This window comes from Gorilla gorilla, chromosome 4 (assembly GCF_029281585.2).
Source record: "Gorilla gorilla gorilla isolate KB3781 chromosome 4, NHGRI_mGorGor1-v2.1_pri, whole genome shotgun sequence".
NCBI lineage: Eukaryota > Metazoa > Chordata > Mammalia > Primates > Hominidae > Gorilla > Gorilla gorilla.
In genome coordinates, this window is record NC_073228.2 from 132,968,507 (window position 1) to 133,040,595 (window position 72,089).

The 72,089-nt window shown below is 38.1% G+C and overlaps 1 protein-coding gene across 1 annotated transcript; it reads left to right on the forward strand.

Annotated features, from left to right (window-relative positions):
• The first annotated feature begins 13,200 nt into the window (after window positions 1–13,200).
• ISOC1 (isochorismatase domain containing 1) lies at window positions 13,201–32,598 on the forward strand. Its single transcript, XM_004042442.4, has 5 exons — window positions 13,201–13,593; window positions 23,474–23,593; window positions 23,703–23,906; window positions 25,463–25,579; window positions 31,419–32,598. The coding sequence occupies exons 1-5, from the start codon at window positions 13,285–13,287 to the stop codon at window positions 31,563–31,565; spliced, it is 897 nt and encodes a 298-aa protein (XP_004042490.1). The 5' UTR covers window positions 13,201–13,284; the 3' UTR covers window positions 31,566–32,598.
• Window positions 32,599–72,089: the final 39,491 nt, after the last annotated feature.

The window sequence follows — 72,089 nt, forward strand, 5'->3', positions numbered from 1 at the left end:
TAGCGATGCTGAAAGGGCTCCCAAGAAGCAGAGAAAAGCCATGACACTACAAGAAAAAGTCAAATTGCATGATATGTATTGTAGATTGAGGTTGCAGCTGTGGTTTCCCACCATTCCAGACAGATAATTCATCTTGGAAACAGACAATGTAAACTTAAGCTATCAATAAATATGGTAATGTAAAAGGATTTTCTCTTTCTTATGAATTTCTTAGTAACATTTTCTTTTCTCTTTATTGCAAGAATACAGTATATAATACATATAATACAGTATATAATACATATTATAATTATATAATACATATAATTTCCTGTTTATGTTATCTATCAGTAAGGCTTCTGGTCACCAGTAGGTAATTAGTAGTTAAAATTTGGAGAAGTCAAAAGTTAAACACAGGGTTTTGACTGAGCAGGGACTTGATTCCCTTAACCCTTACCTTGTTCAAGGGTCAACTGCATATTATAATATCTTTGGGGATAAGGTGGGAAATGACTTGAAATCACTCAACCAGAGGATTTTAAAAGTGTGAGGGAGAAAAACTCAACTTAGTTTAGATGTTCATTGATTCGCTCACATATTATTGTGTTTCTATTATTCCCAGGAACTATACTGCTGGGAATACTCTGATAAGAGTTGGACAGAGTCTCTGCCTTCATTTAGTGTGTACACTTTATAAATAAACTTTTAAAAAAGATGACTACTGAATGGTAAGTGCTAAGAGAAAAACAAACACAATAATATGATAAGAGTATGGGGTTCAACTGAGGGAATCTACTCTAGATAAACCTAGAGGATGAGAAGGAGCCAGCATGGGAAAATTCTGGCAAACAATGTTACAAGCAGAGTAAGTACAAGACTTTGAAGCAGCAAAGATCTTACACAATCCATCGTGGTTGGAGCAGTAAGAGTTAAGAATACATAGATGAGAGAAGAGAAGAGAAGAAAGGCAGATATTGTAAGGTCTGGAAGGCCAAGATAAGGAAATGAATTTCACTTCATTTTAAATGTAGTAGGAAGCCAATAAGCCAACAAGAAGTTTTAAGCAGAGAAGTGGGATGTTCTCATTTATGTTTCCAACAGTTCACTCTGCTGTGTATAGCATGGACTGGGGGGAAGAGTTAAAGCAGGAAAATCTTCAACTAGGGTGGCCGCAATGCATTACAGAAACTTCAATGACCTGAGAATAGTTTGGTAGAAGCAATGGACTTTGCTGATAAAATGAATGTTGTGGTGTGTGAGGGCAATAAGTTAAGAATAACTCACAGGTTTCTAGCTTGGTCACTGGGCCCAAGGTATTGTCAATTTCTAACACGGAAGGAGACTTTGAAGAAAAAATGTTTACAGGATACAAATCAAGTGTTCTGCTTTGACCATGGTATTTTTTAGAATTACTGGAATATACAAGTGGAGAGGTCAAGTAGGCAGTTTGAGATATGAGTCTGAGGTTCAGGGACAAGTCAGCACATGTAAATTCTGGGACTAGATCATATCATTAGGTGAAGTAACAGACGAAGAAGAAAAAAGTAATCAGGACTTCAGCCTATGAACATTTAAAAGGGAGATAATAGAAGAACCGCAAGGGGAAAAAAAAATAAAAAGTGACGGGGTGCAGTGGCTCATGCCTGTAATCCCAACTACTTGGAAGGCCAAGGCGGTTGGATCACTTGAGACTAGGATTTTGAGACCGGCTTCGGCAACATAGCAAGACTTTCTCTCCACAGAAATTTTTTTAAAAATAATTAACTGGACATGCATGGTGGCACATGTTTGTAGTCCCAGCTGCTCAGGAGGCTACTGAGGTGGGAGGAATGCTTGATCCTCAGAGTTTGAGGCTGCAGTAAGCAAAAAAAAAAAAAAAAAAAAAAAAAAAGAAAGAAAAAAGAAAAAAAGAAAAAAGCCTAGAGGAGGACAAGAGTGAGGAGAAAAGTAAGGGGAATATGGTGTAATAACAAGATTTCATAAAGTAGAGAGTGATCAGAGATGTGTTGGATATATTTGAAAAGTGTAGTAATTGAGTGCATAGACATGGTCCTTAGCCAGACACATGGGTCATGTATTGGGTAATGTGGAGATTATTGGTGACCTTGACAAGAGCAGTTTTAGTGCACAGAGGAGGGAGAGGCCATACTGAGGTGAGTTTATACGTAAATAGAAAGAAGTTGAGTAGACTTTTTCAAAATGTTTTTCTATGGAGAGAAGAAAAATGGGATGATATTTGTAGAAAACGAGTTATATTATCATCTCCTCACTTAAAAATAATATCATGCCCAATGAGAAAGATCCAGTAGAGAGAGAGATATATTGTGTATGTAGGAGAGGGGTGGGGATAAGTGCAGAACAGAAGCCTCTAAGGGATGGTATCCAGAATCTAGGTGGGGCCTTTGGTGGGAGTAAGGAGACTTCCTTCAACTTATCTTGAGGAAAGATGTCATTGCTCACTGCTGTGCTGACCTATAAGGCTCAAAGAATGACAAATCATAAAGCTGTCTTTGCCAAGGGTGACATGCCTACCTGAAGCACAGCAGTGAGGCCAGCAACAATGTGACCAAGAACTCCAAACAAGCCATTGATTAACTTAGGGAAGTTAAAGCCAGGCAACATGTGATCACTGTAGATATTGCTAAACTGTCTTAGGTTGTATGATTTCAAGATCTGAAGATAAATTTTTGAGACAATGGGAGTTGTGGGTTTGGGAAATAGTTTATAATTTTTTTTTCTTTCACTCCAGGAGTCCATTTATTTAAAAATGAACCAGACACAGCCCTGGACAGAAACTTCCTGATGAGATACATGAAAATTCTGAAATACAAAATATAATGAATTGTAAACATCTTTCTATCCACGAAAGATGGTCATGGTGAGGTGAATGTACTAAAATAGAAATGTGTCTCTAAAAGTATATTCTTTAAAGAGAAGACTGAGCTAGGAATACCAGACCAGGCTAAAACTATGACTGCCTTGAATAAAGTAAAATATGAATAAACTGTACCAAGAGATAAGGATAACAGACATATAAAAATATTCAGTTATACATAACAAAAAGAAAATATAATTAGACAATTAACTACTTCACTTTTCTATTCAAAAATTATGGCCAGGTACGGTGGCTCACGCCTGTAATCCCAGCACTTTGGGAGGCCGAGGCGGGTGGATCACGAGGTCAGGAGATCAAGACCATCCTGGCTTACATGGTGAAATCCCATCTCTAAAAATACAAAAAATTAGCCGGGTGTGGTGGCAGGCGCCTGTAGTCCCAGCTACTGGGGGATGCTGAGGCAGGAGAATGGTGTGAACCCAGGAGGCAGAGCTTGCAGTGAGCCAAGATTGCGCCACTGCACTCCAGACTGGGTGACAGAGCGAGACTCCATCTCAAAAAAAAAAAAAAATTGTTAGTAACTTAGTTGTATCTTTACTCACATTTTCTGCCTTTCATTTCCAATGGGACAGGTGCCCCTGATCCTACAAGAAGCCCAGACTTCCCTCTGTGCTCTGGATTCATCCTTTTCATCATTCAATTGCTAGTCTTTCAGTTACCATCTCTCCTAATGTACCAAAAAATATGTTCCTTTTCTTCTGGCTAACTCTTACTAGCATTGAACAATAATCGAATGTTTCTAGCATTTTCTGTCTTTAAAGAAACACTTCTAGCCAGGTGTGGTGGCATGTGCCTATAGTTTCAGCTACTTCGGAGGCTGAGATGGGATGATCCCTTGAGCCCAGGAGTTTGAGACTGCAGTGAGCTATGATAGTGTCACTGCACTCTGGCCTTGGTGACAGAGCAAGACCTCATCTCTAAAAAAAGATTTTTTTCTAAACCTATATCCTTCTTAATCCAAATAACTGATGGATTCTTTTCTAACTAGCAATTTTCTCTTTGACTTAAAAAACCAGGCTTTTCACCCCTCTATTCCTCTGGAACTGCTCCTGTCAAAGTCACTAAGAGCCTTTGTGTCACCATAATCTTCACACTCATTCAAATCATACTTGATCTCTCAGTAGCATTTGATATAGTTGGCCACTTTTTCTATTACGTTGAAATATAGGAAATTTATGTTTTTGTAGGTCTAGAATTATTTGGGCAATTTTATTTGGCTCAATCTAATAGTAATATTTTTTTCTTAAATTTCGTTACTCTAGTGTCCAGGTTTTTTGCTACTTCAGTATCGAATGCATGAATCTCATTCCTACCCCATTTATTCAATGTTAACTCTCTGTCATAGGTTCCATTTTCTATTCTAGGTATGATCTCCCTCCAGGTGGTGTCATCTATTCCCATGGTTTGAATATCTTCCTCGTGCAGATGTCGCTTATATTTCAAATCTACTCTCCATGAATATGAGATTCATACTCATATATGCAGCCTACCTAACCATCATCTACTTTCGGTGCCCAGTAAGCATCTCAAACTTAATGTGGTCAAAAGAGAATTATTTTTTTTCACCTCCATGTGCTTCTCTCCTAGTCTTCTTCATCTTAGTAATGGCACTATGGCATTGCTGGATACTCAAGCACAAAAGCTAGGAGTCATTCTGGATTTCTGCCTTTTCCTGACTTCCCCACATCTAATCTATAAAAAGTCCTCTTCTTGATAGCACATTCCTCCATTAATTTCCATTTATAGTACTAATAGCCTAGAGCAGGATTCCTCAACCTTGACACAATTGACATTTTGGGTCAAATCATTTTTGTTGTATGGAGCTGTCCTGTGCAATGTTGGGGGTTCAGCACCATCCCTGGCCTCTCCCTATTAGATGCCAGTAGCACCCCTTTTCCCAATTGTGACAACCAAAAATGTCTCCAGACAATGCCAAATATGCTATAGGTTAAAACTACCCCGGCTGAGAACCACTTCTCTACAGCAATCTGCCATCCATTACCTCTTGCCTGGATTACTGTAATAGTTAACCATAGGTCTCCCTTCTACTTGTGGCCTCCTACATGCAATTTTCTAAGTAGTAATAAGATGATTCTTTTAAAATCATGAATCTGTTTATGTAATTTCCCTGATTAAAATATTTCACTCAGAATAAAACCAAATTCTTTATGTGGCCTTCAAGGCTCTACATGATATAGCCTTTCCTCACATCTCTGATCTCATCTGATAGAATTCAACATGTTCCAACCACATCATTCCTCAAACATAGTAGGCTTGTTACTTTCTAACAGCCTCTGTACTTGTTTTTCCATGTGTCTGGAATGCTCCTCCTTACCACTCAGATCTCAGCTTAAATGTTTCCTCCTAAAGAAAGTAGATCACAGGCAACCTATATCACTCCAGCAGAGTGTCATATTTTCTTCCTAGCCTTATCACTAACTAGAAATATCTCATTTATTTGCTTACATGTTTATTGTCTACCTACCTCCGGTAGACTGTAAACTCTATAATAACATGCGCATTATCTTTCTTGTTCACCACAGAATTCTTGGTGTATACAGTTATTGATTTAATAGATGAAAAAGTCAAGTAATTCACTTTAATATTAACATGAGTTTTAATAATAATATTGGTGATAGTCACAGCTGGATGTGCCAACAATCAACTGTAAGACCTCTGGTGATCTTATAGTTTATTTGGTTATAATAAAATGATATAAAAACAATAAATTCCTATTAATAATTTTCTGTTAGGTCTTTACTAGATTATATATAAGGTCTTTTCTGGTTCTAAAATATATCTGGTAGCTCTTAAAAATCTCTCGATTATACCACATTCCATCTATGTATAAAACTCCATCTTGATTTTCTTCCTTTCCTTTGCAGAATCTTTTCAGAGTTCCCCCATGGAGAAGACTGCAAAAGCTGTTTTGATACTTGACTTTCCTTGCCTGCTTTATCACATTTGAGAAACTACAAATGGAGTCAAATAATCTCATTTGGAGTCGGCTGAGTAAATCCAGTAATCCTCTAATAATAGCGACCTCAGGATTAATTTAAAATATAGACAAATAACTCACCTAAAAATATCACCTCTGACTGAATAATATCAATCAGGAGTATTTTACAATATAGACAACTCACCTAAAAAATCACGTTTGACTGAATATACCTTTGATTTTTCAATGTAGTATCCTGAAGATATATTTGGTGTAACAACTCTTCAACAAATATTTATAGTGTCAGGCAGTGTTCTGGGAGTTGTGACACAGTTGAGAACAAAATAAACAAGTCTTTGCTTTCATAATGTATACAAACGGTAATAAGTATTAAGAAGGAGAAGAAAAAGGAGGCAGGAAATAGGCATAGAGTGAGATTATAGTGATATTTTATATAAGGCAGTAAAGGTGGGCCTTTTTGATTTGAGATACCTATTTGTGCACAGACAAATGAGGAAGCAGAAGCTGTGTGGCTATCTAGGAGAAGACAGTTTTCAGGCAGAAAGAATGGGAAGTACAAAGGATGAGGAACATTAAGGAGACAGTGGGACTGGAGTAGAGAGAGAGGTGGCAGAAATTAGGATCAGAGAGATAAGACATTGGATTGTACTTTTTAAGGTAAAAATTTACATTTAATAAAATGCACATATCTTAAAGTACACAAGTAAAATGCAGAATATTTCCATCACCCTACAAAATTCTCCTGTGACCCCTTCCAATTAATCTAATTGCCCCACAGGTGACCACTGTTCTGTTTTTTTTTTAATCACCATAGATTCATTTTATCTATTTTGAACTTCATATGAATGGAATCATACAACATGTACTCTTTTTTTTTTTTTTTTGAGACGGAGTCTCGCTTTGTCACCAGGCTGGAGTGCAGTGGTACAAACTTGGCTCACTGCAACCTCCACCTCCTGGGTTCAAGTGATTCTCCTGCCTCAGCCTCCCGAGTAGCTTAGACTACAGGTGCATGCTGCCACGCACAGCTAATTTTTGTATTTTTAGTAGAGATGGGGTTTCACCGTGTTGGCAAGGATGGTCTCAATCTCTTGACCTGGTGATCTGCCCACCTCGGCCACCCAAAGTGCTGGGATTACAGGTATGAGCCACCGCGCCTAGCCAATATGTACTCTTTTGTGTCTAGCTTCAGAATGTTTATTTTCAGAGATTTTGTGATCAAAGAACAGGTGCATATTTTACTATGTAAAATGTTGCCATATCAGTTTTTCCAAAATGGTGTGCCATTTTATGCACCCCTGCAATGTATAAAAGTTCTAGTTTCAGTTGATGTTACTGTCTTTTAGTTTATCTGTTTTAGTGAGTGTGAAATAGTATTTTTTTGCAGATTTAATTTGCAAAAAAATTAAACGCTTTCTGAGAAAGTGATGTTAAACACTTTCTGAGAAAGTGATATTAAACACTTTCTGAGAAAGTGATATTAAACACTTTCTCATGTGCCTGTTGGGCAATATTTATCTGCTTTTGTAAAGTGTCTGAGACTTTTCCTCTATTTTAATTGAGTTCTCTTGTTATTATTATTGATTAGTAAGAGTGCTTCATCTGTTCTGGTTGTTTTCATGGTGGTATAGTGTCTCTCTTATGGTGGTTTCTCTGGTGAGCATTGTCATGGGATATGAGGATTGTTATGCTTGGTGCTTATTCCCATTCATCTTTTCATGCATCTATCTCAGACTTCGTTGTTCCTGATCTTCCAATCTTTCTTCTTCCAGGTGCCTAAGTAGCTGGCTCAGTCATTTGCCATTGTCCATGAATTTCTGTATTTTCTAAGCTTGGCTCAGGTAACTTCTCTTTCCATACAAAGAAGATGACCAGGTCACTGCCCAAAACTTTGCTCACTTGGAAATTTCCTCTCATTCCTGTCTTTCAAGTATCAAGGGATACTGAGCCAATCCATTTGTGAACCAAGCTCTGACTTTTTTCTCCCCCATCAACTGGTGATAACAGGTCTTCCACATGATGTGAGAGAGAGGCACTGATAGAATAGTAGTAGATGACATTGGTGTCTAGGCTATCTGATCATGTAGACTGCATGTCCTGCACAGTCTTGCCTGTGCTTGATCTCACATGTACCAATTCTATCTTCTTATGGATTACTTCTGGGCCTGCTCAACCTTATGCCTTGGGGGGTCTGACAGTATACAGCTCAGGATGGGCAGTGCCATCTGCATGGTCACTTGATGGCCTTTCAAAACAGTGTAAATTTCTGCTGAAGATGGCATAACTTTGTTCCAGAACTGATGGTGTCTGCATTATGATTCCCACATTTGGGCTTTCCATAAATCTAATGGCATCTTCTTGTGTTACTGGTATTTCCAATAGTAAAAGATCTTTCATATTATGCAGCCCAGGAGGCACGGCTGCTTGCACCACTACCTGGATCTACTGCAAAATCCTTTCTACTACTCTCAGCCCCACTAAAATCTTGCAGCATTTCATCTTACAGAGAATGAGGTGTAGCATAGCATTATTCTCAGTTGTGGCATAATGGTGCCTCCATCGTCGAAAGAGGTCTCCTAAACATTGTGTTTCCTTATTCATGGTAGAAAGTGCAAGTGTAAAAAGCAATAATTTGTCATGTACTTTGGAGGGGATGTCTTAAATGCCTTAGGACACTGGACCCTAAAACATTGCTAATGTGGTGGTTCCTTGAAACTATTTAGAGGTTATCACTCCCCTCTGGAACACTTGTGTCTTACCAAGGCCTTCAATGAATAGTCACTTTTTGTTCATCTTGTTCAATCTGCATGATGTTATTGATATAGTGAATGAAGGTGATATTCTGCAGGATGTCCAGCTAACTTATATCTCTTCAGAGTATATTGTAATAGACGGCAGGACAGTTAACATAGCCTTGGGGTAAGGTTGTAAATTTATGGCCCATTTAAGAGCAGCCTTAGAAGCACTGTGTTCAGACCATCTCCCAAGAACCTTACTAGGGTGTTAAATCCTCTATCCTAATATGGTGTTTCCTAACCGAGAAACTTTTATTTTCCACATCCTCGATCACACACCCTCCAAATCCAGTGCTGTGCATAATCTCTCTGCTCCTGATGGTATATGCTGGTTATTAGATTCTGTAGCTGCTTTTGGATATATTCCTTCTTTTTCAGGCCCAACATATCTGTGGCCAGATTTTACTGTTAATTAAGCCTACTTATGGATATAGGTATCAGGAGGGAAGGAGAGGGAAGAGCCTGGGAAAGCTAATGTCTTGCTAGAGAAAAGGCTTTGCATTGCCTTCAAGAAATGAGGGAATGCTAGTCATTAAGAAAAGAGTAAGTCATTTCTAAAGACCAGATCAATTAAAAGAATCGAAGGACTCATAATTTTCAGTGTCATCAACTTTATCCCATGTGTCATGGTCCCATTTCTCAACCAGAGTCCTGACCTTGGCATAGAAAATATGCATTTTTTAAGAGTTTAACCTTCTTTGGAGCTCTGCTACTCTTCAGTCCTAGTCTTGGTCCTCAGCTTTCTCTCTCTTCTTATTGTGGGAACTGAGAGACTCAATGCTGCCAAAAAGTTCTTCCAGCCTTCACACTTAGCTTTTAGTTGCCAACTATCTTTTTTTTGGTCTTTTTCTAGAGCATCAATCAAACTTTGAAATTGTCATTCAATTCCTTTATTCTTATAATTAGTATTTCCTCCATATTTTTCAAATTCTTAATTACAGTGAAGGCATTCCTTTCCAGTAGTATATGATTCCAGTTCATCTCTGCTGGAAGTTTAAAAAAACTGCCAGGGGCTATCTGTGCTCCACAGATATTAGTGGTTAGGTATTCATTACCTGCCCAACAGTGGGTGACCCAGCTCCAAAATCCATCCACATTGGCCTCCTTTCATCTTTCCTAGCAACAAATGTCACAGGTTGATTTCCCTGGAAAGCAGACTCTGAGATAAAAATCAGCACACTGAAGACTTAATAGACAGTGCTATTTTGGCTATTATTTCTTCCAATATTCTTTCTGTTCCATTCTTGTCTCATCTCTCCCTCTTGGACTCCAACTACATATTAGATCATTTGATATTGCCTTCCAGGTTACTAAAACTGTCATCATACTTTTTTCAATCTCTTCCTGTTCTTCACATTGGATAATTTCTAGTACTCTACATGCAATTTCACTAATCATTTCTTCTGGAACCTATAATCTGACGTTTAGATTACCCAGTGAGCATTTCACTCCAGACATTGCACTTTTAGCTTGAAAAGTGACATTTGGCTATGTTTTCAGTCATCTCCATCTCCCTGCTGGTATTCCCTATCTGCTCAGTCTTATGGCTACCCTTTCTTTTAAGACCTTCAATATACTTGTAACAACTTCTTTAAAGTTCTTTTCTCTTAATTCTAACATCTAGATTGTCTTGAGGTCTATTTTTATATACTGGAGGATTCTGAACACAGCAGTGACACGCTCTAAATTTATGTTTTTGAAAAAGTGCCACTCTAATAGCCGTGTGGTAAATGGAGTATAAAAGTCTATGTAAGTGAGGTAAATGGATAAATAGGGATACAAAAGTCAAATATTGGGCACAACTTATGATGAGTTACAGTTAGATGGAAGATGACAGTGGTTTTGCCTTAGGTGGTGGCACTGGTGTGAATGAGAGGAATTTGGTTCTGATCACCAGGTCTTGCTGATAGACTGGACAAGGAGAGAAAGAGGAGTAAATTAAAGGATAAACCCCTGGTTATTGTACTCAGTTACTAAAACGGGGTTGCCATTTGCCTAGATATCAACAGGGGAGAGAAAATATTCGAGGACAGAAGAAAACTAAGAGTTCTGTTAGTACATTTAAATGTGAGGTATCTATTGAATATCCAAGTGGAGATGTCGAATAGGCACTTGTGTATGAGTATGGAGTGCAGAGTGAGGGCCTGGATGTTAAAAATTTGGAAGTCAAAGGTATATGGGTGATATTTAAAGCCACAGTCTTAGGATAATAGATGTGAGGACTGAGCTCTGGTATACTTCTATTTATAGAGGTTTGGGGAATGAGAGGAACATAGGAAAAGAGCTTGAAGTGAGCTGGAAGGAGAAATAAGAGAGAGTGGTATCCCAAAGACAAAGTGAATATGGTTCAAAATAAAGGGAGTAATTGGTTCGTCAAATGTTGCTGTTAACTGGGAAAGGTGAGAAATAAGCCTTTGTTGTATCAATCTATTGAGATTTTGGGGTTTGTTTCTGTAGCATATTAATGTATTAATCAATACTGTGTAATATACCTTCTTGATTTTCTTGGAATTTAGATTCTAAAAGTAAGCATTTAACATTAACTAATAAACTACTGAGAGTCCTATATGAGAAAATTTTGGGCATTTGGTCCATAATATGATCTTGTCAATTAGAACAGTTATTTTCTACTTGTCATTTGAATATTCATTTATAGGGTCTTACTCACTTTTTCTAGTAACATTAATAAAAATTATCCTAATAATTGTATTTCTGAGGATAATAATTTATCACTGAAATGTGCATTCACCTCCCTTTTGCAGCCCAGTGATGCAGAGCTTGATACACAGTTGATATTCAATAAATGGTAAATGTGCCCATCAAATATCTATTTTATTAATGTTATTTAACATGCTATTACCACAATGATTGCACCATTAAACTAGTTTGTCAAGGACCAATCTCAGATAGCACAATGGATATGGAAGTTGATTTCCTTACTGAAGGGTCAGAAACCTAATTTAAAAACATGAAAGGGAAATGAAGTATGTTGACTCAGGGCCATGAGGGCCACGGCAGAAGACTGTGTAGATGCCAAGGTCCTCCTTGAGGATGTCTGAAGTCTAGGCCAATCTCTAATCTCCAACCTACTCTGTGTTAGGAGGCTTTACAGGGTGGAAGGAACACTTTTATTAGTCCACCCAAAATAGGTAGGTACCTTTTGGTAATCACGTCTTGAGGGGGTACACTTATTAGCACAAATCAGCATATCTGCATACAGAAGATTTTGCAATGGAGCGGTATCCGTAAAAAAATATCATTTTGGGTCTGACGGGTTCAGACAACAGTTTTAAATGGGATCTCTCAAAGTGTGATGAGAACCAGAAAAAAATGGCTATTTCTAGTAGCTTCGGTACAATTGAGCAAGAAACACCAAAGGATGGTCTTTTCATAACTTTAAAGCACTGTGGTTCTCAAGTAGGGGGTATATTTGCCCTCTGGGGAATATTTGGCAATGTCTGGAAACATTTTTGATTGCCATAACTAGAGGGAGGAGCGGTCACTAGGCATCTAGCGGGAGTAGAAGCCGGTGATGCTGCTAAATATCCTGCAAATGCACAAGATGCCCCAACCCCAAGAAAGAGAAATGTCCATTCCAGAAGTCAACAGTGTCAGTTGGGAAAACCTGCTTTAAAGGTTATTTTCTTAGAAGAGGACAGCTTTAATACCTAAAATCTAATTTTATGTTTAGGCCCATGCCTATCTTCGCAGGACTCAATTCCAAGGAAATTCTGTTCATAATGCATGCTTTCTAATTCCAGTTAATTATAGCGCCTTACAGTGTGCAGAAGGCAGAGGATTGTTTTATTTGAAAGTGATCCCTTTTACTTACTTAAAAACAGATATCCTTAGTTTCAATATAAAGTTCAGAGTTTTGCTTTTAATAATATTTATATTCCCAAATCCAAGTCCTCCCAGAAATAGGTTGAGATGAAGGGAGGCCAGATATCAAATCCATTCCTAGAGATACTGTGTTCTGTGGGACCGAAAAAAGACAAAACTTGAACCTTGACCGGCCCTCTAAGGATTAAATTCTGCTGCTCTTCTTAGGGTATCTATCGGACTGTCCCTTTGGTTGTAAGATACCACTGCCATCTCGAGGAGGACTGCATGCTTCTGCACAGAGCCAACAGGCAACTCGTCCTGGCGGCTCTGTGTACCCAACCACAACCCTAGACTGCCAAGAACACTGCTCATTCGAAGGCGAGCGAAGCCGCAAAGAGGGCCAGCGTTAGAGGAAGGGTGGTACAAACCCTTGTGTGAGCTGCAGCACCGGGGCAAGAACAACGGGGCAGCCCAGGCGGGTCTTGGCTCTGCGAGACCACTAGGCGTTTTGCCGGCAGTCAGAACCGCGGCAGAAAGGGCGCGAGCGGGGAGCTGCGGGAACGCAGCGGCCGGGGAAGCTGGAGGGGGCGGACCCGGCCGGCGAGCGCAGGCGCTCCCTGGCTCACGCGCGCACCCCGGCCCCACCACCCACCCTTCCGCCGCGGCCCGCCCTCCGGGGCGGGTAGGAGAGCGCGCGAGCAGCGGTCGTCAGGACACGCCCCTTCGCCTCCGCGAGCTGGCGGGCGGGCTGGCAGCGACGGGAGGCGGGGCCGCGGCGGCCGGCTGGGTGCGACTGGGCGGCCTCGGAGCTCGCAGACGCTCGGGGGAACATGGCGGCTGCGGAGCCAGCGGTCCTTGCGCTCCCCAACAGCGGAGCCGGGGGCGCGGGGGCGCCGTCGGGCACAGTCCCGGTGCTCTTCTGTTTCTCAGTCTTCGCGCGACCCTCGTCGGTGCCACACGGGGCGGGCTACGAGCTGCTCATCCAGAAGTTCCTCAGCCTGTACGGCGACCAGATCGACATGCACCGCAAATTCGTGGTGCAGCTTTTCGCCGAGGAGTGGGGCCAGTACGTGGACTTGCCCAAGGGCTTCGCGGTGAGCGAGCGCTGCAAGGTGCGCCTCGTGCCGCTGCAGATCCAGGTGGGTCCTGCGGGAGGCCGCGCGCCTCCCTGTTCCTGAGTTGTCCCCGTGCTGTCCCCGTCCCCGTCCCTGTCCCCGCCTTCGCCGCGCTCCTCAGGTGCCCCGAGCCGCCCGGGACCCGGGCCCTGCGCGAGTGGCTGAGTCCGAAGGGCTGCGCGTCTTTCGCAAGTTCCGGGGCCGGCTGGGGAATGCCCCTGTCCAAAGGTGATGGTCACCAGCTGTCCCCGGCGGGGGCGTGGGCCTCGTAGCTGGTTTCAGCGCCCGCGAACGCCCCCACGTGTGTGGTCCTCGGTCGCCCGCATCCGCTTTTTATGCCAGGAGCAGGTCCCAACCTCCTGCGTAACCAAAGGGCTGTGCTGTAGTAGCTGTTTTTATTTTGGGGTGATGGGTGATGCAGAATGGGGGGAAATGAGATTGTGGGGAGTATTGGTCTTAGGGTTTGTTCCTAGAGTTGTGTTAACCACTTGCGGAAACGCAAACTTTGGGAGTCAAACCCATTCCCCCCGCCTTCCCAGGCTCTCAGGTTCTTGGGCTTAAGAGTTCCCTAACCTTAAGCAAATAACCATTTGCTTAGCCTCCTCTTAGTAAAGTGTCTACTGACTTGATTACGTTTTGTCGTCTGCATTGAAAAAGTCATTTGACTCCATGATTGTAATTCCTTCTTAAATACAAATACCCAACTTAAGCTAGACCTTGAGTTCCTGGGCCTGCTGGCTGGGAAAGTTGTTCTGCCTGAGGACTACTTAATAGCATTTATTTTAAGCTGTGCTCTCATGCTAGGCGGGTTAATCTTCCGTCCTCTTTAGGATCAGATTGTTCACTGGCGAATTTATATTTTGGAAAGGAAAGAATATAAGGTATAATTTAGGTAGTACACTGTCGATATCATTTCTTTAGCTGAGAAACTGATAAGTCATTTTTTCAGAAGACCAAACTGAAATGTGGGATTCGGGGATAAAAGATATTTTAATATTTAAGTGTCATTTTCTTTCTTTTTTTGTTTTTAGTTTTTATGGGCACATAATAGTTGTACATATTTATAGGAGATGTGATATTTTGATTCAAGCATACAGTGTAGTGATCAAATCAGGGTAACTGGAATATCCATTACCTGAAACATTTATCATTTATTTCTTTGTTCCAAATTCACTTTTGTAGTTATTTTGAAATATACAATAAATTATTGTTAACTATAGTCACCCTATTGTGCTACTGAACACTAGAGCTTATTCCTATGATCTGTGTTTTTTGTACCCATTAACAGTGCCATTTTCTAAGGATTATTCCCTAGTTTTTTTCCACTGTAGTTGGCAGCTGAATTGATGATGTTTCCTGTCACCCCAACACCTGTGCCAGAAGTGTCCAAAGCAGGTACTTTAGCTTCGATAAAGTTCCTGCATTCAGAGGACAAAGTCAGAGACTGCACTCTCTACCAGTGGAGAACCTGGAACTGGATACAGTGATCTGATACCCCAGAATCTTACCTGCTGCTCAGATAGGGAATTGCAGTTCTTAGATGCTTAAGACTCCTCATTTTTATGTCTTCAAGCGTTTTCCTGTCTGACACCTCTCTGCAGCCTTCCTTGTCAGTCCTTTTACGTTACTGCTGCCAGAATACTCAGATGTTGGATGCACCTTTGAGAAGTCCATTTATAAAGGCTAGAATCCAAATACTAACTGCGGAGGTCTGGGACTATACTTAGGATGCAGACTTCTTTATGAAGCATTTCCTGTTACGGCTTGGAGGGAGGCTGGGCTCTTATCTAAGATAATGCTATTCTAAACTAGGCCCCAGCTCTGTAAGAGTCCCCCCCTTCCAAGGTAGGATTTTTATATTTGAAAATTTCAGGGCCTTGGTCTGGCAACTCTTAAAAACATTCTAGAAATTAATGAAATGTATGTACCTGAAAACGCTTGTACATTCTCAAAAGGCGTTATATAATTCTGGTCACCTGTGGCTTTTGCAGTGTTTTGCTTGGTATAGGAGATTATGTATAGTTCACTTTTTTTTCGTGAGGTTTAAAATAACAATAGTATTACTCTACTCCATCTTCAGAAGAAATTTTTCCACCAACTAGTCTAATAATTCTTAAGCATTAGTTATATTTTTGCATTTATATAGCTTTATATTTTTAATTCTTTAAAAATATTTTCTGTTCTATATTCTCTCATTTTAGTAGTTATACTTTGACTTCTTCAGCCTGATGCCTCTCCTAGCTTAGAGATAGATAAAGGAAAGGGATAGATACATAAATATGCAAACACTGTATACCGTATATACCTTCTGATACCGATTTATGTCTATATGAGAAGAGAGAGATATATATACACACATACATATGTATGCATATGTGTGTATAATCTCAGAAAGTCATGATATTTCTCATGACTACTGTACTATATTCTTTGGAACCTAACAGCATAATCCTAGAGACTTGGATGTTTTATGGCTGTAAGAGACCATACAGTTCATTCCACAACATGTGAGTGGCAGCTTTAAATGCCTGGCACAGTGAATGCAAACTTGGATTCAATTCTTGTTCCTTACCTAATAAATGAACTTTCACTTTGAGGAAGTGCAGAAGAACATAGGGAGGTGGAGGTGAGTAACTTGCTGCAGGTTACATGGCAAGTCTCCGCATATGCCTGGCTAGCTCCTCCACAAATGGGTGTGGAGGAGCTAGCCAGGCGTATGCAGAGCGTCACTTACAGCCGAACACAGCACTACTGCTTGCATGTTTAATGAGAATGGAGCAGTCTGGAAAACAAGTCACAAACTTGAGCTCTTGTTTGTTCATTTGTCTTGATGCTGCTCCTTGTTCTTTGGAATAAATGCTTGTCACTTAGGAAGACTCAAGGTTGCCTATCAGTGAGTCCATGTTACTGGGGATGGTAGGCCCCTTCTTGAAGGCAGGGACAAAGAGCACAAGTTTGGCCACATGTAGTTCATTGCGTAAATAGTGATTTATTATTTCTCCACACTTGGGCCCTGGAGCCTCTGTGGCCCTGGCTCACGTACTGTTAGTCTAGAATGTATTCTTCATTTGCGCCGTGGTATGAGTTGCCTTCATGCTTACTCTGACAGCTGTGGCTGATGACCTTGTGAAACACAGTGGCTGCCTTTGCCACACTGCACCCGTGCTTGTTATTGGTTCTATGAGAACTGATCTTTAAGACCCCCCATTGCCAGTATTAGGCTGTGGTAAGTTTTTGGTGACTTCTTTTCTTAAATATTCTGTCAAAGTAACAATGTCTGCTGACAGCTCAGGTAGATGAAGGCATAGCTTATGTTTCATGCTTGGTTTGTATGTCTGCAGCTTTGCCAAATGCTTGAGATCTGATGAATTTTGAGACACGGGAAAGAATATAAATGAGAGGATTATGTAGTGGGGATTTACGTCATTTTTATGACTTAAAAGTTTTAGTTTTTCAAAAGGTATTTTCTAAGTTTTAGGTAAAGGAAACATTTAACTGTGGGAACTTACATAAATGTGGTATCATGCTACCACCAGTGCATTTTCCAGCCTGTGGCCAGGAAAGACAGAGCCTACGGAGAAGAGAGGAGGAAATAGACAGTGTAAGAAGGATGCCAGTGAGGGGATTTTACTTCTGTACATAGCAGGGAAGGCTTTGGCAGCTTTCTGTGGCCAGAAGATAAGGGCGTTCCAGGGAAGGTTATTTTGACCTTTTCCCAAGATGGTTAACTGGCAGGGCATTTTGCTCCAGCTTTCATTTTCTTGGAAGTTTATTACTATTATTATTATTTTAAACAGGGGCATGAACATTTTATAGCTAGAAGAGACTGACAGGTTCATGGTGGGAAGGGAGGGAAGGCAGGAGGAAAGGAACCTTGTTCGCCTTTGGCTTGATAGTTTGAAGGTAGTGGTTTTTGATTACAAAACCTTTGCCTTAGGAGCGTGGCAGGAAGAGGGGGTAGATGAGCTAATGCTCAGAGAGGAGACAGCTGGATCTTGAGGTGGTTGTATTGTCTCTACCCCATTGGTTTGATGTGTGTCACTTTAAAAAAAATTAACATTCCAGAATAATACCTAAAGCATTGTATCCTTTTTTGCTCCTTGTGAATACATTAGAGCTACCTATAAATAAACTGTGTTTGAGAGTAGGAGCTATGATCTGAATTTTGAATTTTTTTTCTTGCGTTTAGCTAACCAAGGGAATCCTAATGTAGATTCAAATGTCATTGTGGTCCTGGGCTTGTCTAGCTTCACCTTCACCCCAGTCTGAGGCACAGTCTTAAGAAATCCTTCAGTCCTCACCCCTGGGGTGGGTGGAGACAGCTGGCCTCCCTTGGGGATTTAAAAAACTCATATCTTAACTGATAAGCTAGGGTTGTAACCTTATGCCAGTGACATCAATGTTCACAATAGGTGAATATGTTGTAAAAATAAGAGTCAATAAGTATTATTTCACAGCCTAAATTAAAAAGTCCCTGATCTGTTTTTCCAGGAACAATCTTGTCTTAGTGATTTGGTAAGGTCTTGGTAACATCTGGAAATCTACTTTATAAATTACTTTATGATTCACTTTCCTTATTCTGCATATTATGTTAACATAACAAGTTATGCAATGTTAGCATTCCTATAAATATATTTATAGGTTTCTAAAGGGATCTTAATTGTAAATATTTATCCTCATTAGAGGGTAAGTTTTTTAACATATGCTAAGTTTTAGAGTGTAGTGTTTAATATATGAGGGACATCAGAATAGCCTAATACATTTATTGATTGATTATATGAAGCCCATTTAATCCTTGAAATACCCCTATGATGTAGATACTATTTTTCTTGCTGTGTTACAGATAAGGAAATTGCATATGGAGATATTTACCTAAGTTCATGTAATCGAAATTAGTGAAATTGAGATTTGCACTCAGATTCTAATGCCTACTGAGGCTTGTGCTATAAAGGGGATCTTTGTAACCTGGGGGAGTCACATCACAGACCTCTGTTGTACGTGAGTTGACATTGGAGCCAGGCCTTACTATAGCTGTGGTCATCGGATTTCCTCAGAAACACTTGGGAGTGAAATAACGATGCCCCAGGTCCCCTTCCAGACTTTCTCCCAAACAGATCATGCCTATTTTGTGACTCTAATTGACTACCAAATTTTTTAAACATCGCATTTACAGTTTCAAATTTTAATTATTCCAAATCCCTATAGTAATTTGCTATGGGGCTGGGTGATGTGAAAAGTCTTTTGAGTATGAAATCTAAGGTCAAATCCCAGCTATGACAATTCTTAAGAAAGTAGACAAAATATTTATACTTGAATCTGATCTCTTAAACTCTTGCTTGAGGAAGCCATTGGCTATGATCAACTTTTTATATTTAAATATATATATATTTGTATATGTATCATGTGCAAATGTGTGTGTAGGACTATGTGTAGGCATATAGATATATACGAAGGTGTGTAGATACATATATTTATATGTGATTTGTTTATATTCCTTAAATATGCATAGATCTGTAATTGCTATGCTTTTACTCCTGGTGACATTTGGTCCAGTCCACTTTTAATTTGCTGAGGCAGGACTGGCTGTCTTACAGTTGCAACATGTAAATGTTTGGCTACTGGCGATATTTTTTAATTACCTTAAAGATTTTGGTTTAAGAGAACTTCATGAGTCAAAGTAAGAAATTTCCGAAATTTAGAGAGTTGTATGATTTTAACAGCCTGTTGGAATTCATGTGGATTTGGGGTGAGGATTTGGGAGGATTGGTTGGACATGATTAAAGTTTTTCAGTATGTTTTTGGTAGCCACAAAAGTTCTTTTCTGTTTGTAAGATATAGACGTTATTCCCCCAAATATCATAGCATAGGGAGGCCATTAAAAAAAAAACTAACTTTTTATTTTAGAATAGCTTTAGATTTACGATAAAGTCGTAAAGATAGTACAGAGAGTTCCTATATTCCTGTACCCAGATTCCCTATTTTTGTTTGTTTGTTTGTTTGTTTGTGAGACAGGGTCTTGCTCTGTTGCCCAGGCTGGACTGCAGCCTCGACCTCCCGTTCTCAGAGGATCTTGCCACCTCAGCCTCCTGAGGAGCTGGGCCACCAAGCTCAGCTAATCAAAAAAAAAAAAAAAAAAATATATATATATATATATATGGTTGGGTTGGGTGTAGTGGTTCACACCTGTAATCCCAGCACTTTGGGAGGCCAAGGCAGGCAGATCACTTGAGCCCAGGAATTCAAGACCAGCCTGGGCAACATGGTGAAACCCCATCTCTATTAGCAGTACCAAAATTAGCCGGGTGCAGTGGTGCACGCCTGTAATCCTGGCTACTTGGGAGGCTGAGGCACAAGAATCGCTTGAACCAGAAGGTGGAGGTTGCAATGAGTCGAGATCACGCCGCTGCACTCCAGCCTGGGCGACAGAGTGAGACTCTGTCTCAAAAAAAGATGTTTTGTAGAGACAAGGTCTCACTATGTTGCCTAGGCTGCTCTTGCAATCCTGGGCTTAAGTGATCCTCCCACCTTGGCCTCCGAAGTGCTGGGATTACCAGCATGAGCCACCATGCCCAGCTGGATTCCTTAACATTAACATTTGATATTCCTGCAGTACATTTGTCACAACCAAAGAACCAACATTGGTACGTTACTATTAACTAAACCACACTTTATTCATATTTCACTAGCTTTTCCCTAATGTCCTTTTTCTGTTCCAAAATCCAAACTAGGATACCAATTACATTTTGTTGTCTTGTCTCCTTTGGCTCCTCTAGTCTGTAGCAGTTTCTCAACTTTGTTTTTAATGACCTTGACAGTTTTGAGGAGCACTGGTCAGATATTTTGGTAGAATGTCCCTCAATTTTGATTCATTTGATGTTTTTCTCATTGTTGGACCGGGGTTGTGAAATTTCAAGAGGAAGGTCACGAGGGTCATTCTCATTACATCATATCAAGGGTACATGTTATTAACATGATGTCATTAATGACATTAATCTTGATCACCTGGCTGAGACACAGTCGTCAGGTCTCTCCATTGTAAAGTTACTCTTCCCCCTCTATACTCTCCTCATAAGAAGCAAAGTACTAAGTGCAGCCACATTCAAGAGGATGTTGGGAGTTAAACACCTTACATAGATACTCTCCACATCATATTCAAGAGCATGTGGAGAATGTCTATGAAAGGTAGGGTATTTTTTATTCAGTAAATTGTAACCTGTACTCTGCTTTAAAAACATGCCTTTCCACTGTATTCTCTATGGTTTCTTTGTTTACTGAGTTTGTGGATGGTAAGTTCCTATACTAGAGAGATTTCCCAGGGCAGTGAGGATTTTAGGGCTGTATTTTTGACCTCCTCAATGTGTGTCTAATATGACACATCTGATGCAGTCCCCTGTCCAGAACCCATAGCTAAAATGAAGGGCAGGAAACACCAGCTAGCAAGAACTGGAGACCACAACTCTGGATATTTAGGATTCCTGGGTAGGTAAGGATTTATTCTTTTAAACACCTCAACTTAAAAGTATCTTGACCATTTTATAATGTAGTCCTTCTGAAATATATAATTTAACAGTTTTCTTAATGAGTGGGCTGGAATGATGTTTTCCTAATTTATAAGTTAGAACAGCTTTTTACTCTTCCACTGGAGGTCTAGACTGTAGCATTATTTGAGTTTTGATCTGTTTTTATTGTATTTTGAATCTTTTCTCTGTCAGCCATCATTTCTTGCTGCTATCAGTTTGCCTGCCTCCAGCAATTTCCTTTCTGATTGGCTGTTTATAGCCTTCTGTTAATTTAGAATCCAGACAATGAAACTTGTTAGGAATGTATACAGAGGTAGTCAATACAGTATAAAATAGGATCCGAGAGCTGGAATTCTAAGCAAGTGTAAGCTCTAAGCGTGTTAGTGAATGGCCTCCACCACATTTACGCAACTGCCCAGGAATTTTATTTTTCAAATTTTTTTTTTGTTTTTGCTGGTTCTCACCTGTTGTGAAATGGTGAGACTGGCTTAGTTGCATTATGGTTGTTTCAGTAGGTCTGCTGCAGGCAAACTGCTTTATGTAGTGTGCCCTAAACACATTGTGGATGCCTAGGAGTCCATGATGCAAATTTATAAAAATGTAGATATTGAGCCTTTTGAGTCAATATTTGATGTTTACAGAGAATTTAGTGATTGGTTTTTAAAATAGTATCCTAAATGCACAAAAATTAGCCTTCCCAGCAATGCATTTATATTTGTATATAAGATCCTAGTCGCTGCTTTTGAAAATGACCAAAGTGGAGGCATAATACTTGCATTTAAAATTAAGAAAAGAAACAGCCAAAGCTAGAAGATATAATATGCTTGAGAATTTATTTTAATCATACTTTATTGGAAAAGTAGGAAAACCCTATACATAGAGTAGGAATTACAGATGGCTCTCACATTCTAACATGAATTTGGTATTGGATTGTGCATAGCTAGTTAATACACATCTATAGAGTCAGTACCAGAGGGAGATTAAAGTGCCAGGGTACTTCAGACCAGGACATAGATAAAACAAAGTGCAAACCAATTAGAACAGTTATATCATTAAGGATTAAAGATTTCTTAATGGTTAATTTAATTCATGTAGTAATTGTTTCCAGAGAGTCAACCCCTGCAGAGATACTAAGGAGAGTCTAAGGCTGTGCTGGTGGTGAAGCCACACCATGTAATCCAGACACAGACTCTTTTAGAATATTATTAATAATCGTTATCTGTAGGTGGTTTTAGGGGAAGTAAAGTAGGATAATTAGAGGGATGATTTAAGGGAGCGGCTAGTAAGGGTATTGATAATGGTTCATTCAGGACCAGAACACATCCTTTACAGAACTTCCTGCAATTTGCAAAAGAAAGAAAAGCAACTCAGACTTTTAAGAATCCAGTGAGAGTAAATTCTCATATTTAATGGTGATTTTTGCTTTTTGGTGGATCCATATTGGGCCCAAATTGTTATAGACCGACTACAGCAGCTAATATGAGGTTTGGTAATCTAATATCCACTTTTCATCTTAATTCATTGACTTTCCTTATTGTGATAACTATAGTTTAAGAATGAAGATGTCAAATATAGGTCTCTTCCTTGTGAAGTAAACGACAGTTCATTTAACAGCAGTGGTGTGCTTGGTATCATTTTGTTGCATTTTGTTTGAACTCTAAAAATTATTCTTGAGAATAGCATTTTCATATTTCTATCTTGATGATAGCAGTAATTCTGGATTTGCTTCTGTCTGTTTTTTGTTTTTAGTTTTTATGTTCCTGCTACAGATATTTTAAGTTTTACTTTTTATACTTACAAGCAGCAACATCAGATTTTTTTCTGTTGTAACACTTTTTCTGATTATAAAGAAATTTCTTCAAATAACATTCAGGAAATGTGTTTAAATAACACTTGGAAAATATAGGAATGGTATAAAAAAAGAAATTACCAACACCTCAATTATGTAACCACTTGTTAATATTGTAATGTACTACTACTTTTATTCATATTTTTACATTATTGAAATACTATTGAACTGCACTTTTTAAAAATTAACATTATGAGTATTTTTCCTTGGATGGTATGAATTCTTTGAAGACATATACATATGTTTTTTAATTGGCTAAAAAATGTTTTGTCATGTGAATGTGTTAAAATGTGTTATATCATATCTGTATTGTTGGCTGGTTCATTTCTAATTTCCGCTATTAAAAGCAATTCAGAGAACATCTTTTTGAGTTTTTTTTTTTCCTGTAATTCAGATACTTTTTTTGGATAATAGCTGTAGAAATTGACTTACTGGCTCAAACAGTAGGACCATTTTTCTTCCTTTATTGACCTCCACTGAAAATAAATGTCATTGTACAACAAGTGCTAAATCATTCTTTTTCTTTTTTCCTCAGCTCACTACCCTGGGAAATCTTACACCTTCAAGCACTGTGTTTTTCTGCTGTGATATGCAAGAAAGGTTCAGACCAGCCATCAAGTATTTTGGGGATATTATTAGCGTGGGACAGAGATTGGTATGCTTGTTTACTTATTTGGTCATATTTGCTGAATCATGATATACACTCATATATACACATATATGTATATAGCTAATTGTTTTTGTGTTTGGTTATTTTTTTTCAGTTGCAAGGGGCCCGGATTTTAGGAATTCCTGTTATTGTAACAGAACAGTACCCTAAAGGTCTTGGGAGCACAGTTCAAGAAATTGATTTAACAGGTGTAAAACTGGTACTTCCAAAGACCAAGTTTTCAATGGTACTACCAGAAGTAGAAGCGGCATTAGCAGAGATTCCCGGAGTCAGGAGTGTTGTATTATTTGGAGTAGAAGTAAGTACCTGTTACTATGGTTTAGGCACAATATTATTTATAGAAAACTCAATATTTGTGGAATGTAATTTCATATATGGTATGCCAGGTAGGCAGTAATAATGAGGAAAGATAGCCACCATGTATTATGTTCACTATTTGCATGGCACTGATCTGAACATTTTATAGCTGTGTATTTATTAAGTCCCTTAAGCCACGTAAGAGCTAAATACTCAGTAGTCTCCCCATATTAAAGAGGATACTAAAATACCGAGATGTTGTGTAACTGACTTGAATGTATGTAAGCTGATTGATTCTTGGTCCTGTATTTTTAACTACTACTTTTGGAATACATTTTCACCAAAGGCATTATTTTAATGTATGTGTTGTAGAATTTCAGTTAGGTCATATTTTTGTGCTAGAAGAACCTTGGAGGTCATGTAGTTCATTGTCCTTCAAATCATGTATGTATCTTTTTACAGGGGAAAAATACTAATGGATTCCTATTGCTGATTTCAATTGATTTATTCCTAGCTTTTAAACAACTATTAAACTAAAATTTTAAAAATTATGAAAAAAACACTAAAACAATGAAATCAAAATATTAATTTAATGTGATTATGACAACTTGAAGGTAACTTTTGTAGTAGTAGGTTTTAACAGAAAGATATTTCCTCAGGCTTAGATGTATATTCAATATTTCTGTATTTTGGCACAGTAAAGAAGAAGCCTGTTTTGTATAAATATGTCGTACCAAGTGCTGTTGCTGGCTTTGCACCTTTTTTGCTTGTTCATCATCATTAGACCTTATGCTCAATCACAATTATCTTTGAGTAGTCCTTCAATGCTAATTTTAATGAGGTGTCATTTGATAATTCTCCAAAACGCTCTTGTCATGTGAAGATAAAGTTGACGTGGCATCATTGAAATGTACTTTCATTGGTTGTAATACATGATTCAGTCATTGTTGAAGCCTGTTTTTATTCTATAGTATCTGTTAATGAATTGACACAAGTTAGTACTTACAAAGATGGAATCTGTATAATACATTTGCGGATGATATGAACTGGGTTTTTTTTTTTCCCGTGTCATAAGTTATTTTTAACTTGGCCTACCTTTACTACAGAGTGCCTCATAATGACTCAGTTTTCCCACTAAGTTCTCAGTCTGCAAGACTGCAGACTCATTCTTCATGTTGGACACTTAGGGTGAATGAAGAAAAAAACTCAAAGTCGCACCAAAACTGAGTGCTAGTAAATCAGCTATGTGAAGGTCATCCAGATCACATGGAGCAAAATCTTTAACAAATTCTTGTAAAACTCTAAGAATATGTTTAAGGTTCTTAGTATCAGAAACATTGGCCTAATTCAGTTCCTGATTTTACAAATGAATAAACCAAAGCCAGAGATACTGTTTTATGCTCCAGATTATCTAGCTAATTAGAAGCAAAACTAGATGTAGAACAAGGTCCTTAGATGATCTGTAGTGCTCTGTGTGCTTTATCATGTTGTTGTACATTTGTAAACTACTTTTAGTTTATTATGTTATTATATATGATTTTTGTACTTTCCTACTAGACTCATGTGTGCATCCAACAAACTGCCCTGGAGCTAGTTGGCCGAGGAGTCGAGGTTCATATTGTTGCTGATGCCACCTCATCAAGAAGCATGATGGACAGGATGTTTGCCCTTGAGGTAATTGTCCGGCTTGGGAATAGATCATTTGTCAAGTTTTCCAAATAAATTAGAAGAATACTGGATATTTAACAGTAATGAAAGGTTTACCTCCTAAATTTGAGTTGGTCTGGCAATATCAGACTGATTGATTTCAACTGTGCACTGACTGACCCTTAAGGCTTCACCACCATATCCTATTTTATGTCTCATTTCCTCCTTAGATCAAGGTTTCTAGCATTGCCACAAACTCCTTTACATCTTTTGTCATACGTTTGCCCTAGTTTTATACGTGAACTAGGAGATATTCCAAGAAGCCTAACCTAAACTGTTTAGAGGTTTGCAAATTAAAAATAGCTCAGTTGGGTTTAACTCATTTAGCCAAAAGCTAGAGCAGAGCAGGCCTAACCCAGTTTAATATGTAGTGGACCTTCTGTATCCACAGGTTCTATGTCTGTGGATTCAACCAACCACAGATAGAATTATCAGAAATAAAAAGCAATAAAAAATAACATCACAACAATAAAAATAAAAATAGAATGATAGGACAGAATAACATCTATTTACATAGCATTTACATTGTATTGGGTATTATAAGTAATATAGAGATGATTTAATGTATATAGGATATGCATAGATTATATACAAATACTATGCTGTTTTATATCAGGGACTTGAGCATCCATGGATTTTGGTATAGGGTGGGGTGGCATCCAGGAACCAGAGATGACTATTAGATTTCCTCAGACTTGAATTTCTGGGACTAGGTGGTGTGTCATTGACTGTGGACACCACTTACATCCAGTGTTTCATGGTACTCTGGCATTAGAGTGTCACCATGTCTCATGGAATCAGGGAGTCTGTAATTCTCAGTCAACATTGCCCAACAGTAGGATGTCAAGCATTTTCTTTTCCAAGACTGTTAAAAAGCAAACTACCACATAATCTTGGGAAATATTCACTCCATATTTCGTTTGATCTCTCTCTCTCTCATATTTAGTTCTAATTTTGTAATAATTTTAGAGCAATGTGCATGTGAATTTAATTGCTGAGTTCTTTAACTGTTTATTGAGAATGGGAAATACATGGGTTTGTTTTGTTGAGACCCTCCAGTGTTCTATGCACAGTCTGGCCTGTGAACTGCCTTGTCTGTAGTAGGAATTCTAACTCATCCTTTAGCCTACTGTGTTCCCCAGGGTGGTAAGGTAGAGCAAATGAGAAAGGGGAGGGCCTTATCAGAGGAAAGAAGGGGTGAGTACAGGGCCACAGGGTGGTGGGAAGCAGGCGGGTAGCTGGCCACAGCAGTTGTTTTAGGGTCCTTATTGGCTCTCCCTTCTCTATTATTGCTGAAGCAGAATCCTATACTGAGATTACAAATAGAAATTATTTATTTTGTTTAGCTATTTTCAAGTCCATTAGGCTATTAGATTCTCTGGTAGTTAGGTACTAAGTATTGCTGCTTCTTCCAATCTCAACAAAGACCTTTAATCCATTTCTTGTTTCTTTTTTTTTTTTTTTTTTTTTTTTTTTGAGAGAGATGGAGTCTTGCTTTGTCACCCAGGCTGGAAGTGCAGTGGCACAATCTTGGCTCAACTGCAACCTCCACTTCCTGGGTTCAAGCAGTTCTCCCTGTCTCAGCCTCCCGAGTAGCTGGGATTACAGGTGCCCGCCACTGCACCCGGCTAATTTTTGTATTTTTAGTAGAGATGGGGTTTTGCCATGTTGGCCAGGCTGGTCTCGAACTCCTGACCTCAGGTGATTTACTTGCCTCGGCCTCCCAAGGTGCTGGGATTACAGGCGTGAACCACTGTGCCCGGTCAGACCTTTAATCTATTCTTATAGTCATGAGTTAATCAATTCCTACTTTTCAGGTTTTCCTGGTAACCTGAGTTTAAATACTTCATTGTCAGGTCCTCACCACCTCAGCCAGCAGCTCTTTCAGCCACTGTGGATAAACCTTTATTGTAATGCTGAGGTCCAGACCTTTGGAAATAAAAAACGAAAAACACAAAACAAACTTCCTTACTTGTAAAAAAGGACTTTTTTCAAGGACTTTTCTCCTACATTCATATTTTCTTAGATATGTCTTTGTTATGGCAACTTAATGACAAAATTTTGATTGGCAATTCTGTCTTTGCACAAGACTCAGATTAAAAACAATTCCCATCTGAACCATTCTTTTTAGAGGCAATCTGTAATCTTTCGGATTAGGAGTCCACACAATGTGGGGATAATGTGGGTTTGAAGGAAGGTTCTGGTGTTTTGTAAATTTGTGTCTTTGAGCAAGTTGTGTAATCTCTATGCCTCAGATTTCTCATTGGTGAAATGGAAATGATAATAGCAACAAGATCATAGGATTTTTGTGAGAATGGAATGAGATAATATATTGATAGCATTTAGGATAGTGCATGACATAGTAAATACTCAGATGTTAGCTGCTGCTTTTTTTGTTGTTACTGATTGTTGTCTTCACGTGGTTAGTCACCAGAAATGTGTAAGTATATAACCTCTAAGACCCAGAAGGGACTAGTTCTTGGAAGTTCTGAGAAGGGAGGGAAAGAATCTGTTGTCTGGGGTGGATTTGGAAGGGCCTGGAGCACCAACATTGCCTGGGGTTAAAGTGTTGAGGTTGAAAGGGAAAACCGATCATAGATAAGTCAGGTGGTTATTGATAGGGAAGACCTGCCGTATTGCAAATTTTTTTCCTTTTAGTCTTGATTTGATACAGAGGCGATTTACCTTGTTCCTAAATTTGAGGAGGGGGGCAATGTTAAGTGTTCTGGTTTGTTTCCATAAGTGTGAAAGTTAAAATACCATTGTGGTCCTCTCCCCTTCCTCTCTATTCCTGTAGAACATAACTACTGAAGATAATTCCCAAGACTAGCTATATTGCCTGTTAAGATTATTTTAAGATTCATAGTTTGCATTATTGAAACTTCACTGTACCAGGGTCTGTGGCATGTGCTTTATTCAAGAAATGTTTTCTGGGTATTTGTCATCTGAAAGACATTACTCCTTTCAATTAACAATTGTAGAGTGCGTGAAGAATAAGAGAATAAAATCCTCTCTTGACCTTGATGTCCTTGTACTTCCGGGGAGTTTTAGTGTTGCTTGGAAATCTAATGGGTTTAGTCTTTTTCCCCCCTCTCTGAGGCTTTCATGACTTAGTGCACATGCATTTTTTAGGTTTGTGGGTCAGAGCAATCCTTCTTTTCCTTTGGCCTAGTTGGATTAGTTTTGCAAGTGTAAGGGGAGAACTTCAGAAGTCTAATGCACATGTACCTGTGTGCATTAAATGGCTGGAGTTTTAACTGCCCCTTTTTAAGCCAGGAGAGAAAGTGGACTTGGGACCAGCATTGTCAGGATGGTGGGCAGGGACTTGCTAGGTATGTCTGGAAAGCTCCTGCTGTTCTTTCTCTGCTCAGGCACGTTCTTTGGTTGGGAAAGGGCAGGCACTGTGGGAATGGCTAAGAGCCAGATTGAAAACCATTGCATTTGCTAAGCTACACCTTTCTCTAACACAGGTTCCTGGCTAGATGATTTTAAAACCCAGTCAGTGTTGGCCACATGTCAATCTTGAAGCAAAGTGATAGTGTATGGGTGTCACTTTCCTAAAATGTATTTCTGTGATGTACACTTCCCACTCTGCCCCTGCTATGGCCACCTGAGTCTCAGCATCACTGAGGCTTGTTAGGCTTAGGTCAGTAGAGCACTAGGGAGGGCTGGACATTGTAGACAGGCTTCTTGCAGCGTCACCAGATTCCTTCCTTAGACCTGGGAACAGATTTATCTTTCCTGTCTCACTAAGGAACTGGGGAGATTATTGAGAACTAACCTTTATTGGCACATTGGAGTATACAGTGTAAAGCACTCTCACAGACATTGAAATCCTGTGATTTAGTCCTTGATTCAGACTGAATCATTGCAAGTCCATTGATTCAACAGTGAGCAGTAAGGAAGGCAGGGCTGAGCAGGGCAGGCAGCTGGTGATGGGGAGAGCTGGACATGAATGACTTGACATTCAGTGCTGTTTTCATACAACTGGACTGCAGCTTATCATATTTATTATCTGCCTTTCTGTCTGAAGCAAGCACACGATCTTTTCATATTTTTGAATGGTTTTGATATGGTTAATCAGCTGACTATAAAGCAAGGAGGAGGAAATTAGGGCTTCCAGAAGTCTTAAAAAAATCCTCAGAGATAACTCACACCTGGTGTGTGTCTGAGCTTATGGCCTTACCCCAGGCCCCCAACCCCCCCATAAATAGCTGCTGTTTTTGTTTTTTTTTATTTTGTTTTTTTAAAAAATTGCTGCAAAGTTCTGGTTAGCTGCTCTGCACCCTTTTCTGTACTGGTCATTAAGGTCCAAGCTTGCTTTCTGACAAGTAGGTTATGGCTTATACTCCCTTATACTTCATTACGGATAAAAATAAAGAGTCTGCCAGTGGAAAGGTTCAGTCTGCTGATGTACAGCCATTGAAGGAAGACTGACTTACACTCTGCAAGGATATTTTGGCTATGCAAGGGCTTCCTGGGTTTTTTCCTCTGACTTACCTAGGAATTGTTTCCAACCACTTCCTCTTTCATGCTTTTTACATATATGCTTTTTGTGATAACAGTTTGTGTCTTTTTTTCCCCTGGGATTTCTGATAACGCATAAATCCAGAGAATGAATCTGTGCTATAGAATTCTTCTATTTTCCTCCTTTCCTCTCTCTACCCTTTACCCCCGACTTTTTGTTCTTTGCTCTCTTCCTTCCCTTCTTTCCCCTTTCCCTTCTCCTTTCTGTCTCTCTTTTCCTCCTTGAGCTTTCTGTCCTTAGTATTATGATTCCACTGGGGCAGTTTGGCAAGGATATTCTTTGACCTATCAGTGAAACTTTACACAACCTTGAATTTTACACTCTTGTTTAGTGGTATTAAAATGTTTATGATGGCAGCAGTAGTGGTGGTTCTCTTATCATCCAGGGGGTCTCCTGACACAGAGAGAGCTCTTTTAGCACCAGTCATTTCTAGACAAGGGAACTCTTAATTGTAGGAAGGACTCATATGCTATAGGTCAGATGTTTGGGTGCAGTAAAAAGAAATTAAGAACCATCATTTTAATTCTTATAGTAGTTTTAATCCAATTAAACAATTTATATGAAATTTGATAGTAAATTACTAATGTAATGTTCTAGCAGCTACAATTATATCTGTAGTACAGCTAATGGAGCTTTAAAATATTACACTCCCCTCGATTTTTAAAACATGAAGAGCTACAAAATGCCAGGAGTGCCAGGCGTAAGTATTAATATGCATCACGATCTCATGTATTATCAGTTAAACTACAGAGGGGGAAAAGTGGACAGAGGCACCTTTTAAAAAATCTCAGTAGTAGAAATAGAAATAAAAGTTTAATAAATTTAGAAGTCACAAGCAGCCCTCATTTGAGTCAATGAATGAGTAAGACATGAAGCACAAACCTGCCAGGAGTGTTCAGGAAATAGCAGCAACTAAATGTCCAGATGTTCAGTGATGGGCACGTAGTAACAACCATTCCTTTTCTCTCTCTCATCTCATGTTTTACAGTCATTTGCCTTGATGACTTTCCTGTTCTGGGCACATATATGTCATAACTTTGGCTACCTATTCCCTTTTACTCGTTCTACTCCATTTTACTAATATTAAGAATAATCATATTGACTTTGTGGTATGCCTGGTCTTGAAATCCATCCCCATCACTGAACTTGATGATATGGCTGGGAACCACGGTTTCAGTAGAGGACACTAATTATTGCATCCCAGCATAGTGTTACTCTTCTGAAATAGTGTTCATTCTCATGCTCATTTCTTGATTTGCCTTTATCTTTTTGTTCAAGCGTCTCGCTCGAACCGGGATCATAGTGACCACGAGTGAGGCCGTTCTGCTTCAGCTGGTAGCTGATAAGGACCATCCAAAATTCAAGGAAATTCAGAATCTAATTAAGGCGAGTGCTCCAGAGTCGGGTCTGCTTTCCAAAGTATAGGACATTTGAAGAACTGGTATGCTACTCACTGGTGAAGGACAGTCAGGTGAAGGACTGTAAGCCCACACAAGCTCTTCTTATCTCTACTAGAATTAAAATGTTAAGTCAAAAATGGCTCCTTTTTTGCGCCTCCTAGTGAAACTTAACCAGCTAGACCATTTGAGTACCAGCATTTAGTTACAAACGTCAAAGGCTTCCGGTGCTGCTTACCTTCCTTTTTTGTTAATGTGCTTTTATTTATTAAAAAAAAAATTACAATGAAGGTGCCTGTTTTGTCTCTACTGTGTACTCTGATCGTATCTTTCCAAAGTGCAGACTCTTGTGAAGTTTTCTTAAATTGTGCACTTTAAAGAAAATGACGTACCAACGATGATTTGGCTTTTATATTACTGTAAGATGTTATAATGTTAATGTGGATGTAGTGCTTTTACTTTACGGATTGATTGGAATAAGATTATCGTATATGAATTTACCCACAGGACTCTGAATCATGTTACCCACTCCCCTCACAATGTTGTCCACTTACTGAGTGAGTTGCATTGATCTATCCGTACCAAATGATGTTGAATAATTACATATCTTTCTTGACTATACTGATTTCTTATTTTGGTCACTGTTACTAAATCTCTGTTAATATTCTCTCTTTTAACTGAAAAAGGATGGGATAGAAGGGTTTGCAATGCCATATTATTGGTGGAGGGCTGTTTTAACATCTTTGAAGTATGACTTGCTGAATATCTTTACCAACATCTTGAATATATATTCTAGTGTCCATAAGATTTAGCAAAAAGATAAAGCTTGGGTGGAATATCATTTTAAAATGTTGATGTTCTGTTCTATATTTTCTTCACCTGCTCTCCAAATATTGTAATGCAAAAAGTCTCAGTAATGATTTGGTAGGATTAATTTTGTGGTCATTGTTTCTCTTCGATAAATTTATTTTCGTTAAATACTTATTAGAGGGTTTTGAAATGTTTTTCAAATATGTGAAATGTGAAACTGCTGTCTTTTATATTAAAGTAATTAAAGAAAATATATTGTGATTGAAATTATTTTGTCCTCCACAAGATGGCTCTATGAGTATTCTTCCAGGGATTCTAATATTTATTTAAGGTAATAAAATCTTGACATTTATAATCTTTCAACTCATGGGAGTTTTCAAAGAAGGAAAATCCTTTGTATGTAGGGGCAGATGGATTTTACTAAAGGGTGAAAGGCCTTCTTCATTAAGAGCAGATTTTTTAAATTTTTTCCTATTGGCAGTGGTAACAAATAGCAACCTGGTGTGTTTAAATACTTTTTTTCCAACCATTTGTGTGTCAAAAAAGAAGAATCAAAGATTTCTGCACCTTTAAAAAGTTTTTATTAAATTTAACCTAGTGCTTCTCAAACTTTAATATGAATGCAAATTATTTGAGGATCTTGTTAAAATGCTGATGCTGACTCAGTAGGTCTGTTGTGCAGCCTGAGGTGACATTTTGCATTTCCAAGGTGACATTTCGCATTTCCAAAAATTGGGCATTTTCCACCAGTGCTGTTCGGAAAGGACCATATTTGAAATAGCGAGAATTTAACTCCAGACAACTGTTTTCCTACACTGCACCCAAACCTTTCAGGGCTCAGTGAAATACCAGTACAGTGAAGCCTTTTCACAGGTGAAACTAATTCTGTGACGTCAGCTTCGTTTCCCCTGCCTTCCATAACAAACTATTATACCACAAACAGTGTCGTAAAACAACGGCACAAGTGTATTCTCGCAGTTCTGTAGGTTAGAATTCTGAAATGAGTCTTAGTGGGCTAAGATCAAGGTATCAGTAGGGCCGTCTTCTTTTCCGGAGGCTGTACGGAAGAAGCTGTTTCCTTGCTGCTCTGTGCTTCTAGCATTCACCCATGTTTTTCTTTTTTTTTTTTTTTTTTTGGCTTTTTTGACCCCATTTCTACCTCTTCTAAGCCAACGAAGGTGTATCTGGTTTTTCTTATGTCACATCTGTCTGACTCACTCTTCTGTCTTTCTCATTCTGACTTAAGAGCTCATGTGATTTAAGGTCATCTGATCAGAACCTTATTCCATCTGCAACCTAAGTTTTCTTTTGCTGTGTAACAACATATTCACAGGTTCCAGGGTTTACAACATTAACATCTCTGGTGGCCACTCTGTATCACACAGACACCACCATGTGGTTTAGTATTTTATTTCATTTTGTCATTTGTCATATTTCCATCTTTTCTGCTATATTATAAGCTCTCTGGAAGCAGAGACCGTGAATTATATATAGTCATTCTGGAAACATTTTGAAAACCCACTAAGTTCTAAACATTGTGCTTTGTGCTTAGGATAAAAAGATGCCCCTAGGAAACTTATGCTATGGCACAAAATCAGATACAATTCTCAGTAGATGTGAATTGAATTAAATTATATCAGAGGTCCAGGAATGTCAATATAATACTAAAGTTCAGAATAACTGTGAATTCTGCCTTCTCTCTTTTTTTGTACATCATGCCAAGCAGGTCACTGACAAGGCTTTATTATTACAAGAAAACCAAATTGATTATAATACATTATGCCTTAAAATTGGAAGCATCTGTAACTTTGTAGGATAATGAAATTCTTTCAACTGATGTAAATAGAGAACTTGACTACATAAGCAAAAGAGTAGTCATTGTGTTGAATTGCAAGGGTATGGGAGCAGGAGCAAGAGGATTCACTTATTGAAATGCTAAAACATCTGTAGAAACTTACTCTAAAATTAAAAGTGATAACTTATTGCAATCAGGAAACAAAATACCCTGTTATATCCATTAAAGTAATACATTTCTCAACGTGGAATATATTCCCTCTCTAAAAAGTTGATGTTTGTGTAAATATGACTTTAGAACTGGGTGGAACTATAAAGATCATGATCTCAAAGGTCCATTTCAGCTCCCAAATTCTAAAATGGTTTTATTTTACAGACACAGTTAGTGAGGCCCAGAAATAAATGACTTTTCCAAAGTTGCACAGCAGGATGAGAACTGAGGTTACTTAATTCCCTGTCCTGTTCTTTCTTACATTAAGTGATAATGCTAAGGATTATCAAAGAGAGAGGAACAATAAATATATACAAAAGAGTATGCATTTTACAATTTCTGTAACAATAATTTTGATTGGCAAAGCTAATGGGATATACTCTTACTACTACTAACTTTCCCTGGCTGTAACCTTAAATCTAGTCTTATTTCTTCCTTGATGATTTTCTCTAAAGCACATTTCCTAACTAATTTGGGGGAATGGCTAAAATATATGAAAATTAGTCATTTTCATTATTAATTTTGAATTAATTTTCCCACATCATTAAATTGATTAGTGCCTCCTTAGTCCTCTATAGAGCATTCTTTCACCATGTAAACTTTGATTTAAAATATTTTAAAAATCATTAAGCTACCATAATGAGATTTATCAATTACCTAGATATGATTGAACTGAGTTTTTTAAGTATGTAGAGCTGGCTTTCAGAATTTTTATGTCATATTGCTTTCCTTTAAGTTGTTCCTAAGTTTTACTTACTGTACCTTAACAGCAGACTATCTTATCAAGAAAACTTATTTCTGGAAGACAGGCTCCTTGATATACGGTAAGAGAGTAGTTCTTAAATGTTCATGCACACACACACACACACACACACACCTGTGAGATGATGGATATGTTAGCTTTGCTGTGGCAATTATTTTACAGTATATATCATATATCAAAACAGCACACACCCTAAATATTTGCAGTGTTTGTCAATTATTTCTCAGTAATGCTGGAAAAAAATTCAGCATTGCATTTATATACTTAAAGATTTTTGACCTGCAGTATGTAAACCTATTAATTCCTATTGGAGAGATTATAATCTTGATTTGCTTGCTATAGGAAACAATTCTGAAATGGACCCCAAGAGTCCCACTTCTCTGGTATACACACACCTCCTCCTGATTATGCAATCAAGTGCTAATCTAGGTACCTAGGTAACACGTGTGAAGAGTTTTTGCTGAGGCTTTTTGAGGTGAGTTTTTTAGCACACACCCTAAATATTTATAGTGTTTGTCAATTAGATCTCAATAATGCTGGGAAAAAAATTCAGCATTGCATTTATATACTTAAAGATTTTTGACTTACAGTATATAAATAACCTATTATTTCCTATTGGAGAGATTTATAATCTTGATTTGCTTGCTGTAGGAAACAATTCTGAAATGGACCCCAAGAGTCCCACTTTTCTGGTATACACACACCTCCTCCCGATTATGCAATCAAATGCTAATCTAGGTACCTAGGTAACAGGTGTGGAGAGTTTTTGCTGAGGTAATTAAGGTCTCAAAGCAGTTTACCTTAAAATAGGGAGACTAGCTTGGTAGTCCTAAGCTAATCAGCTGAGCCTTTAAAAGGGACTGGGCTCTAGCTGGCGAAAGAGATTCTAAGAGTGAGAGGTCTCCAGCAGGAGAGAGATTCTCCCTTGCTGACTTTGAAGATGTAAGAGACCGCATGGTAAAGATGTGAGGATCCTCCATCATTTGGAAGCAGGCCTTTGCCAGCAAGGAAGCAGGGACCTAAGTCTTACAACCACCATCACTTAATTCAGCAAACAACGTGAAGGAGCTTGAAAAAGAGATTCTTCCCCAGAACCACCAGGTAGAAGTGAGGTCTGGCTGACACCTTGATTTCCGCCTGTAAGACTCTGAGCAGAGAATCGCCATGCTGTGCCTGTACTTCCGACCTACAGAACCATGAGGTAATCAATTTGCGTTTTAAGCTAATAAGTTTGTGGTAATTTGCTATGCAGCAATAAAAGATGAATACTTTTGTATTTGGCTTTTTAAAAAAATGGCAATCATTTTTATTTGGAGAGAGCTGTCTTACTAAACACGCAGGACTTCAGGTGGATATTATCAGGCTCACTTAGTGTTTGTAATAAAATGAACTTTTTTCCCCAATTAAATAAAAGCATTGTTTTTGAAATTAGTCCTTGCCAGAATACTGGGTTTACTCATTGATTTTTAAAATTTTAATAGCATAACAGGCAAGGGTGTTTTAAGAAAACAAGAGTGTGGAACTGTATTGTGAAAAGCAAGAGTTTCCTACTCCTTCCCTTTGCTACCCTACCCTTATTCCCTGGAAGAAACCACTCTAACAGCCTTTTTGTCTTCCTCTGTCAGCTGCCTTCATAACTGAATAATATGCTTATGAAAGGTGTTATTTAAACTTTTAGGTAATGTCTACTAATTGTTTCTCCTGGAAGATCAGGATTTTGGCTTACTTACATTATCTTATCTCCACATTGCTCCTCCCTGTATCATCATTCATGCAGTTTAGTTATATTTTCAGTTGTACTATCTATGTTATTTGGTAGAATCGACCTGTCTTTCTTGTCCTGGACATGGACATCTTTGTGGACTGTCCATCTGCCTACCACAGACAATAACTGAGATCTCCCTAAAGGTTCAGGTCCCAAGTCGGGCTCCTTATCACTGGTTTCCTGGTATGGGCTCCCCTCTCCAGCATTCTTTAAGTCCTGGATTCAGAGAGTCAGAGAAATGTCACAGCACAGGTGATAACTGCAGAACAGGAAAGGGCAGAAACCTCCTCCCCTAAAGAGAAGGATAATTCTTACCTGAGGTGTGTAAAATCAAACGTCTGTATTAACTGAACTGAACTCTCTAGCCCTGTGTTTCTACTGATGGGGAAAACGTAGCTAAACATAATCACTTCAAGATCTCTTTAAGTTTCTTTTGGGGTAAATAGCTTTGTTCTTTATAGGCTTATTTGCTGACTGGCCCTTGGTCTTTGGCTTTTCTCCAAATGTCCAGTCTTCACAGGTTTCTGGTTACAGACCCTGTCATACTGCTTGAATTGTGTATTCCCCTTGGCTCCCCAGTTTCATATTTTCACAGCTCACTCTGCCTTTTCTTAACCACAGATTTTCTCTAGGGCTTCTGGCCTTTTCTCAGCCTCATTCAAACTTTGGAGCTTGGGAAGATTTGGGATTATCTCCTGAACGAGCCTGGAGCTGAGAGGGGAGAAGTGTAAGGAAGGATGCTCTGGGCTCTGTGCCAGGTCATCCCTTCCAAGGGGCTTTAATGAGAATTGAAGTATGAATCGGCTCTTAAGCTTTTTTACATTATCAGGTGTTTCCTCTTGCTCTCTTTCCCCAATTGTTCATTAGAAACCATATCAGTCAGGGTTCAATAAGAGAAACAGACCAGTAGGAGATATAAAGTAATTTATTGCAAGGAATTTGCTTACCCAATTTTGAGGGCTGTCTAGACCAGCCTCAATTTGTAGGGCAGGTCATCAGGAAGGGCAGGATAGAACTCTGTGGTAGAAGTTGACACTGCAGTCTGTAGGTGGAACTTCTAGGAAACCCCAGTTCTGCTCTTAAGAGCTTCCAACTGACTAAATCAGGCCTACTAAGATTATCAAGGATAATCGCTATTCCTTAAAGATCATGAACTTCAGTCACATCCACAAAATACCCTCACAATAACACCCAGACTAATGTTTGGATAGCTGAGAACTTAGCGCCCTGCCAAGTTGACACATAAAGCTGACCATTGAATGAATTATTATTCAATAGCAATCTCTGCCTGAGAACTTAGAGTAAGACATTGTCTCAGTCCATTCAGACTGCTATAACAAAATACCATAAACTGGGCAGCTTATAAACAACAAATTTATTTCTTGCAGCTCTGAAGGCTGGGAGATCTAAGACCCATATGCTAGCAGATTGTCTGGTGAGGGCTCCAGTTCTGGTTCACAGGGCCTTCTTGCCTCTCACGGGTGGAAGGGGGCAAGACAGCTCTTTGGAGTCTCTATCATAAGGGTGCTAATCCCATTCATGAGGATTCTGCCCTTATGATCTAATCACCCCCTAAAGACCACCCATGTCCTAATACCATCACATTGGTATATGAATTCAACAGGAATTTGGGTGGGGGAAAGGAGGCACAAATATTCAGACCACAGCAAGCATTTTGACAGAAAAACTTAGCTTCTATTCCTGTGTCTAACAAGTCATTTTCTACTGTGTGAATCTTGGCTAGCTGTGACTGCTGTGACCATTGGAGTATGGGGGCAATGACACCATGTAAGCTCCGGGCCTTGTCTTTAAGAGGACTGACAGCCTCTGGGTGAACTCCTGGAGCCCTGAGCTATCATGTAAGAAGTTCCAACTCCCCTGCAGGAGAGACCATGTCTAGCATCTTCCCAGTTGGTAACATCCCCCTGCATAGTTTTTGTTTCCAAAATAGTAACCTTTCTTGTTTATAGTATTTGTTGCCTTCTGATTGTGATAGAACTTAGGCCATCTGTCTATCCTCCCCTACCTGCTTGACCGATTCTGTTATCTATTGCTGTGGATTAGATTATCGTGAAACCTAGTAGCTTAAAGCAAGAACTTACAGAACATGATTTTGTGAGTCAGGAACTGGGTTAGAGCTTTCTGACTCTTCTACCCCCCAACATGGTATTGACTTGAGTAACTTGAGCTGTTCAGCTGATAGCTGGGCAGGTCTGGAGGGTCAGAGCTGGCTTTACTTACACACCTGATACCTTGGCAGGGATGGCTGGAAGGCTGGGCTCAGTTGGGTTTCCCCATCTCTCTCCATGTGGTCTCAGGGCTTCCCCATGTTGTCTCTCCTGCAGGGGAGTTGTACTTTCTTACGTGGTATCTGAGGGCTCCAGGAGACCACAGCAGAAGATGCCAGTTCTCTTAAAGAGAAGGTGTGGAGCTGGATTGGTGTCATTGTCCCCACACTCCAATGATCACAGCAGTCATAGCTAGCCAGACCCAGGGGAAAAGCCAGAGTCCCTAGTCTTTGATGGAAATCTGCAGCCATCTGTAATTCTCCTTATTGACCTTATCTCTAATCCTTTGCTCCATGTTTACCTTATCCAAGGCACACTCCAGCCTCTTACTGTTCTTGAACATCTTGGGCACACTCTGCCTTAGGACCTTGGCTTTTGCTGTACTCCCTGCCTGACCCTATCTTCTCCCAGATATCCCCGTGCTTACCACTGTCATATCTTTACTCAAATATCATTTCAGTGGACCTTTGCAGACTACCCTATTTAAAATTAGGGTCCTTCTTCCCACCACTATGTGTGTAGTTCCTACCCACTTTTCCGTTTTGTTTTTTCCATCCCATTTGGTGATATCTAACATATATTTTGTTTTAAAATTTTGATTCTTCCCAAGTAAGTTTCTTTCTTTTTTTTTTTTTTTTTTTTTTTTTTTTTTTTTTTTTAAGATGTAGTCTTGCCCTGTGGCCCAGGCTGGAGTGCAGTGGCATCATCTCGACTCACTGGAACCTCCATCTCCCGGGTTCTAAATGATTCTCCTGCCTTAGCCTCCCGAGTAGCTGGGACAACAGGTGCCCACCACCATACCCGGCTAATTTTTGTATCTTTAGTAGAGACAAGGTTTCACCACAGTGGTCAGGCTGGTCTCGAACTCCTGACCTCAGGTGATCCACCCACCTTGGCCTCCCAAAGTGCTGGGATTACAGGCATGAGCCTCCATGCCTAGCCCAAGTAAGTTTCATGTGCATGAGGATTTTTGTATGTTTTTTCACTGTTTATCCATATCCTCAGCTCCTAGAACTTGCATTTATCACAGAAGTTGCACTCAATATATATTTTTGAATGGATGGGAAGATTCAAGAAGCTTCTTATACCTTGCTTGCTTCTTGGCTTATAAGTTTTATCTCACAAATTTAAAAATACTCAATTTGTTTTTGAATAATGAAGATCACCTAATTATGGTTTTTTCCCTAAATACCCATTAGGTCATAGGGAAGACGAGGAGAGATATTTTTGTACTAAATGTCTCATACTCAGTAATAGGTGATATTTATGACTCTTCACCAGCAATACTTTGATCTGCATTTCCCCCATAGTGGTATTAGGTTTTTATGCCACTCAGATTTATTAAATAAACCCATGCATTCTTAGTTTGTGGCCTGATAGCCAAACATATGCAATTATTGCAAGACTGGCTACCGTGTTACTCATGGAATCATTGACACAGAAGAGCCAAGGAGATTGACTTATGAATGTAATAATGTTGTTCTGAGGCTTTCATTATGGTCAATCTCTAATAATGAGGAAAAGGAGGAGGGAAACAAGAAGCTGAATGCCATTAGGAGACTAAAATGAGCCTGTCTTTTACATTCCGGTTAGTTCTGAATTTGTTTCCAGAAAAATCGTGCAGAGAGGAAAAATGTATATCCTGTAGTCCATTGTGTTAAATAATGTGGCATTTTTCATTTTTAAGGTTAGCTTTTTGTATTACTGCAGAAAATAGTCAACTTAGAACACACCTGTCATATCTGAAGTTTAATTTCTTCATATAATTGTTAGTTGCACAGTATATTTTACTGCTCAACTCTAAAAGTCACTTGACTTCAGATTTGTTCATTGTTCTTGCAGCTGCTTCCTTGTTAAATCATTCCTCCACTTCAGACAGTAGATGCAAGAAATGAGAGGTGATTTGTCACAGAACCTATAGTTAATACATAGGCACTCATTGTTAATGTATGTTGATTACACGTAGCTTTAAATTGGGCTTCTGGAAAATTCATATTGTGCTTTTAAAATAGCCTGTTTGGCAGCCCCAACTAAAAATATGGAATGCTTTATAAATTAAAATGTTGAAATGTTCGTATTTTTGCAAGAAATGAACACTCTAGAAAGAATACATGAAGCATGAATGAAGAATTCAAGAATAAATTGTTAGTCACCACCCGAATTTTAGCATGTGTTTGGTTTTATTGTTGGTATGCCAGTAAGTAAGTGCTTTATCATGAGACACAGGTAAGTAAGACACACACAGCTAAGCAAAACTTACATGTGTTTTACTTACCTGTGTCTCATGATGTCAATATTGGATTCAGCAATTTATTTCTGTAGGTAGACAGCATGGTTTACATCAAACATTACATACACACATGTATACAGTCATGACACCTAATGACAGGCATACATTCTGAGAAATGAATGATTAAATGATCTCATTCTTGGTCATTGTGCTAACATTATAGTGTGTACTTAACACAAAACAAGATAGTGTACCCTACTGCACACCTAGCCTGTGTTGTGGCTTCTAGGCAACAAACCTGTACAGCATATTATTGTACTGAATACTGTAGGCAAATATAACACAATGGCAAATATTTATATATCTAAACATATGTAAACATGGAAAAGGCACAGTAAAAATATGGTAAAAGATAGGTACACCTGTATAGAGGAGCCCCATTATGATCTTATGGGACCATCGTCGTATATGTGGTATATTTGTTGGCTGAAATGTCATTACGCAGTGCATGGCTGTATATATATGTACACATATACACATACCTTTTCAAATTTAAAAATGGTTGGGGTTGCTGAAGGGAGTTGGCAAAGTACATAAGAAAAATGGGAGATTTCCCTCTTTATGCTGGAGAAAGAGCCAGTGGTTATGTGATGCCCTGTATAATGGAAAGCATTGAAATGGCAGACCCGCTCTCATTCTTAATAACATTGACAGTTGGGGCAAATTTCTTATCTATAAGATAAAGAGATTAGACTCATCATATCTAAGATTCATTGCAGTTCTAAATTCTATGCTTCAGATTTTTTGACTTAATAAAATTCATTTCAACATTTGAGTGCCCATCATATTAGGAACTATTCACTAGATATTTACTATGTGCCATGTACCTAAATGCTTTATATCTATTAACTCAATAATCCTTATAAACCTACGATCCAACTAAAGAACAGAGTAAATAAGTAGCCCAAGATCATCCATTTGGTTGGAAGTGGAGAGGCTTAAATTTTAACTTGAGATTTTAGTCCAGAATTTAGTAACTGTGCCTGTAACAGTTGTATTATACTCTTTCCCATCCTGTGAGCCAGACACCTTGCCAGGTGGGAAACACTAGGGAAACCTCTGAGCAAGTCATGATGATGCAGGAAGCATAGGTGGCATATTGGGAGCTTTTTATTTCTAAGTTTCTTTTTGATATATGTAGACAACCGTCTATAATCTCAGATATGCTATACATAACTTGTTTTTTTCAAGACTTCGATTTTACATTAAATTCTTCCTTTAGAGAGCTCATTAAGAAATATAGAAGTTCCACTGAATGCCAACTATCTTGCTCTTTTAAAATTTCCTTTAAGCTTTCATTAATTTGCTTTAGATTTGCATTCAAAAATGCAATGTTCTTAGAAATTTTTTCGTCAACTCACTCAACTCGTATTCAAATCTTTCAGAGATAAATAGCTTATTTTATCTACAGGGAATACTCTTTGACTTTGAGAAATTACTTTCTGCATATTTTATTTTTGCTGAGAAAATACCTCCATACTTATCTAAAAGTAAAAATCTTTAACTCTTCTAAGTATCTGAATATGTTAATTAGCATTAAGGTTAGTAAAATATAAATTCGTCAGTGACATAAATGATTGTGATGTAAATTAGTATGAGTTTATTAGAATTCAGAGAATTGGGAACATATATATGGGCCCCTGTTTTCTTTTCATACTGACCAATATGATATGTCTTGAGTATTTATAATCAAATCAGTTGCTATGATAATGAGCTCTAAACATGAATTTTCAAGCCAAAATCAGACAGTTTCAGGCCTTGGATTTGATTTTACTCTTCTTACAAGCTGATCAATTAGCCTATTACTGTTTCATGGATGCTGGCACTAGACATGAGATTTCAGGATCAGAAACAAAGGACTGTGTTACCCATGGCACAGCAAGCAGCATCAACATTAGCATATTTGCATCGATTCCCCTTGCCCCCCAAGTCCCATGGGGGTGAGGCAGTATCTGCCAGACAGATGCCATTCATGCAGTGGATTTATACTGAGCTTTCGTAGCAAGCAGTAAGCAAGCCTGCTCTTTGTCCAAAAGGAGCTGTTACTTCATCTCTCCAGGTTATCAGCTACATAAACATAAACAAAAATGCCCTGGATAAAAGTGTTCAGGGCCTTGAAGCCTTGGCACACCAGCCAGACAGGTAAGACCACAAGAAGCCCAAGGGGAAGTGTCTCCCAACAGACAGATGCAGTGTACTGTGGTGGAAAGGACAGAGTCTGTGACAGGGTTCTGGTTCTTGTAGCTCTTGCTAGCAGCCTTCCAGAGGTCTGTCTGAGATATCTCTAAGCATTCTCACAGAGAAAATAGAGTTGCATGAAATGACAAAAAATGTCTACCCTTTCATCTCAAGAACAAGTATTAATGTCATACTCTTCTGTAAACCTTCCTTTAAAATAAAACCTGCAGCTTGCTTAGGGCTAAAACTTGAGCCACAGAGAATTTTCACATAACCAAGTAATATAAATACAATATGACTGATCGCCTACAAGTGTTAAATGGATTTTTAGAAGATAAAATTCATCATTGTAATTGTTTAGTGAAGGATACCATTTATAATTCTAAGAACTAATATAGAAAATGCGAACACGATTGTAAGTGCATGACTAAGAAATGTTACCTCATTTTCTTTTCAATAAAAAAAAAATCAAGTGACTGGACAAGACATGAGAATGTTGTGAGCTTTTTAAAAATTATTTTAGAATGTTTATTGTTTTAAATGTTAGAAATAATTTATTTGTCATGAATGAAAAGCTTATTTATTCTCTGAAGCATATTTTATAGATTTTTATTTTGATATTGAAATTTCTGTGAAAATATGGATTTGCTAAATAGGACTATGTTTAGATCAGTTTGATTGGTCAACACTTCTCAAAATAGGTTCAAGATCTCCTCTTTACCTGTTGAAAACATTTACTCTCTTGAAAGATCTAATAAAGATATTTTAAAAAGATACTTGGGAAGGGAGGACGTTAAATGATTTCAATGCACACTTAGTTGCAAAACCGCAAAGCATGGTTCTGGAAAAATCAAGCCTGCTATCATTATTGATAAAATTTGGATTCCACACCAATAAGCCTTATTTTGGCTAACTGGAATGTAGAAAGATTTAATTCCAGGTGCATAGGGATTTATTTACATTAAAATTGTCGAACAGCACAAGTTGCTGTGTCACCGATAGCCTGTAGAGGCAGAAGTTTTAAAGGATTTTAGCACACAAAAAAACATAATGCAGGCAAACTTTAGCTACCGAGAGTTCTCTAGAATGAGTATATGGATTCATTTGTTTATCCTTTCAGTACTGCATTATTGATTACCTACATAAGGGAAGCCCTCTGCTGGAGACAGTCTGGATAAGAGAGAGCTACTGTTTCTGAAGGAACTAAGTCTAATGAGAGAGATAAAATAAAGGCCACCTAGGGTGGTTAGTGCAAAGATGAGGAACTGGACAAAATTACGGAAAGTCAGATGACAAATTCTTCTCAGATAGATTAGGGCTTTTCAGACCAGAGCCTTTTCACTTCAGCTTTTTTTTTTTTTTTTTTTTTTTCGTTTTTGGTTTTGGTTCATCAGTTGAATGTGTAAAGTATTTCCTGGCCTTTTCTTTAACAGGATAGGAAATCTTCCTTCAAGTTTATCATCTCTTGAAGGAGCTTACAGTCTAATTATCTAAAAACAACTGTTCTACATACACGGTTTATGCAGCTCCTATGCACAGGTGAAGAGCATACAAAATGGGTAATAAAAGCAGCTTGGCATTGATCAAACACTTTACTATGAGCCAGGCACTTTGACTAGTGCTTGACTTATATTATCTAATTTAATTCTCAGAACTTTTTCAGATAGTTCAGAACACAGAAGTTAAGTATCTAGAGTACCCGGCTAGGAGTTGCCATGTGTGAACTGTTTTATGGGCTCTGCTACTAGCTGTGTGGCCTTAAGAACGACTGAGTATCAGCCATGAAGAAGGATGGCTTGTTAATACATGTCCCAGGTCAATGTCTAAAATTTCTGTTGAAGGGTAATGATTTATGTACAGTCACTCTTGATTAAAGATAACTATGCTGGGGAGTTTCTAGTCAGGCCAAGTGACCTGGAGTCAATGTGCAGTAGGCATTGCTTAACCCAGAGCTCTCAAACTCAATTGGCCACAGTGCAAGGCAAATAATCCAAACAAATGAAATGAGACAGGTGGGGCCTGGCACACTGGAAAGTAAGCATGTACATTTTAAACAGGCAAGTTCTACTCAGCTCCACCTGGTTGCTGCCAAAGGAAAATGCAGACCCAGTGGTTACAGAGACTCCAAATCTAAAGAAAATGACAATCCTGACTTTTAGATGTTGGTCTGTAGGCCGTGAGACCAGTCTGAGGTGCAGCTCATCATCTGCAAGTGGTACTCTTCTCATTCTTCCTCATTCATAGTTTAGGAATCTTTGCTCCTTCCTTCCTTCCTTCTTTCTTCCTTCCTTCCTTCCTTCCTTCCTTCCTTCCTTCCTTCCTTCCTTCCTTCCCTCCCTCCCTCCCTCCCTTCCTTCCTTCCTTGTCTCCCTGTGCTGCCCAGGCTGGAGTACAGTGGCGCGATCTCAGCTCACTGCAAGCTCCGCCTCCTGGGTTCACACCACTTTCCTGCCTCAGCCTCCCGAGTGGCTGGGACTACAGGCGCCCGCCACTATGCCCGGCAATTTTTTTGTATTTTTAGTAGAGACAGGGTTTCACCATGTTAGCCAGGATGGTCTTGATCTCCTGAAGTCGTGATCCGCCTGCCTCAGCCTCCCAAAGTGCTGGGATTACAGGCGTGAGCCAACGCACCTGGCCTTTTTTTTTTTTTTTTTTTTTTTTTGAGACAGAGTCTTGTTCCATTGCCCAGGCTGGAGTACAGTGGTGCAATCTTGGCTCCTCCTTCTCGGGTTCAAGCAATTCTCGTGCCTCAGCTTCCCAAGTAGCTGGGATTACAGGCGTCTGCCAACATGCCCGGCTGATTTTTTTATTTTTAGTAGAAATGGGATTTCACCATGTTGGCCAGGCTGGTCTCAAACTCCTGACCTCAGGTGATCCACCTGCTTCAGCCTCTCAAAGTGCTGGGATTACAGGCATGAGGGACCACATCTGACCACTATTTCAATCTATGTAAGCACTCTCAGGCAGTTGTCTCAAGATTTGCTACCTATTAGAATCAGCTGAAGAGCTTTTAAAAATCCAAAACCCGGGTCATGTTCCCTGCCAATGAAATCAGAATCTCTATAGGTAGGACCTAGATATTGTTGATCTATTTTTAAAACTCCCCAGGTGATTCCAGTGCGAAGTCAAGTTTGAAAAACAGCGCTCTCAGACCTTGCTACTCAGTGTGCACCTCAAAATGACACCAGCACCATCATGCCTGTGGCAAATGCAGAATCTTAAGCCCAATTTCAGTACTCCTGAGACGGGACCTGTAGTTAAACAAAATTCCCAGGTGGTTCCTATGAAGGTAAATGTTTAGGAAGCATTGCCTAGTAATTATCAAGTGACTCATGGAACCTCACTTTTAAGCCTTTGGACAGTGATTATTAACCATGGCCACATATTAAAATCACCAGAGAGTTTAAATGTACCATTACTGGGTCTACCCAAGGAGATTCTGATTTAATTGATCTATGGTAAGTCCTGGATATTAATGTTTTTAAAAATCGTACCAACATGAGTCTAATCTGCCACCAGGGTTGAAAACAACTAATTGCCTTAGTTCAATTTTTTCCCATTTTGCAGTAACATGAACTTGTCATCACCCAATAAACCTTTTTACTATATGGTCGTCTGATAATTCATATTAGAAAAAGTCACTGGGAGAGTTGTACCTGCTACCAAAGCTATGGTAGCTCTTATATCTGGCCGTGAATGTTTTCTGATTATTTATTCTAATTAAGTCTTCAGGTAGCACTCTTGAAGCTGGAGTTAAGAGGTTTTTCTGCCCTAGTTTTAAAATAGGTAGTCTTCCTGTCTGTGGTTTTTAAGGCTTCTGCACAACAAAATCATCTAGGGACTCTTTCAGAAAATAAGGATGACAGGATGTATCCACATATACAGTACTTTCACAGAGCCCAAGAAATCATTGTGATGGGGTGAAGGGCAAAATCACTGCTCCAGTCCCTTATGACATAGGCCCATAATGAGCTATAGGAATGGCTAAATCAACCAGGTCTCTTACTTGAGGGAACTTAGAGACCACCAGGAATAAATTAAATATCAAATTACTCCCATGAACTCCAATTTCTTCATCTGTTAAAAAATAAAAATAAAAAGAGATAACACCTCTTGTGTTATTCTTTATGAGAAGAATTCATACAGTGTTTATAAAGTACTTAGCACAGTGTCAACTCCTCAATACTTAAAGCCTAACTTTAACAGGGCAGGTTTTTTTCCTGACAGAAGACATTCATTTTAAGTAGTATAAATCAAGGATCTTGGCTCTTCTGTCTTCATCTTCTACATGTAGCAGTTTTGTTAATTTTTTTAATGTTGCATGCCCTTCAATCATAAAACAGAAAAGTGACTACCTTTTCCTGTGAAGATGGCATGGCTTACATGCAAGAATCAGAAGTAATCTCTAATAAGTCAAATGATCCTAGTTATGATGAAAACTAAGGTGCTTTCCCCCCCCCCAGTGAACTAAGCAATTCAGTTTATTCAGCTATATGGGGCATGCTGGAAACCTAATTATGTGGATGAGCCTGACCTTGAAGTTCATACTAAGGTTCTTTGGTCAAAGTAGCCAGCAAGTCATGCCTGTTATTCAAGTTTAACCGGCTCACTTATTTGTGTGTGGAAATAAAGAAAAGCGAACATCTCCAAAGGGCACTTTGGAATAAACAGTTAAAGCTTATTTAGCATGGACAACATGCTTCATTACTCTGGCTGCCCAAAAAGATCCATATCTGGATACAAGTACACCTATATCCAGAGGCACTTCTATGCACAGAACACCTATGCTAGAAACTCTATGGTGTCCCCTCTGGGCCTGCCATGGTAATAAGGCTCTAAATACTGCTTTATCCACAACTGCTTAACATTTCTGTTTTATTATTTATCTTGTACCTAAATCTTCATTAGTAGAAAAATAGACTCCCTACCTTTGTGGAACTTACATTCTGGTGATATGTCAACTCTTCTTTTATAAAAGTGGATCAGATAACCTAGAAACCGTTTGAAGAAAATGAAAATACTGGAGCTCCACTCTGAGATATTTTCAATAGTCTGTTTGAAATCTGTTTTAATAATAGACTTTTAGGAATTTTTCTCCTGGTTTTTAAATTCTCTTGTTTGTAGGAAGGCATATATCTTTTGTTTCTTGTAGTAAACCTTAGATGGTGAGATATATTGAGAGATTGTGAATATTTAATTAGAAATCTAAGGGTTTTCCAGCAAATGCAAGCTTAGAAGTTATCTCATCCAATTTCCTTTACAGATGAGATGCTGAGATATAGAACTAAGTTCTCAGCCAGTGATCCGTTCATTTGGCTTTAGTGTCTTACTAAACAGTCTCCATCAAAGCCTTTCAGATTCCCCATAGCTTTGAGGCCATATTGTTTATTTGGGAGAACGTGGTATTTTTCTATGCCTGGCTTATTTCACTTAACATAATTGTCTTCCAGGTTCACCCATGTTTTCCCCAATGACAGGATTTTTTCCTTCTTTTGAGGCTGAATAGCATTCCATTGTGTATCTGTACCACAGTTTCTTTATCCACATATCCATTGATGGACACTTAGGTTGAGTTCATATCTTTGCTCTTTGCAAGTGATGTTGAAATGAACATGAGAGTGCAGATATCTTTTCCCCATACTGTTTCATTTCCTTTGAATATATACCCAGTAGTAGAATTGCTGGATCATAAAGTAGATCTATTTTTAATTTTTTGAGGAACCTCTATTCTATTTCCCATAAAGCTTTACTAATTTGCATTCTAAAGTATAGTGTGCAAGGATTCCCTTTTCTCTACATCTTCAACACTTTTGTCTTTTAAATAACAGCCATTTTAGCAGCTATGAGGTAACATCTCATTGTGGCTTTAATTTGTATTCCCCTGATTAGTGATGCTGAGCATTTTTTTTGTATATCTGTTGGCTATTAGTATATCTTCTTTCAAGAAACAGTTCTTCAGGTCTTTTGCCTGTTTTTTTTACTTGGATTTTCTTGCTATTGAGTTCTTTATGTATTTTGGATATTAACTCATTATTAGACATATGCTTTACAAATACAGTCTCCCATTCTGTAGGTTGTCTCTTCACTCAATTGTTTCCTTTGCAATACAGATGCTTTTTAGTTTGATGCAATACCATTTGTCTATTTTTGCCTTTCTTGGCCTTGTTTTTGGGGTCATATTCCAAAAATCATTGCCCAGACCAATGTCATAGAAATGTATCTCTGTTTTATCCTAGTTGTTTACAGTTTCAGGCCTTATGTTTAAGTCTTTCATCTATTTTGAGTGGATTTTTGTATATGGTATGTGATAATGGGTACAATTTCATTTTTCTGCATGTGGATATATCCAGTTTTCCCAGCATCATTTGTTGAACAGATTGTCCTTTCTTCTTTATCTTGTATTGGACCTGCTTTCTAGGTCATTTTCAAAGCGTGGAGGGGCCAATTCCTTTTTTTCTTCAAAAATAAATTATAAAACTCAGCATTCTCAAGATAGCTGAATTTTTCTTTTAAGAAAGGGTCTTACTCTGTCACCCAGGCTGGAGTGCAGTGGTATGACCTTGGCTAACTGCAATGTCTGCCTCGCAGGCTCAAGTGATCCTCCCACCTCACCCTCCTGAGTAGCTGGAATTACAGGTGTGCACTACCATGCCTGGCTAACTTCTGTATTTTTTATTGGGATGGAGTTTAGCCATGTTGGGTAGGCTGGTCTCAAACTCCTGACCTCAAGTGATCCGCTTGTCTCAGCCTCCTGAAGTGCTGGGATTACAGGCCTGAGCCACCACTCTTGGGAAATATTAAATACAAACATGTCTAGAGCCTCTAAATATAGTTCTTATATTTTTCAAGGTACCACATTCAGAGTTTAATTAACAAAGTCAACTAGGCTTAGATTTAAAGTTCATTCACAGTGACAGAAGGACAGAAATAGAGTATCAATCAACAAGGCAGATTTGGAAAGATGGCCACTGAGACCAAAAAATGAATGATTAATTTCTAAGCTTATCTTATCCAATCTTAAGGACGGGAAGAATGATAATAAGATATTAGATATTTAAAGGCCACACTAAAAGATTATTCAAAATGTTCATTTATTACTCATATTTCTTTCATTAAATGTATTAACCCACTAAATATATTAATGATAAATTTCTCATAATTTTGAAGTTATAAAATAACTGTATTCATTCATGATTTAATTTTGCAAGTTCAGCTCACATTTTCCAAAATAAAGATACCTTCAAAGTGAGCTCTAATTTAAAATAATTATCTTCCATATATGATGTGTAAATAGGTAGGCTTATCTCAGAGGTTTAAAAAAAAAGTCACATAAGAAAATACTAAGAAATGTGGACACAAAATAATTACAATCCTATATTGTACAAAAGTCTGTAATTTTAAAAGGCAAATATCAGCCAGGGAAAATTCTTCAACATTTACTTTAAAAGGACATATTCTTTTTTACTGAAAGACTTGTAACCAATTTTAAAAATGGCATATTTTTTCCATCAAAAATATGAGGACACAGAAAATTACTAGGCATTTACCAAAAATAATGCAAATGATAATAGCATCAAAAATGTTGTTATTCATCAAAAAATGTAAATATAATAGAAAACTGCCATTGTTCACAATACTTGCAAAAACAAGCAAACCTAAAGGCAGTTCGATACAGTGTTATAGCATATAAATTGGTACAAGTGTTCTAGAAAGCAGTTGGTGATTAAAGAAAAAACAAAATTCATGTTCTTTGAATTCTAGTTCAATGAATTTTTAGGGAATGAAATATCAAGAAATACTCATATAAATGGATTTTTTTTATGATGGAGGACTGGTTGAATATAAATGCTTTAAAGGAAATTTGCCAAAATATCAATATTGGTTATAGATTTTTCAATCACATTAAACAAATATTTATTGACTGGCCAAACTGTGGGCTGGGAACTAGTCAAATACTGTGGATACAGCAGTGCTCAAGATGATTCCTGCCTTACAGAGCTTACATTCCAGTTGGAGCTGAAATGTAGTCTATTTCATTCCATATGCTTTTTGCTATTTTCCACATTTTTCCAGTGAATAAACTTTCTTGCATTACCAGAAATGTAGGTTACTTAATTCTAATAAAAAGATAAACATTTGATCTATCTAAATATCTATCATGTCATACTGAAATATTTGAAATAAACCATTCTCTGCTGTGGTCCTTTAGTGTTTTGACATTTTATTGAAATGGACCACAAAGGCTCTAGTTGTATCCAAAAATATGACTGAATATTTTTCTAATTACCAGCATTATCTCATCCAGCAGCTAGATTTTCTAAAAGGAAATAACCTTTTCAATTTCTTTCTGACAAGCATTTTGAGAATGAGAAAACGCATAAAAAGTTTCTGGAGAAATTTATTTTCCTCATCACTGATGCCACTGGATCATAAAAAAATTCTGAGTTTTATACCATCTAAAACCCCCACAAATGTTTTATACCATCTTCAATACACCCTACATCTGGAAAGTAGGGGTGGTGGGGAGGAAGAAATGGGGTAATTCAGGGATACATGGCACATTGTTGCATAATTACCTGTTAAACCTGAGTGGAAGTTCTTAATTTCGTGTGTATCAGAATCACCTAGAAAGCTTATCTTTAAAAAGATTTTCATGACCCTGCATAAGAAATTGTGATTTAGGAGGTCTGTGGCTGGGCCAAGCCTATGTACTTTTATCAAGGTGATTCTGATGACATTGAACACATTAGAAAACACTGAGAATAAATACCTTTGGGTCTTGAAGCATATATCCCAGTAAGCTTCAAGATGTTAAATTATCGTTTTGAAATGAATCTCTAAAGAAACGAATCCCTTTAGTCTAGCTTTCAGATACATATCACATTTCTGCAGTGGGTTTCTAAGTCCTCTGCACAATTATATGGTGAGCCTTTCTTGAAGGTCCACTTGGGGAGCTTCACCTTTCTGGGCTCTCCTTTTCTGAGTCTAATAGATTTAGACTGAATGGAAATGACTAGGTCACTTCTAGCAGTTGTTTTCTTTGAGGGTTTTCCTATTTACTCTTTTCTCAAACTTGAGCAATCTGTGCTCAAGGGGAAAAATCTTTCAGGCTATTTGATTTCCAAACACTCCCGTTTGACAAATACTAACCTGAGCAACTGATATTTCCAATTGGAAGACATTCTCAGAGAATGCAAAATAAATAAATTCAGAGAATGCAAAACAAAACAAAACAAAAACAAAAAAAACAATTTTTGGCTTTTCAATTAGCAAAACAAATTTCCTTGTATTCAACATTGAAATGAAAAGATGAAAATTAAAAACTCTCAGCATTTAGGGACCCCTAAATTAATGTATACAAATCCCCGTGGATCCTGAGATGTCAGGTTAAGGTCCATTTTAAGTCTACTTCAATGTTCATGACCTAACCTTGGATACAATTATGAAAATGTTAACTCACACCTTGCTTCCTGATTCTACTCTATCTAATAAAGTGTCCCCTTCCATCTTTCTTTGTTTGGCACCAGGTCCTATGGATGTTCTTTCTGCTTGCTAACTGCTTTCAAATCTGCCTTTCTTAGCTGATAACAGCAGCTTAGAAATAGATGCTTTACTTTTTCCTGGGAGTTGCACATTTTGTGGATGGAAGGTTTTGTTCTATTCAAAAGGAATGTCAGATATTAGCATGAGTTCAGAAAACATTTGTGGGGGTTTTAGGGGTTTCCTCTGAACTCAACCTCCCTGAGGCTATTCTTTTTCCTGTGACACCAATCCTGACTTTTAATATTCCTTAATATTTTGATGATATGGCAGTCATAAAAAATGCCCATAATAGACATGAAAATCTGTCTCTAAATACATTTATTTTTATTTTCCCCTTATAGTTTCTTAAACATACAAATATGAATTTATATGGAGAGTTAAAGTGTGTACATATTCCCATATTTTCTGTAAATTGCTGTAAAATTGAGATTACTTTCATGTAATTTTTGCATGAACTATTTAAATTATTGCATAATTTAATTAGCATAATTTAAATAGTTGCATAAGAATTATGCTTGTTATATCATGGAGACATAAGACAATAGAGGCATGTGTCATGTTGAAAAACTGTACTAGGATGAAAAAGTGAGAACGGCTGCACTAAGTAATGAAATACCAGAGATTTGGTTTGGAAACTCAGACATTGGTGCACTTAAATGTACTTTGTGATTTTATTCCTCAAATAGCTTGCTTTTGTTTTATTTTGAACTTTTTTTTATGAAAGAGCAATAGAAGAGATAAGCCACTCTTAATATGTTTTAAATATAAATGTTTTAAATTCCAAGCTTAACCTATTGCCTGGCATATAGGTATCCTCAATAGATATCTGTTGATTGGCTTAGGAAGTATTAGGCATCTTCAAGCTATAGAAGAGGGTCAAGTGGAAAGTGAACTGGATTAAGTCTGGATTAAGTCCTGCCCCTATGTGAGAGCAGGACAGTCATTTCACCCAGATTCTCCCAATCATTCAATTGTCCAGCTTGCAATTATTGAGTCACAAAATTTCATAGTTGATAGAGAAATCACATATTATCTATTATAGCCCCCTTTTTACAGATGAGGGATCTGAGGCCCAGAGGGGCCAGGTAAGTTGCTGTAATTAGAAGTAAAACTTTGCCACAAATCCTCATCCCGTCTCTTAATTGTATGCTTTCACTATTGCCTTTATATTTCTATAATGTGCAACACAATTCTAATACTTTTGAGCTCATGTTGTATGCCCTCAACTATGTGTGGATGGAATTTAATAACATCCCCATTTGACCAATGTGAAAACTGAGGAAGTTAGACTCATTCAAGGACCTATGCTTTGTAGGATTATAAGCACATTCCTCTTTCTTCTTTATGGTATTCCCTCTTGTGTGAGCAATGCTTCTAAGTCTGTCAGTTGAACTATTGTGAAGGTTGCCATATTTGGAAATATTTAGATTTCCTGCAAATGTGGCTTGTCCTCACCAAAACTCATGTTGATGTTTAATTGCCTGTGTGGCAGGTTTAGGAGGTGACACCTAGTGGGAGGTGGTTGGGTCATGGGGACAGATCCCTCACAAATGGATTGGTGCCATCTGGTGGGAATGAGTGAGTTCTTCCTCTCACAGGGGTGAATTAGTTTTCACAACAGCAATGACTTATAAAGTGAGGTTGCTTCTTGTGTTTGGCCCTGTATACACACCTACTCACCTTTCTACTTCTCCATGTCTTGACACAGCACATGACCCTTACCAGAAGCCAAGCAGATGCTAGTGCCATGCTCTTGGCCTTTCTGTCCTTCAGAATCATGAGCAACATAAACCTCTTTTCATCGTATATTACCCAACCCAAGTATTCAGTTATAGTAACAGAAAGTACTTTAAGATGTTTCCCTTTTAATCTTTTGGAAAATAACATGTACTTCATCTCATTCTGAAACTTAGAGACAGTTCTTTACAGAATTAGAAAAAGCTATTTTAAAATTCATATGGAATCAGAAAAGAGCCCATATAGCCAAGACAATCCTAAGCAAAAAGAACAAAGCTGGATGCATCATGCTACCCAACTTCAAACTATACTACAAGGCTACAGTAACCAAAACAGCATGATACTGGTACAAAAACAGACACAAAGACCAATAGAACAGAATATAGAACTCAGAAATAAGAACGCACATTTACAATCATCTGATGTTTGACAAACCTGACAAAACCAAGCAATGGGGAAAGGATTCCCTATTCAATAAATGGTGCCGAGAGAACTGGTTAGCCATATGCAGAAGATTGAAACTGGGCCGTTTTCTTACACCATATACAAAAATTACCTCAAGATAGATTAAATACTTAAATGTAAAACCCAAAACTATAATCCTAGAAGAAAATCTAGCGAATACCATATAGGACATAGGTACAGGCAAAGATTTCATGACAAATGCCAAAAGCAATTGCAATAAAAGCGAAGATTGACAAAGGTGATCTAATTAAACTAAAGAATGTCAGCACAGCAAAAGTATCATTTGTACCATCAGAGTGAACAGACAGCCTACAGAATGGGACAAAATTTTTGCACTCTATCCATCTGACAAAGGGCTAGTATCCAGTATCTATAAGGTACTGAAACAAATTTACAAGTAAAAAACAATTCCATTAAGTAGTGGGCAAAGAACATGAACAGACACTTCTCAAAAGAAGATATTTATACAGCTACGACAAATACATATATAAAAAAGCTCAATATCAATTGATCATTAGAGAAATGCAAATCAAAACCACAATGAGATACCATCTCATGCCAGTCAGAATGGTGATTATTAAAAAGTCAAACAACAGATGCTGGCAAGGTTGCAGATGGCAAGGCACTTTTACACTGTTGGTGGGAATGTAAATTAGTTCACCCATTGTGGAAGACAGTGTGGTGATCCCTCAAAGATCTAGAACCAGAAATACCACTTGACCCAGCAATCCCACTACTGAATATATACCCAAAGGAATATAAATCATTCTGTTATAAAGATACATGCACATGTATGTTCACTGCAGCAAAAATATAATACCAAAGATAGGGAATCAACCCAAATGCCCATCAATGATAGACTAGATAAAGAAAATGTTGTACGTATACACCATGTAATACTATGCAGCCATAAAAAGGAATGAAATCATGTCTTTGCAAGGACATGGATGGAGCCAGAAGCCATTATCCTCAGCAAACTAATGCAGGAATAGAAAACCAAACACCACATGTTCTCACTTATAAGTGAGAGCTGAATGATGAGAACACATGGACACAGGGAGGGGAACAACACATACTGGGGCCTGTCAGGGGAGTGGAAGGAGGAAGAATAGCTAATGCATGCTGGGCTTAATACCTAGGTGATGGGTTGATGGGTACAGCAAACCACCATGGCACATATTTACCTATGCAACAAACCTGTACATCCTGTACCTGTACCCCAGAACTTAAAATTTAAAAAATCAAATAAAAAAATCTGGATTGAAAATAAATACACATACATACCTTTCTAGTAGTTAAAATTAATAGGCTTTGCCATTCTGGAATTTAAAATATCTGACATTCTAAAATTTGTGAGTATAAACTTGTCAGTATCTTTCTGGAGACAAAAATATGATTAGTTGACATTTTTAAAACTTAAGATAGATTGTTTGGAAGAATAAAAATTATTAAACAAAAAGATGATTCATTGACATGATTTTTAAAACTTAGGTTGCTTGGAAGAATGAAAAAATAATTTTTTAAAAATTTAGGCCAAATTTGTTCTGCTAAAGTGTTCAAAGGAAATCAGATCTTAAAGGGAAGATGATTCTCAGCTTCATGGTATATATTTTTTTGCTTCCCTTCTAAAAAGACATATTGTGGGACCACAGATCTTAGTACAGGAAAAAAAAAGTCCAGAAGTAGCTAGAAGACTTGAAGGGATAAAGGCAGTATACATTCCCCTCCAGAATATGAAGACTCCAAAATAGAATACAAATTATTTTATAACATTTTATAAGAATGTTTTACATGAGTGGTAGGGTTTAAGCTAATGTTATTATGATATCCACACACACATTCCAAAGAAAATCATGTTTCACCATTCATGATGAAAATATATTCTATGGAATTTAAGAAAGGGAGGTTATTGAGTCAATATTCTCAGGTTACTTCTGGACAAAGGCTTAGAGATCTAAAGTACCTTGTCCAATCTTTCACATACAGGTGCCAAGCCAGTGCTAACCCTGGCACCCTGGCTTCCTTCTTGGGACTCTTACTAAAATAAACTGTGTTTATCAATAAGATAATTAAGAGACAGTGAACAAATACCTAGAAAAGTTGTATATGGCACATGTGCAGGAAGGACAAAGCTGTGTTTCTACCGAAGATCGTGAATGTACAACAAACCAGAACATAGATGTCATTTACAGTTGTCAGAGCTAGGTGTTATCTAACAGAAACCTGGAAAATGAAGACAGGACTTTCAATCTAGATGGCTGGCAAATCGCTTTTAGGAATAGCAAGTGTGGTATTTAGCAAAATTCCTGCAAAAATATTTTTCTAGATTTTTAAACCAAATAGTAGAAATTTGAGGAACAGTCTTACACAAAAACAGAATAGAGTGTCAGTGATCTATTTATCCAAGAAAGTAGAGCCACTTTTAAACCACTGATGACAAAAAGGAATTTCTATTCTTTTAAAGATCCCCAGAGTGGAACTGCCTTTGAGAATTTGTTCCAATGTTTGACCACACATAAATTGTAGGAATTTTTAAACCCAAAATATCACATGATAAGGTTTAAGCCCATTTGATCTATTAAATCAGGGTACGTTAGAATCATTCATTCTGTTAACCTTATGCTTTACTACCATGCCTACGTTTTCCCTCAGGTCTTTAAGTCAAATACATATGAGGGTTTATTTTCTAAGTGAATCATAAATACATATAATTTTTGGTTCTGTTGAAACCTTTTCATTCTCAGTTCTTTATTTGCAGTCTCTGATAACATTCCGATTGCCATTTGTTCATGCATTCACTCATTTATTCCATGTATATTCAGTGCCTACTGTCTGATAGGCACAATATTTTATGCTGGAGATACAAGAATAAACTCTAATTTCTGGCTTCAGTTTAAAACTCAAATATATGCATGTGTTTTTTTAACATAGTATAACAGGTCTATAATAAAAAGCAAATCATGCCTGCCCTACTCCTTCCCATCCTCATTCTCACATGCCGACTTCTTAAAACACAAAACTTTCGTTAGCATATATCCAGAAAATTACACAACCCATACCTGAACATTTCAATGGATTCACACAGTGACCAAATTCCGGTAACACATTAAGAAGTACAGTATGATCAGTTCTCCAAAGCTCCCCACTTGTGTTCTTTCCTAGTTGTATCTCCCCTCAGAGGTAAATTCTATCTTGACTTTTGTTTTTTTAATATTATACTTTGTTTTAGGGTACATGTGCACAATGTGCAGGTTTGTTACATATGTATACCTGTGCCATGTTGGTGTGCTGCACCCATTAACTCATCGTTTACATTATGTATATCTCCTAATGTTATCCCTCTCCCCTCACCCCACCCAAAAACAGGCCCCGGTGTGTGATGTTCCCCACCCTGTGTCCAAGTGTTCCCATTGTTCAATTCCCACCTGTGAGTGAGAACATGCGGTGTTTGGTTTTCTGTCCTTGTGATAGTTTGCTAAGAATGATGGTTTCCAGCCTCATCCATGTCCCTACAAAGGACATGAACTCGTCCCTTTTTATGGCTGCATAGTACTCCATGGTGTATATGTGCCTCATTTTCTTAATCCAGTCTATCATTGTTGGACATTTGGATTGGTTCCAAGTCTTTGCTATTGTGAATAGTGCCACAGTAAACATACATGTGCATCTGTCTTTATAGCAGCAAGATTTATAATCCTTTGGGTATATACCCAGTAATGGGATGGCTAGGTCAAATGGTATTTCTAGTTCTAGATCCTTGAGGAATCACCACACTGTCTTCCACAATGGTTGAACTAGTTTACAGTCCCACCAACAGTGTAAAGGTGTTCCTTGACTTCTAATACTATAGATAAGCTTTGCTGCTTTGGAACTTGAAAAAAATTTTTAGCCACTCTACTATTCATAGACATTTGTATAATGGTTTCAGCTTTGGGCTGTGTGAATGGTTCTGCTACAGTCAATCTAACAGATTTCATTTTGGTGAACATGTGCACACATTTCTTTTAGGTTTATAAGAGTGCAATTACTGTGTCATAGGTTGTAAATATTAAGAGCTCTAATAGAGACTACTAAACAGATTTCTGAAGTCATCATATCACTTTATATGCCTAGCAGCAATATATAAGAAGAATCAATCACTTTGAAAAGTTTTTACTTCTGGTAGCTCACTTCTGTAAATAGTATCTGTCTATCTTAAAAAGCTTTAAAATAATAAACTTGTTCTGTTCACTTACCCTGCACCCCAGCTTATCTTTCTTCACCTTCCTCAAAAAAAAAAATGGTTAAATTATGTTTGCTTTGTTATATTTGTAAATTAACAATCTTTTATGTCTTCTTGCTTTGTCAACTTAATAAGCAGTTTTCCTTGTCTCTCTGTTATATGTAAATACAAGTGATTCTCTATATTCGTTTGTTAATTTCCATTGCCTATATTTTTAAATCCCTTTTTTAAATTTTGAAATAATGTTAGATTTACAGAAACACTGCAAAGATAGTACAGTTTTCCCTATTAACATATTATATAACCATGATACCTTTGTCAAAACTAAAAACCAACATTGGTACATTACTGTCAACTGCAGACTTTATTGTATTTCACCAGGTTTTTCTGCTATGTACCCCTTCTGTTCTCTTCCAGGTTCCAATCCAGGATACTACAATTCACTTAGCCACCGTATTTCCTGATTTTCCTCTGGTCTATGACAGTTTCTCAGTCTTTCCTTGTTTTCAATGACCTTAATGGTTTTCAGTCCCCCAGGGTTTCCATCCCCTAATCTGCATATAATCACTTCCCACTGGGTGTGAGCTGGACATGTGAATGTGATGGGATAGCCTCCAGGAGCCACTCTCACGTTATTGGCTACTCTAACCTTAGGTCATTCTGGGCTTCCACTGGGAAGGCTGGCTTTTACTTCCACTTAGGTTCCCCCATGGTATTACTTTTTCATCAACATACTTCCATGTACTTTCAGACTTTGAGAAACGTGTGAAAGACTCTGATCTCCCCACGTACATCCACACTTCTGAGTTTATTCGTTTTTGTGTTCCCTTATTGCTTCAGGAAGGAGGAGGAGAGGTAAGCATATGTGCACATTTTAAAACTAGCAACAAAGAGCTCCCTTTCAAATCATAACTTGACACTGCCAATTCCAGGCTAACTCGTTAGCCTCATGCCTTTGTAGTTCTTTTTCTGTTATACCCATCTATAGCCAATGTTCTTATATGTGTATGTTTTGCAGTGGTAGTAGTTACAGGACCAGGTTTTAAGCCTGGCTCTGGAATTATCTGATATATCGCTTTAGGGGAGTTGCTTAAAATGTGTGCCTCGGCCAGGACATAATTAAGATTATTACTGTTGTCTACTTCACAGAGTAATCTGAGAATGACTTCATGCATTTTCACTGCCATTGCATTTCTAAAACTGTCTTATGATTTTAAAATAAGCTTCTCTGTCATAAAAACCATAATCAGACACAGAAGAATGCCAGAAGGCAGAGGTAAACTGAGTTCACCTTCCAATGTTCCATCAACACATCTTGAAAATTCTTCATCATTCTCACTGGCGAGTAATTCCTGTCTAACATCCAGAATGCTAGTCTTAGGGGCCAGGAAGGAAGAATATAACTTTCTAAATCCTGCCCCTTGGTATAACTTATTCTCAGTGTTGATTTCATTATGATTTCTTTTTATAATTCTGTTGACTAAATAAGAACTTGATGAATCATTGCATAATTAATTAACCGTGAAACAGCAGGGTGCATTTTCTGGACTTTTTCAAGCAGGCAGGACACGTTTTTGTTCCATTTGTTTGATAGTAGAAAGGTGTCTCAATAGGGAGAGTTTTTCTTGCTATATCTTTTCATAGAAGAACTATATAGGGAGAAATAAATTATATCACAAATACCTCAGTTTTTATTAGTAACCTTTAAAATTTTTACAGACAACTGACCAAAGAAGAGGTACAATCTTTAAATGTTCCTTTATGTGTTTCCAAGGTTTGGATTAACTAAATGAATCATTTCCATCTTGGTCTGGGTTCTGTCTCTGGCAGAGACACTAAAGGATTATTGTGGGAGGGCTTGGTTATTGTCCTTGCTTTTCATCTCAGAAAATTAGTTGAAGAGCCAAAATACATTGATTCCCTTAATATCCCATGTCAATGTCAGCATATATATGTATATCTAAAACTTTCATATTAAATTTTTTTCATCGTTAATTAAGGAAAAAATAAGTTCTGTAAACCTACTACTGTTTATAAAGTAGTTCTGGTTTTAAGCATTTTACAAGGCACAGACCAGGTGTTCTGTTAGTTGGAGTTTTTGTCCTTTTTCCTTTCATGTGTGCTTCCTTCTTGATTATTTTGTGCCATGAGCCCATACCCAATCCATTAAAGAGTCCTGAATTTTTAATCTGTTTTTATGTAGCAGGAAGCATTGCTTTTATTCTTTTTCATCTTTCTGGTTGGCCCTCTATAAATCTACTAGCACCTTCTATGGTTTTCTGTAGCAGAATAACCACAGTTGCATGTAAGTTCCAAGCTAAAGATATGCCATATCTTTAAAAGCAAAATAGGATTATATTTTCTGTTTTGTTTCTAGCACTATCTCTGAGAGATTCTGGCATTTTGTTAGCTTTTGTGACCACTGTCCTATGTTGGGTTCAGACATCAGGAAACATGGCGGCGAGCGCCCTGTCCTGGGCTCTGACTGATAATGGGTTCTGTAGTTGGATTCCCTTCCCACTAATTATATTACTATGCACACTGACTTGACCTTACCTGAAATGTTTCTGCCTGTCCCTATAGACTTTAGAGCACTCCTTCTTACCCTGAAAAGTTTGATATTTCAGGGTTCAGAAATGTTTACTATGGGCATCTGCAAACTGAAATAAATGGTAAATAACACCATTTTTGACAGATTCTGAGGAGGCTTTTCTTTGTGCTGCCTCTCCTAGAGATGTGCCTGGTTTTTTTTTTTCCTTTTAGTTTTTATCCTTGTACAAGTTATTCACAACAAAAATGTCTTCTCATTCTCTACTTTGAGTTTATAAGGGCCATTATGGGCAGAACCGTGTTACTGATTTCTGAAAACAGATTACCACCACTGCCTCCTCACATTGCCTCCCTCCCGTGTTCTCCCAAAATTTGTTTAACTAATATATAATATCTCTTGTTTTCCTAGAAGTTTACATTTACCAAAACTATTTGAATTCTTCATTGATCAATGAAAAGAAAGGGCTAAAATTTGGTAAGATGAGAATGGAAATAGAAAATCAATCTCCTACCCAATACTCAATTTAATTTAAGACGACACTGTTTTGTTTTACAACTTAGTTTCTCCTGACCCCTTTGAAGCTAGGAACCTCAAATTGTCATTTAAATGTTCTCCCAACTTTGGGTAAAGTAGTAAGGACTGTTCCATCTTATCAAGAGAATATATGCCCTTATATACCTAAGCAAGTCATTCCAGTGCCCTGGAATATGTCTCCAAAGAGTCAAAACATATCTAATTTAATATCTAATAGCTGCATTTTAAATCTGCTGTCAGTTTTATGTTTAATCATAATCATCTATGTTCATATCGTAGCTTATGTGAAAGCCTTTTAAGATAAAAAGTTATGAGCACAGATTTCAGAAGAGTACCTTTAGGAGACTACTGGTGATTGATATGTTTTAGGATGACCTACGTAGACTATGTTCTTAGGCCAAGAGTCTTAAGCCCTTCATGTAGTTTATAAATAACATTTATGTTCTGTATGTTGTTTGGTGTTTTATGATATCCAGACAAGATGCTGAAAATACTTGTTTTTTTTTTTACAATAAAGCTATTGACATTTTATTTACTTTGAAGAACTTAAACATCACTCAACCTTTTGAAAAGAACCATGGGAACATTTGATTTGGGGGCTTCTTGAGAAAGGGTTATATAAATGAATTGTATTCAGTGAATGCTTATTTACTGTCTTCTGTGTACAAAGCACTGTGTTGGCTACAAGGATTACAGAGATAATATTATCCTTGATCTCTAAACTGCATGTAGTCTAGTAGAAGAAATAAGAATAAAGTAGAACATAAGAACTCTATGGAAGTACAAAGTTCCATGAAAACAATGAAAAAGGAGCTATTATTTCCAGTTGTAGGCTCCCCAAAGCTGTAAGAAGCCTGCATTTGCACTAAATTGTTGCCCTTTGTTGGCAGCCATCTCTATGTTGGGGAAGTAGAGAATGGAACATATCACATTTCTCTTGTCTTTTCCCACCAAATCGACCTCTATTCTTTTTTCTGTCTTAAGTTTTCTGCCCTGTACAGTTAGTTCTAAAGAACTAATTTTGTACATCTGGAATTCCTCATTAAACTGGATACAGGATATTGAGGATAAGATGGGTCTTAAACTTTTTGTACTTTGTGGACAAGCCAATAAATTTCTTTGCCAGTCAGCCAAGAGTTCATATTTTTTTCAAAGAATTCTTGAAATAAACATGAGGATAATTAAAATGCATAATTTTAGGAAAAGGGCTTAGACTTTTTTTAAACTTGAATTCCTAAGTCAAGCTTACATTATTTACTGTGAAGTTAAGTGACAGAAGGGTGATGAACATGGGTGTGTTTCTGTGATGGAGATCACAACGATGATGTCACCTTGTTCATCACTTTAAAAGGCACACGCTATTTGCTAGGTACATAAAACTTTGTTCTGATGTCCACTGATAATTCAGTGTCATCTGCTTCCTTTATCACATACTCACCCTCATTCCTGTCCTATTTTTTTAATCATAATTTAGAGGGGCTAAAGAAGGGAAAATTAAAACCAAAGAAATGTGAAGACCTGGAGTCGGGGTGAGGGTGTGTCAAACAAGGAGAAGGCCAAATATCCAGCTGGTTCCACATGAAGATGCCAGGTTTTTTTTTTTTAATTGACAAACAAAACTTGAATATATTTATTGTGTACAACATGACATTTTGAAATATGTATACATACACATTGTAGAATGGCTTAGTTGAGCTAATTAATATATATCAAATCACATATCATTTCTGTGATGAGAACACTTAAAAATTTACTCAGTGATTTTCAAAATACAATATATTGCTATCAACTGTAGTCACCACTTTGTACAATAGATCTCTTAAACTCATTCCATCTGTTTAACTGAAGTTTTGTATCCTTTGACCAACATCTCTTTAACCTCACACTCCTACCAGTCTCTGGTAACCATCATTTTACTGTTTTTTATCAATTCAACTTTTTTAGATTCCACATAAACGTGAGATCATGTGGTATTTGTCATTCTGTTTCTGGCTAGTTTCACTTAACATAACGTACTCCAGGTTCATGCATGTCATTCCAAATGGCAGCATTTCCTTCTTTTTAAAGGCTGAGTAGTATTCCATTTGTATATATACCACATTTTCTTAATCCACTTAACCATTCATGGACACAGTTTGATTTCATATCTTAGCTATTATGAATAATGGTGAAATGAATATGGGAGTGCAGACATTTCTTTGACATACTGATTTTGTTTCTTTTGGTTATACACCCAGTAATGGGATGCAGAAACATATGGTAGTTCTATTTTTAATTTTGTGCAGAACCCCCATATTCTTTTTCCATGATGGCTATACTAATTTACATTCCCACCAACAGTGTGCAAGCATTCCCTTTTCTCCATATCCTCACTCTTACTTATCTTTTGTCTATTTGATAAAAACTATTCTAATGGGTGTGAGGTAATATCTCATTGTAGTTTTAGTTTGCATTTTCTTGATTAATGATGTTAAGCATTTTTATATACCTATTGACCATTTGTATGTTGTCTTTTGAAAAATGTCTATTCAGTTCCTTTACCCATTTTTATTATGTTTTTTTCATCTTTGAACAGCTGTATTGAGGTATATTTGCTATACAATAATCCTTACATATATAAAGTAAATGATTTGATAGTTTTTACATACATATACTCTTGTAAAACCACCATCACAATCAAGATAATAAACACATCTGCCACTCCCCCAAGGCTCCTGCCCTTTGTAACCTGTCCCTCCAACCATGCTCCCCCATCCTCAGGCCCACTCTGGTCTGCTTTCTGTCACTACCGACTAGTTTGCTTTTTCTAGAATGTTCTGTAAACAGAATCACACAGTGTATATTCTATCTTGTTGTGTTTCTTTCACTCAGTAGAATTGTTTGGAGACTTATCCGTGTTGTGAGTATCATTAGTTTGTTCCTTTTTATTCCTGAGTAGCATTCTACTGTACAGATATACCTCCATTTGTTTATCCAGTTATCTGTTTATGGACATTTGGGTACTTTGCAATTTGGGCTACTGTGAACATTATGCATACGTCACTGTATGGACATATGTCTTCATTCCTCTTGGTCTGTCTGAGTTCCATGCCTAGGGGTCTTTGGAATTGCTAGGCCATGTGATAAGTTCTATTTAACATGTTAGAGAAATTGCTGAGGTGTTTCTCAAGTGACTGCACCATTTTCTATCTCCACCATCAGCTTGTGAGGGTTCTAATTTCTTCACATCCTCACCAACACTGTTACTGTCTGTTTTATGTTTATTATTTTTGTGGCCATGCTAGTGGGTGCAGTGATATCTTGCTGTGGTTCTTATCTACATTTCCCTAGTAACAATGCTGAGCATTGTTTGAAGGCCACGTTGCCATGATTACATCTTCTTTGGTGAACTGTCCACTGAAATCTCTTGCCCATCTTTTTTTTATTATACTTTAAGTTTTGTGGTACATGTGCAAAACGTGCACGTTTGTTACATAGGTATACACGTGTCATGGTGGTTTGCTGCACCCATCAACCTGTCACATACTTTACATATTTCTCTTAATGCTATCCCTCCCCTAGCCCCCAACCGTATGAAAGGCCCTGGTGTGTGATGGTTCCCTCCCTGTGTCCATGTGTTCTTATTGTTCAACTCCCACTAATGAGTGAGAATATGCGGTGTTTGGTTTTCTTTTCTTGTGTTAGTTTGATGAGAATGATGGTTTCCAGCTTCATCCATATCCCTGCAAAGGAAATGAACTCATCCTTTTTTATGGTTGCATTGTATCCCATGGTGTATATGTGCCACATTTTCTTTATCCAGTCTATCATTGATGGGCATTTGGGTTGGTTCCAAGTCTTTGCTATCGTGAACAGTGCTGCAGTAAACATATGTGTGCATGTGTCTTTATAGTAGAATGATTTATAATCCCTTGGGTATATACCCAGTAATGGGATTGCTGGGTCAAACGGTATTTCTGGTTCTAGATCCTTGAGGAATCACCACACTGTCTTCCACAATGGTTGAATTACTTTACACTCCCACCCACAGCGTAAAAGCATTCCAATTTCTCCACATCCTCTCCAGCATCTGTTGTTTCCTGACTTTTTAATGATCGCCATTCTAATTGCATGAGATGGTGTCTCATTGTGGTTTTGATTTGCATTTCTTTAATGGCCAGTGATGATGAGCTTTTTTTCATATGTTTGTTGGCTGCATAAATGTCTTCTTTTGAGAAGTGTCTGTTCGTATTCTTTGCCACCTTTTGATGGGGTTGTTTTTTCCTTGTAAATTTATTTAAATTCTTTGTAGGTTCTGGATATTAGCCCTTTGTCAGATGGACAGGTTGCAAAATTTTTTTCTCCCATTCTGTAGTTTGCCTGTTCACTCTGATGATAGTTTGTTTTGCTGTGTAGATGCTCTTTAGTTTAATTAGATCCCATTTTTCAATTTTGGCTTTTGTTGCCATTGCTTTTGGTGATTTAGTCATGAAGTCTTTGCCCATGCCTATGTGCTGAATGGTATTGCCTAGGTTTTCTTCTAGGGTTTTTATGGTTTTAGGTCTTACGTTTAAGTCTTTGATCCATTTTAGTTAATTTTTGTATAAGGTATAAGGAAGGGGTCTAATTTCAGTTTTTGGCTTATGGCTAGCCAGTTTTCTTTCCCAACACCATTTATTAAATAGGGAATCCTTTCCCCATTGCTTGTTTTTTGTCAGGTTTGTCAAAGATCAGATGGTTGTAGATTTGTGGTGTTATTTCTGAGACCTCTGTTCTGTTCCACTGGTCTATATATCTGTTTTGGGACCAGTACCATGCTGTTTTGGTTACTGTAGCCTTGTAGTATAGTTTGAATTCAGGTAGCATGGTGCCTCCAGCTTTTTTCTTTTTGCTTAGGATTGTCTTGGCTATGCAGGCTCTTTTTTGGTTCCATACGAAATTTAAAGTGTTTTTTTCTAATTCTGTGAAGAAAGTCAATCATAGCTTGATGGGGATAGCATTGAATCTATAAATTACTTTGAGCAGTATGGCCATTTTCACAATATTGATTCTTCCTATCCATGAGCATGGAATGCTTTTCCATTTGTTTGTGTCCTCTCATTTCCTTGAGCAGTGGTTTGTAGTTCTCCTTGAAGAGGTCCTTCACATCCCTTTTAAGTTGTATTCCTAGATACTTAATTCTCTATGTAGCAATTGTGAATGGGAGTTCACTCATGATTTGGCTCTCTGTTTATTATTGGTGTATAGGAATGCTTGTGATTTTTGCACATAATTTTGTATCCTGAGACTTTGCTTATTAGCTTAAGCAGTTTTTGGGATGAGATGATGGAGTTTTCTACATATACAGTCATGTCATCTACAAACAGAGACAATTTGACTTCTTCTCCTCCTGTTTGAATACCCTTTATTTCTTTCTCTTGCCTGATTGACCTGGCCAGAACTTCCAATTCCATATTGAATTGGAGTGGTGACAGAGGGCATCCTTGTGCTGGTTTTCAAAGTGAATGCTTCCAGGTTTTCTCCTTTCTGTATGATATTGGCTGTGGGTTTGTCATAAATAGCTCTTATTATTTTCAGATATGTTCCATCAATACCCAGTTTGAGAGTTTTTAGCATAAAGGGGTGTTGAATTTTGCTGAAGGCCTATTCTGCATCTATTGAGATCATCATGTCATTTTTGTCATTGGTTCTGTTTGTGTGATGGATTACATTTATTGATTAGTGTATGTTGAACCAGCCTTGCATCCCAGGGATGAAGCCAACTTGATCGTGGTAGACAAGCTTTTTGATGTGCTGCTGGATTCGGTTTGCCAGTATTTTATTGAATACTTTTGCATCAATGTTCATCAGGGATATTGGCCTGAAATTTTATTTTTTTGTTCTGTCTCTGCCAAGTTTTGATATCAGGATGATGTTGGCCTCATAAAATGAGATAAGGAGGAGTCCCTCTTTTTCTATTGTTTGGAAAAATTTCAGAAGAAATGGTACCATCCCCTCTTTGTACCTATGGTAGAATTTGGCTGTGAATCTATCTGGTCCTCAACTTTCTTTGGTTGGTAGCCTATTAATTGCTGCCTCAATTTCAGAACTTGTAATTGGTCTATTCAGGGATTTGACTTCTTTCTGGTTTAGACTTGGGAGGGTATATATGTCCAGGAATTTACCATTTCTTCTAGATTTTGTAGTTTATTTGCATAGAGGTATTTATAGTATTCTCTGATGATAGTTTGTATTTTTGTGAGATCAGTGGTAGTATCCCCTTTATCATTTTTTATTGCATCTATTTGATTCTTCTCTCTTTTCTTCTTTATTAGTCTGGCTAGTGGTCTATCTATTTTGTTGATCTTTTCAAAAAACCAGCTCCTGTATTCATTGATTTTTTTTCTTTTGAAGGGTTTTTCATGTCTGTATCTCCTTCAGTTCTTCTCTGATCTTATTTCTTGTCTTCTGCTAGCTTTTGAATTTGTTTGCTTTTGCTTCTCTACTTCTTTTAATTGTGATGTTAGGGTGTGGATTTTAGATCTTTCCTGCTTTCTCTTTTGGGCATTTAGTGCTATAAAATTCCCTCTAAACACTACTTTAGCTGTGTCCCAAAGGTTCTGGTATGTTGTGTCTTTGTTCTTATTGGTTTCAAAGAACTTACTTATTTCTATCTTAATTTTGTTATTTACCCGGTAGTCATTCAGGAACAGGTCATTCAGTTTCCATGTAGCTGTGCAGTTTTTAGTGAGTTTCTTAATCCTGAGTTCTAATTTGATTGCACTGTGGTCTGAGGGAGTGTTATGATTTCCATTCTTTTGCGTTTGCTGAGGAGTGTTTTACTTCCAATTATGTGGTCAATTTTAGAATAAATGCGATGTGCTGAGAAGAATGTATATTCTGTTTATTTGAGTTGGAGAGTTCTGTAGATGTCTATTAGGTCTGCTTAGAACAGAGCGGAGTTCAAGTCCTGAATATCCTTGTTAATTTTCCGTCTCATTGATCGCTCCAATGTTGACAGTGGGGTGTTAACTCCTATTATTGTGTGGGAGTCTAAGTCTCTTTGTAGGTCTCTAAGAACTTGCTTTATGAATCTGGGTGCTCCTGTATTGAGTGCATATATATTTAGGATAGTTAGCTCTTCTTGTTGCATTGATCCTTTTACCATTATGTAATGCCCTTCTTTGTCTCTTTTGATCTTTGTTGGTTTGAAGTCTTTTTTTTTTTATTTTTGAGGCAGAGTGTCGCTCTGTTGCCCAGGCTGGAGTGCAGTGGCACGATCTAGGCTCACTGCAAGCTCTGCCTCCTGAGTCATGCCATTCTCCTGCCTCAGCTTCCCAAGTAGCTGGGACTACAGGTACCTGCCACCACACCCAGCTAATTTTTTTGTGTGTATTTTTAGTAGAGACGGGGTTTCACCATGTTAGCCAGGATGGTCTTAATCTCCTGACCTCATGATTTGCCTGCCTCAGCCTCCCAAAGTGCTGGGATTACAGGCGTGAGCCACCACACCCAGCCTAAAGTCTGTTTTATCAGAGACTGGAATTGCAACCCCTGCTTTTTTTTTTTTTTTTTTTTTTGCTTTCCATTTGCTTGGTAAATATTCCTCCATCCCTTTATTTTGAGCCTATGTGTGTCTTTGCACATGACCGGGTCTCCTGAATACAGCACATCGATGGGTCTTGACTCTTTATCTAATTTGCCAGTCTGTGTCTTTTTATTGGGGCATTTAGCTCATTTACATTTAAGGTTAATATTGTCATGTGGGAATTTGATCCTGTCATTATGATGTTAGCTGGTTATTTTGCCTGTTAGTTGATGCAATTTCTTCATAGCGTTGATGGTCTTTACAATTTGGTATGTTTTTGCAGTGGCTGGTAACAGTTGTTCCTTTCCATATTTAGTGCTTCCTTCAGGAGGTCTTATAAGGCAGGCCTGGTAGTGACAAAATCTCTCAGCATTTGCTTGTCTGTGAAGGATCTTATTTCTCTTTTGCTTTTGAAGCTTAGTTTGGCTGGATATGAAATTCTGGGTTGAAAATTCTTTTCTTTAAGAATGTTGAATATTGCCCCCCACTCTTTTCTGGCTTGTAGGGTTTCAGCCAGGAGATCCACTGTTAGTCTAATGGGCTTCCCCTTGTGCATAACCTATCCTTTCTCTCTGGCTGCCCTTAACATTTTTTTCCTTCATTTCAGCCTTGGTGAATCTGACGATTATGTGTCTTGGAGTTACTCTTCTGGAAGAGTATCTTTGTGGCATTCTCTGTATTTCCTGAATTTGAATGTTGGCCTGTCTTGCTATGTTGTGGAGGTTGTCCTGGATAATATCCTGAAGAGTGTTTTCCAACTTGGTTGCATTCTCCCTATCACCTTCAGGTACACCAATCAAACGTAGGTTTGGTTTTTTCACATAGTCCCATATTTCTTGGAGGCTTTGTTTGTTCCTTTTCATCCTTTTTTTCTTTAATCTTGTGTTCATGCTTTATTTCATTAAGTTGATCTTTGATCTCTGATATCCTTTCTTCCGCTTGATTGATTCAGCTATTGATACTTGTGTATGCTTCACAAAGTTCTCATGCTGTGTTTTTCAGCTCCATCAGGTCATTTGTTTTTTCTAAACTGGTTATTCTAGTTAGCCATTTATCTAACCTTTTTACAAGGTTCTTAGCTTCCTTGTATTGGGTTAGAACATGCTCCTTTATCTTGGAGGTGTTTGTTATTACCCACCTTCTGAAGCCTACTTCTGTCAGTTTCTCAAACTCATTCTCCATCTAGTTTTGTTTTCTTGCTGGTGAGGAGTTGTGATCGTTTGGAGGAAAAGAGGCGCTCCGGTTTTTGGAATTTTCAGCCTTTTTGCGCTGGTTTCTCCCCATCTTTGTGGATTTATCTACTTTTGTTCTTTGATGTTGGTGACCTTCAGATGGGGCTTCTGTGTCTGGATGTCCTTTTTGTTGATGTTGATGCTATTCCTTTCTGTTTGTTAGTTTTCCTTCTAACAATCAGGGCCCTCTGCTGCATGTCTGCTGGAGTTTGCTGAAGTGCCACTCCAGACCCTGTTTGCCTGTGTATCTCCAGCAGAGGCTGCAGAACAGCAAAGATTGCTGCCTGTTCCTTCTTCTGGAAGCTTCATCCCAGAGGGGCACCTGCCAGATGCCAGCTGGAGCTCTCCTGTATGAGGTATCTGTTGGCCCCTGCTGGGAGGTGTCTCCTAGTGAGGAGACATGGGGGTCAGGGACCCACTTGAGGAGGCATTCTGACCCTTAGCAGAGCTCAAACACTGCTGGGAGATCCGCTGCTCTCTTCAGAGCCACCAGGCAGGGAGGTTTCAGTCAGCTGAGGCTGAGCCCATAGCTGCTCCTTCCCCCAGGTGTTCTGTCCCAGGGAGATGGGGGTTTTATCTATAAGCCCCTGGCTGGGGCTGCTGCCTTTTTTTCAGAGATGCCC

Coding starts and splice junctions, on each gene's coding strand:
- ISOC1 (XM_004042442.4), top strand. CDS start 13,285: ATGGCGGCTGCGGAGCCAGCGGTCCTTGCGCTCCCCAACAGCGGAGCC. Junction 23,594..23,702: donor TTAGCGTGGGACAGAGATTG/GTATGCTTGTTT, acceptor ATTTTTTTTCAG/TTGCAAGGGGCCCGGATTTT. Junction 25,580..31,418: donor ACAGGATGTTTGCCCTTGAG/GTAATTGTCCGG, acceptor TTTTTGTTCAAG/CGTCTCGCTCGAACCGGGAT.